The 72,089-nt window shown below is 37.1% G+C and overlaps 1 protein-coding gene across 1 annotated transcript; it reads right to left on the bottom strand.

Moving 5' to 3' along the window:
- Nucleotides 1–29,641: 29,641 nt before the first annotated feature.
- LOC129393524 (ERV-BabFcenv provirus ancestral Env polyprotein-like) lies at nucleotides 29,642–59,336 on the bottom strand. The gene is made up of 4 exons (XM_055095913.2): nucleotides 53,615–59,336; nucleotides 49,435–49,566; nucleotides 33,814–33,904; nucleotides 29,642–33,439 (listed from the first exon to the last, which is right to left on the bottom strand). Exon 4 carries the CDS (start codon nucleotides 33,070–33,072, stop codon nucleotides 31,798–31,800), a length of 1,275 nt encoding a protein of 424 aa, XP_054951888.1. The 5' UTR covers nucleotides 33,073–33,439; nucleotides 33,814–33,904; nucleotides 49,435–49,566; nucleotides 53,615–59,336; the 3' UTR covers nucleotides 29,642–31,797.
- Nucleotides 59,337–72,089: the final 12,753 nt, after the last annotated feature.

The following is a 72,089-nucleotide window of genomic DNA, read 5'->3' as shown; positions in this document are numbered from 1 at the left end:
AATTTGAAGGAGCACAATAGAAAAAGTTTAAATTGTTGTGAGAGATTTGAAGAAAAGAAGACTACGGAAAGTTTTGAACTCTTTAGAGATTAGTTAAGTGGTCATTACCCAAATGCTGATAGAACTATGAGAAATAAGACCATTCTGAAGAGGCTTCAGATGAAACAGATAAACGCGTTATTGGAAACTGGAGTAAAGACCATCCTTGTTATGAACTGACAAGGAATTTGGCTGTGCTTTGAGCTAGATTGGTAACGTTCAAATCTCCACAAGTGTTTATCATATGAGAATAGGCAGGGCTTTTTATCATTTTGTGTTTCAGTTTTATCCATCAAATGAGGATAACAAATCACTTTACAAAATTTTTTGCAATGATTAAATGATTTACAGTATGTAAACTGATTATAACAATAGCTAGTACATTTTAAGTACTTTATAAATGTTAGGAGCTAGCATTATGATTGGTGTGCTTGAAAAGGGATAGCAAAAATAATATTTCTCGAATATTTTCATTAATCTGTGACCCTTGTTTTTACGTAGGGCATTCTGGTTTCATAAAAAAATAGAGACATGTTACCTTAAAGTATATTCATTATATTTAGAAAACACTTAATTCATGGAAAGATTGCTCTATTCAACGTAGCATTAAATCTCAAAATATTTAAAATACTTTGAAAAGGCAAAAATTGTATTTGGTTAATTTTAATAGCAAATAGAATCATTCTATAAATAGTGGCCACCAGTTTCTCTATACCTTTAAAGAAGAACAAAACTGTAAATATTTAATGTATGGGTAATTATGAAACAATGAGAGAAATAACTTGTTATGTATGAAAGAAAACTTCTTGTAATACAGATAATGTAGCTTATAAAAATATTGATTTTTTCTCTTCTCTGTGTATAGTAATAGATTCTTAATCAATTGCGTATGTAGAGAACAGTTTCTTCTGTTTTATTCTGTTCTTCTAAAATCACAACTGCTCATGGCAACCATTTAGGCCCCAAACTTAAAAAGAAATTTTAATTATTCTTGATGGGAATATTTCAAAAGTATGTTTAAGTTTCACTTCTCATTTAAAAATTATATTTGTCACTCATTACCTTTTTTTAAATAATGAAAGTCAACCTCCTTTATTTGGTATATGCTTCCTAGAATTCTCCAAAGCATCCTTCTTTTCTCTTCGCAAACATTAGGCATTTCTTATTCTATAGTATCTTATGTCACAGAACTGTTTCTTCTCATTTTTCAATATGTAGAGCTGTCTCTAGTGAGTGGTAGATAATTGTACATAATAATCATATGCATAATTACATTTATGAGTATCCATCATTACACTATTATAGTATGATATTAAACTGATAATTACAAAAATAGTTATATATGAGATGATGGGACTATTAGCAAAGTTGAGTGATGAGTGAGTATAGCTCTGTCTTATTTAAAGTTGTGTCTTGAAGGAGCAGTTGGAATTAACCCTACTATAAAAAATGGGAGGGCTGAATATAGAATATTCTAGGCAAATGCACATGTTTGGGAAAACCTCAATGCTGTTAACAAGGTTATATATACATGGAATTTTAAAATACTTGACTGCTGTGCAAAACCATGAGAAGGAGGCCTAGTTTTTAGGATGTTAAATGATGTGCCAAAGAACTTGCCCACAGTGTTGTGAAGGAATGTGTTTATAGCACTGATCATAGGACTTAATCAGGAACATCTTTTTAGAGTTTTATTTTCATCTGTTTACATATTATTTCCCAGAAGTTGTTCTTAAAATGTAAAAGCATTCAGCTCAATTCAAATATGTCCCATAAATATGTTTCAACAGTCAACATAAACACAGAGAGAGAACCCTTGAAACTATTTAGGCATTTATTACCATTGGAAAATGTCTAGACTTACTGACACAATTGTATTAGCTTATCTTTCATGTAAAATAATAAAAATTTCTAACACTCACAGTCCTCTAAGTAAAAAATATCTACCAAAATGTTGCATCCATGAATGAGCAAAGGAATTAAAAGTGTTGTTACAATTTTTAATAAAAACAACGCATTTAATACCAACACATTTCTTACTAGGCAAGTGTGTCATTCTGTTTTTGCATCTCTATGAATAAATACCTGAGACTGGGTAATTTATAGGGAAAAGAAGTTTAATTAGTTCACAGTTCTGTAGGCTGTACAGGAAACATGTTGCCAGCATCTGCTTCTGGCTAGGACCTCAGGAAGTTTACAGTCATGGTGAAAGGTAAAGGGGGAGCAAGCACATCACATGGAGAGAGTGGGAGCCAGAGAGAGAGGGAGAAGGTCAGGGGGTCCTAGATTCTTTTAAACAAGCAGACCTCACATGAACTAATTGTTTGAGAAACTCATTTATCACCAAGGGAATGGTGCTAAACCATTCATGAGGGATCCACCCCCATGATCCAATCACTTCCCACCAAGCCCCACCTCTAAAATTGGGAATCACATTTCCACATGAAACTTTGAAGAGACAAACATCCAAAACATATCAGCAAGTTTAAATGAAGTAACTACATAAATGCATTAAAAAGTACTTTGTCATTATAGGCACACTTTATTCTTCACATCAAGTTTTTTAAATTACAAGTAAAAAATTTAAAAATACTGATATTTCTTATAGAGTTTAGTATACAGGTTAAGTATCAAATTCATATATATATGAATTTATATATATAAAATATATATATATATATATATATATATATATATATATATATATATATATTTTGAGACAGAGTCTTGCTCTGTTGCCCAGTCTGAGGTGCAGTGGCGGGATCTCGGCTCATTGCAAGCTCTGCCTCCCGGGTTCACACCATTCTCCTGCCTCAGCCTCCCGAGTAGCTGGGACTACAGGTGCCCGCCATCATGCCCAGCTAATTTTTTGTATTTTTAGTAGAGACAGGATTTCACCATGTTAGTCAGGATGGTCTCGATTTCCTGACCTCGTGATCCGCCTGCCTCGGCCTCCCAAAGTGCTGGGATTACAGGCGTGAGCCACCGCTCCTGGCCCATAAATATTTTTAAAGAGTAAATGCCCTAGAAATTATTACACTTCTATACTCACTAAAAATTGTTATTTTCTGCTTCCTCTTTAGCAGGTGTTTATACCTCATCCTTAAAAACATTATCAGTTAAATTATGTTTCCTCTGACATGATCTGAATAGGGATTTGATATATAAAATATATTGGTAACAAGTTATGTGCAATACTTAACTGTCACACTTAATTACTTAAATTCAGCTTTTCCTGCAAAAATTCTAGGTAAGAGGCAAACTGACTCAGCTAAAGCAATTGCTATTTTAATAACAACATCACATATACAACAAATTTTTAAGTCCCCTAGAAATCACATCATTTTTAGCTTGAAAGTCATTATAAAAATATAGGGTATAAATTAAGTAGTGTTTTGATTTGTGAAAATATGAGTCTTAAAATTTTTTTAATTAACAATATTCTCCTTGGAACAAATATATTCTCATTACTCTAGAACTTTGTTTAATGATTGAGAGGCTAGATAAACTGATCTTTGAGTCTCATTTCTTCTAAAAATCACGATTCTATCTTCTGTTTGGTTTTTACATTATTTTTAAAAATTTCTACATTCATGAAATGGTCAAAGGGCTTACCAACAAATGATTTTATTTTTCTTGCCATTTTCTGGGTCCCTATGTGCTTCCCTACATTCATTTTCCTCTTGCAAATACCATCAAGTCTGTAAACTGGTCTATTCTAAAGGAATTCCTTAAGGTCACTAGCAAGGGAGCTAGCTAAGAGCATTCTTAATTTTGTTCCATACAGCACTTTCCTGTGCTAGTTGTGGTGCCTGGCTTCATATAAATGCATTACAACTTTCCATCTTCTCTCTGTAGCTCACAATAGTTATCTAACTCACCATTGTTTCATTTAATATTCTTTGCTTCTGGGTGGTTTTTTATCTTAAGGCAGCTAATATATCTATGTTCATATTGCCAAGTAGAAGAATCATTGTGCATTCAATTTCTTTTTTCAGATGCTATTAATTCCAGACACAGATGGAAAACTTCCTTCCATTGCAACCACATAAGAGACCATTTTACTCAATAACAGCCTTTCTTTTTAAGGCTGAAATTCTTTTGTATATTTGGCAATGCAAATTCTGTTCTCAAAAGTATTTAGCTTATATTCTTTCATTGTATTGACTTTATTCACTTTGATCTACATTTAAAAGTGTGTACTTTTTTTCCAAAGTGAAATAGAATTTCAACTCTATTTAAATGATTATATTTTGATCTTTGTTTCATAATGAAAAATGAGAAATGAGGCATGGAAGTCTCTGGGTAATAAACTGAATATTACTTTACTCCTTCAATAGGTAGTGAAATAATAATACATTTCCTATGTATTATTGTACTATCACAGTTTATTAAATTTTATGTCTTGTCACAATTTTTATTTCAGCCCACATTAAGCAAACTATGTGTTTTAAAAGAAATTATGGCTAATTTTAGCTGTAGTAGCTTAGCAAAGAGAGGGGAGGAAACAAGAGTTGAATAGGATAGTTTTTGGTGGAGGAGACAAATTAGCAGCAGGTGTAGTCAGGGCATCAAACATATTTTAGACAGCAAAGTTAGTCACAAGAGTAAAATATCTGAGACAATGGAATAAACCAACAGGATTCTCAAAACTCAATCACAGGGGCTATCACTATAAACAGTCCTAAGAAAATACCAGGTCCAAGTCAGTAAGTGATAGTGAAGTCAGGCAGCCAATCTAGGATGGGTATGATGAAGGTAAAAAGAATTATCCGTAACTGCTCCTATACTTCTCTACTCTAGGCTTTGGCTTTAGAGAGTGCTACATCTCAAAAGCAGGTTAAAAAATAAATAAACATATGAGAGAACATATGGATGCCTATATTACTCAGGATCTAATGCTCAAAACTGGCATGAAATCATACATAACCAAAACATCAAGTCTCCTAACACTGTTTTGGCCTCTGAGAAATCTTCTTTCTCGTCTGTTGCAATCATGTCCAAATTAAAGATTCGTGAGTTGTTTCATTGCTCTCATAGGAAACAGACACGGTTTAATAAAGAGGAAAGACAATAAAATCAATACATTTTTTAGATAGCATAAATACAATAAATTCTTGCAAAATAAATTGTTATAAAAAGTTTTAAAAACCTAAAAATATAACTTTTGGCTATTTAATTTTAAGAAAGAAATTAAAGAAAAAAGGTAATCAAAGGTAGTACATGTGAAATATTCAACTAAAGTAGCATTTCAATATTCCAAGAAAATTAGAACAGAAAAACAAAAATTACTTGCATGACTGAAAAAGAATTATATACAAAAAATCCAAATGAATAACCCAATCATTATTTTCAGATTCTTTCCTGGCTACTATCAATCAAGGTAAATTTTCCTTGAAAAAATATAAATAGTAAATTGAGCTATTTTCTGATTTCTTTATAATACTATACCTTAAAAACAATTAAAAATATTTAAGAAGTACTGAATGGATTTATATATTGCTAATAGATAGTAAAAATTGGAATATAAGTAATAAAGTTGCAGATAATAAAAAATTTCAATAGCTTCTATCAATCATTATATATGATTTTTTACAGGCTTTAAGTATGATATCAATGGTTAATATCTGAATTCATATAAGGTCTCAAAAATTATATTGATAATTACAGTTATTCCTGTTTCAATAGAGCAAAATATATCTAAATTGAAATTACTTAATGACTATCTTAGGATTATAATGACTCAAATATATAATTGGGCATTATTGTCAACAGAACACAAATGATCACAAATTAGCAATTACAATATTATTATTTTGTGATTTATCTGAAATACAAATGTATATTATATATAATAATTTGCCATTTATGTTTATTTCTTTTTTATATGTATACTTTAAGTTCTGGGATACATGTGCAGAATGTGCAGGTTTGTTACATAGGTATACACGTGCCATGGTGGTTTGCTGCCCCCATCAACCCATCATCTATATTAGGTATTTATCCTAATGCTATCCCTCCCCAAGCCCTCCATCCCCCAACAGGCCCTGGTGTGTGATGTTCCCCTCCATGTGTCCATGTGTTCTCATTGTTCAACTCCCACTTACGAGTAAGAACATGCAGTGTTTGGTTTTCTGTTTCTGTATCAGTTTGCTGAGAGTGATGGTTTCCAGCTCTATCAATGTCCCTGCAAAGGACATGAACTCACCCTTTTTATGGTTGCATAGTATTCCATGGTGGATATGTGCCACATTTTCTTTATCCAGTCTATTATTGATGGGCATTTGGGTTGGTTCCAAGTCTTTGCTATTGTAAACAGTACTGCAATAAACATATGTGTGCATGTGTCTTTATAGTAGAATGATTTATAATATTTTGGGTATATATCCAGTAATGAGATTGCTGGGTCAAATGGTATTTCTGGTTCTAGATCCTTGAGGAATCGCCACACCGTCTTCCACAAGGAACACATGCTTCTGAAATTACACTCCCACCAACAGTGTAAAAGTGTTTCTATTTCTCCATATCCTCTCTAGCATCTGTTATTTCTTGACTATTTAATGATTGCCGTTCTAACTGGCATGAGATAGTATCTCATTGTGGTTTTGATTTGCATTTCTCTGATGACCAGTGATGATGAGCTTTTTTACATATGTTTGTTGGCTGCATAAATGTCTTCTTTTGAGAAGTGTCTGCTCACATCCTTCGCCCACTTTTTGATGGAGTTTTTTGTTTTTCTCATGTAAATTTGTTTGAGTTCTCTGTAGATTCTGGATATTAGCCCTTTGTCAGATGAGTAGATTGCAAAAATTTTCTCCCATTCTATAGGTTGCCTGTTCACTCTGATGCTAGTTTCTTTTGCTGTGCAGAAGCTCTTTAGCTTAATTAGATCCAATTCAATTTTGGCTTTTGTTGCCATTGCTTTTGGTGTTTTATTCATGAAGTCTTTGCCCATGCCTATGTCCTGAATGGTATCCCCATAAAGCTACCATTGACTTTCTTCACAGAATTAGAAAAAACTACTTTAAATTTCATATAGAACCAAAAAGAGCCCACACAGCTGAGACAATCCTAAGTAGAAAGAGGCATCATGCTACCTCACTTCAAACTATAGCTGGAGGCATCATGCTACCTGACTTCAAACTATACTAAAAGGCACAGTAATCAAAACAGCATGGTACTGGTACCAAAACAGATATATAGACCAATGGAACAGAACAGAGGCCTCATAAATAATGCCACACATCTACAACCATCTGATCTTTGACAAACCTGACAAAAACAAGCAATGGGGAAAGGATTCCCTATTTAATAAATGGTTTTGGGAAAACTGGCTAGCCATATGCAGAAAACTGAAACCGGACCCATTCCTTACATCTTCTACAAAAATTAACTCAAGATGGAATAAAGACTTAAATGTTAAGACCTAAAACCACAAAAACCATACAAGTAATTTATATTTATTTCTAATAATACAGATATCACTGTTCCAGCAAGGAACACCAAGACATGTACAATATCATTGAAATACAGCTGTATTTGATATTTTGTGGACTTTCAGTGACATAAAAAACATATCATTCCACATGTGCTTCAATTCTGTTTTTATAGAGGTATATTTTACATGGTAGAAAATTATATTATGTATTATGTAACAATTTCTTAGCCTCCTTCATAACTTTCAGGTGAACCTTCATTTGTATTCTTGCCCAAATGTAGATAGACATCACGGCAGACTTGATAATCTGAAAAAGTAACATTTTGGTTAGAATTTCTTTTAATAGATTTTTTCTCCTTGATCACTCTTTTTACATCAACTAATTATGAAAATAAAACCAAAACCAAAGATATTTAGAGATTTAACCATGATTCATGTTTTGGGGATTATATTCATATATATATCTATTTATTTGAGACTGAGTCTCACTCTGTTGCCCGGGCTGGAGTGCAGTGGTGCGATCTTGGCTCACTGCAATCTCTGCCTCCCAGGCTCAAGCGACTCTCCTAACTCAGCCTCTTGAGTAGCTGGAAGTATGGGGACATGCCATCATGCCCAGCTGATTTTTATATTTTTAGTAGAGATGGGGTTTCACCTTGTTGGCCGGGCTGGTCTTGTACTCCTCACCTCAAGTGATCCACCCACCCCAGCCTCACAAAGTGCTGAGATTACAGGCACAAGCCACCGCACCTGGCCTATGGTTCATATTTTAATGTTTCTCTCTTATTCACTTTATCAACCCTGGTTTGTATATTAAACTAAGATCCTACAGTGTTAGAACTTGTTCCAGTTTTTTCCCATGTGTCTACTCACTTCATCAGTAAACTAGCCCTATTTTTCCAACCAAATACACGTGAATTACAAAGGAAATGCTGTATCTTATTTAAATTAGCTGATGTAAAACTCATATAAGTAATAAAAATGTTCTATCATTATATTCCCTCACTAAATATACTTTTCTAAAAATAATAAAATTCTGTGAAATAATTAATGGTCTTTGAAAATTTGAAGAAATTTCACTTTTAAATTAAGACTTTTTCCCAAGTCAAACCAATTATTTAGAGAGTATAGACAGACAAAAGGTTTGAAGAAAAATTTTTATATATTTACAGTAAGCATATCTTTATACATCAACACAAATAGACTCTCATGGAGTAAAATATGATACCACAGGGGATATCTATGATAACTTGAACTGTGGCAGTTATATTCTTCTGGTGAGACAAAATAATACTTTCAATAATTGAAAGTAAGAACTAAAATTTTCAAAGCATGGTGCTAATATCCATCTCTGTCCCCAAATGCAAATTTAAGATACGCCAGTTTAAACTGGAAATATACTTTTTTACAACATTTTAAGAGAACACAGTTAAAATAAAACACATACACAATATTTCTAAAGTTTTCAGTTCACTGTTACTCAAAACCTAAAATTGTGTTATTGCATCCAGAAATAAATTTTTTAATTCATATTTCATGTTTCAGTCAATGAAACAACCACTAATCCTTTAAAAACTAAAACAAGAACATTTTTTCTCATTCAGGCATTTAATTAGAACTTCAAAAATAGATTAGTTGTAATTGAAAAAGTAATAAAATATAGTTTGACATTTTTAAGAGGAATCTAAATTAGCATGTTTAATGAAGTTACATTATTTTTTGCTTTGTCAGTATACTTAGTCCCTTTCCAAGTCACAGAGTTGAAAAACAAATAATCTGTAAAAGCAGATAATTTTCTGTCTTGTAACCATCTGAAATGGTAAGGTCTATTAAAGCAGTTTTCATTTATTTATAATAGCTATATTTTAAAATAATCATTTGAGAGAACTCTTAAAACATATACTGTTGGTGGGAATGTAAACTAATGCATGTATGATGGAAAACTGTATGTAGGTTTCCCTAAAAATGAAAAGTATAATTACCATATGATCCAGCAATCCAATTACTGAGTATTATATCCAAAGGAAAGGAAATCAGTGTATCAAAGAGATATTTGAACTCCATGCTTTCTGCATCTTTATTCACAATAGCAAAAATATGGCATCAACATCAAAAGATGTATGGACAAAGAAAATGTGGTATGTAGTCACAATGGGATACTGTTCAGCCATAAAAAAAAGAAGAAAATCCTTTCATGTGTGGCAACATGCATGATACTGGAGGACATTAGGTTAAGTGAAATAAGTCAGGCACAGAAAGATAAATATCACATGTTCTCACTCATATGTGGGAGCTAAAGGAAAATTGAGCTTATAAAGGTAGAGAGTGGAGTTGTGGTTATTAGCATCTGGAGAAGTAGTGGGAATAGGGGGGACAAAGAGAGTTTGGTTAGTGGATATAAAGCTACACCTGGATGGGAGGAATACATTCCAATGTTCTGTAGCAGTTTAGGATAAATATGGTTAAAAATAATTTAGTGTATATTTACAAACGCTAGAAGAGAGGATTTTTAATGTTCACAACACAGATGATGAATGTTTAAGGTGATAGATGTGTTAAATACCCTGATTTGATCATTGCACATTGTATACATGTTTCAAAATATTGCACTGTATCCCAAAAATATATATAATTGTATGTGCCAACTAAGAATAAAAGGGAAATAGAAAAGAAAAATAAAACCTTTGGTATCTTTTATATTTTTATTTATTTTCCTTTGCTCCCAGAGATATTTCATTTTATGTAACATCAGTTTTCCCACCATTTTCTTGTCTGGGTAAAACCACTAGAGAAAAATTTAAATTAGCATAACTGTTTGAATCTCTAGATTAATACTAAAATTAACTTGAATGATCAAATATACATATAAAACATGACCTAAATAATTTCTTGTTTAAAATAACCTCTGGCCAGTAGCTGTTAATTCAGTTGCTTCTAAATCTCATTCATTTAAAAAATATTTCAGACTTCCAGTAAGCCTTCTTCTAAGTATAGCACATATCAAGACAAACTTTATTAATAAATTCAGGGACATACATTTAATTTAGAAGAAGGTGGGAAGACTATAAACAAGAAAAACAAAATCACACACAAACAAGATAGTATCAGTTAGTGATATACACTTTGATAAAAATAGAAGAGAGTATCGTGATACTGAGCAATGGAGAATACCTTTAAATTGATTGGCTGAGAAGGATCTGTCAAGGGCCATGGTTTCAGACAAGACATGCATATAAATATTGAGAAGCCAAGGAAGAATATTAAAGGCAAGAGGAACAGCAAACACAAATGCTGTGAGCTCTCTGAAAGCCAGTGTGACTAGATTGATAACAAGTGTAGAAATATTTCGGGGATTTCTGAGAGAGGAGCAGAAAGCAAATACTTTTACATTACTACAATAATTTTCGATATTATTATAATTGTACAAAAAGTTACTAAAAAGTTTTAAATGCTTGCATGATGAGTGATTCAAGTATTTAGTGTGACTGATGCTTGGAGAATAGCATAAGAAGGAAGCTTACACAAAGACCAGTGAAGGCTATTAATATAGTCTCATCTAGTTATAAACATGATCCAGCCAAGTATGTTAATGAAGCAGTGGAGGACAAGTGAAAGAATCTGCGATATATTTTGGAAGTAGAGATGAAAATATTTTCTAAAGGAAAGGTTAAAAAGTATGAAAATCAACAAAGATAATCAATTTTTTGGTTTAAGCAACTAAGTTAGTACTGGTGTCATTTACTAAGAAAGGGAAGCATAGGGAAAAGACACATGTAGAAGAGAAAATTATGAGTTCCTTCAGGATGTCTTGAATTGGACAGACCTAATAGTTATCTAAATGGAGATGTCAAGTAAGCTGTTGCAGAAATGAGGCTACATTTTGGATGAAAAGTTAAGGCTGGAGATAGACATTTGAGAGTCTCAGCATATGGGTGTTATTTATAGTCATGGAACTGCATGAGATTGCCTGAGAAAGATGATATATTCAGAAAAGAAAAGTAGGCTTGATGATCGAGTCCTGATCTAAGCTCAAATGACGTAAAAGGAACATCAGGCACCAGAAACTGAGATGGAGTGAGCAATAAGCTAGAAGAAAATAGAGGGTGACAAGAAAACAGAACATGAAGAAATAAACTGATGTAAGAATACAAAGTAGTATTTTTCATTAAATGTTGCTGATACATCAATTAAGCAATTTATTGCAGTAGCAGGGATGCAGTGAGGAGGGAAGGGTAAATGAGAAAGTACAGGCAGTAAGGATAGACCCTTCTTTCAAAATGTATTCATTCATTTATGTTTATGAAGAGGAATTGTGGAATGAGACAGTATTTGGAAAAGAATGTTATGTTGGAATAGCTAGATAGATAATAGATTAGATAAATTATAAAGAATAGATAGATGACTGATAATAAATGATAGATTAGACAGATATTTTAGACAGGTGAAACTAGAACAAGTTTGTTGATTGAAAACAATAGAGACTATTCATGAAGGTGAAAGGAAAAAAGCAGGAACGAAATAGTTTAGAAAATGATGGAGCAGAGGTGTATGCATATGCATGTGGTTTTTGAAAATACTTAGAAGTGAGACTGAGAATTTAGGAGAGTCTTGATGATACAATGTTATTTTCTTAAATCTCAGTGAAAGACTTTGGGATGCTGGAGAAGGGTGCAAAAAGGGGATAGATTAATCAATGTACAGATTAGGTTTTTTTTTTTTTTTGAGATGGGGTGTCGCTCTGTCACGCAGGCTGGAGTGCAGTGGCGGTATCTCAGCTCACTGCAACCTCCACCTCCTGAGTTCAAGAGATTCTCCTGTCTCAGCCTCCCAAGTAGCTGGGACTACAGGCATGAGCCACCACACCCAGCTAATTTTTGTATTTTTAGGACAAGGTTTCATCATGTTGGCCAGGCTGGTCTTAAACTCCTGACCTCAGGTGATCCACTCGCCTCAGCCTCCCAAAGTTCTGGGATTACAGGTGTGAGCCACCACCCGGCTGTACAGACCAGTTCTGAGAGAAAAAGCTGGATGATGGAATAAATGTTAGATGACCTGGGAAGACAGGACATAGGCAGCGACTCAGGAAAACAAAGCATAATGGAAGTAGTACTGAATATTTCTTAGACACGACTTCTCAAACTATCTGTGGTGAAAGATTATTTTGCCTGTCTGCATCATAGAAGGATAATTGTGGGAAAAAAATGGATTTCTAAAAAATTATCACATACTTGTATGTTACAGCAATGGCATTTTCTAGAAATGTTTGTAAATACTCCAATTTCTGTAGTAATTCTTTGTGGGTCAGTAACAAAAGTTCTCCAATGGGTATCAGTTTGAGAAACGCCTTCTGTAAGATAGTCTTAAACAAGTGTAATTAAGAAAAGTGTTCTATTTTTTTTAGTGTGAATCCCATAATAGTAAAATTTAGACAAACTACAGCACAGTTATTCAGTTAGAAATTTTATATATTTTTTGTAAATAATATACACATACTCAGGGCTAGTATGTTATATAATAATAACATTTAAACAGAAAAGGACAAGGCACTCACTTTAAATACACCCGTGGCATCACTGAAGAAAAAATGAAAACTCTTAATGAAAGCTAAGGCTGTCAGATAATGTAAAGCAAAAAGTAATTTGCACTAATGATAAGGCAGATAAATTTGGATTTTAAAAAATTACTTAGGCTTTATGTCATCCTGATTATGTTAATGTTATCTTTCATAATGCTTGTAAGATCTAACACCTGTCTCAGTACATGTGGAGTCCAAAAACTGAATGATACTCCTCAGTCATGAATACTATTATACTTACCATAGCTCTACATTTAGACAAATGTTTCATATTGTGGAGAATAACTGGTAATGGAATGGTAGGGTTCTAAAGAGAAGCCAGTAGTATTTAGGAGGATTTGTAGGGTGCTGATGAGAATTTATGCTTCATAGAAGTAGTACCTTGACTAAAACTAATAGGCTATGAAACATTAAAAAACCTAATAGGAACAAAGCCGACTGAGCATTTAATGCATTTTCCTCCATGGACTATTCTGTATTTATTCAGAATTACATACAGCAAATCAACTGAGAAAAAAAAAAGAGGATTTTATTTCAGTAGGGAAAACACTCAAAAGCCTAAAATCTATTAAAGATTAGAAATTGGCTTGGAGCTTTGCATGTTACCATGTCAACTAGGAATGTGACTTCCCATTTCTTTGAAAGTAACAGCTGTTAATGTTTCCTACTGTGTGCCCATAAAATACCAAAAAAGACAAACTCTCTCTCCGTGCACTGTATATTTTCAAGTCTAAGTCATGCTGAAGTTGAATAAGAAAAGAATTCTAAATTGAGTGAGTTTATCTTTTGATACTAGCTTAGGCAAGACTTTATTGATTTATTATTTAATACTTAAGGACTGAAATATTTGCTAAGATATGCAAATGTGTAGAAAAACTATGGGCTAGATTTGAGATTTTATGCTTGTTTGAGAAAGTGTGACGTTACCAAGCAGGTTTAAAGGCCAGTGTTGCTAATTAATATTTATTTCTAAAGACACCCTACTCAGTCTACTTCATTCTGACTTATATATTGACAGACCATATATTGCCTTGTTTGAAAATTTCTGAGACTGCTAGCTATTAACTAAATCCATTTTCTTCTTCTCTGGCACACAAATGGCCTCATTTCTCAGGCTTATTCAGAGTTAGACATAGCTATAGAACTGAGTTCCCACCAACAGCACATGAGCCATAATGACGTGAGCCATTATGGTCCAGTTCTGGTCCATTAAAACCACTTATGCAGTCTATTTTTTGTTCTTTCTCCTTATGACAGGTGCATACAGCGAATAAGAAATATCTGTGCATTGGTAGAGATATAATAAATCGGAGCCTGGGTCATTGAATGAATTCATGGATAAAAGATCATCTGCCTCCTGTACATTTAACAATTATTGTTTTGGGAGCAAAAAATATATATAAGCGTCTATTGTGTTAAGCCATTTGTTTGGTCCTATTTCTATTGCATTTAGGCTATACTAAGCAATACGTATTTACAGTAATAGACATAATATAAGAACAAAACGATAACATGGAGCAATTTTTCTACATTACACATTATAAGTAAATGTATTAGTACCTGGAAGACACACAAAAAGCACATACTTCTGAAATTATATAATGCAAGAACCAAAATAACAAATTTAGAATGCTGTTCACATTCTTAATGAATTTCAAGGCATTTGTTCTTATAAATGAGAAAACCAAAACATAAGGAATAAATCAGAAGAGATTAAAAGGTAATAACGTAAGTCCAAAATGAAAAATTATTTTTTAAAAAAGACTGCATTTCAGGGAAAGAAAATAAAATTTGGTGCTACAGAAAACTGAATCATTAACCTCAAAAACAAATGTGAGAATCTCTCCTAGAATGTGGAGAATAAAGGGTAATGAATTTCAAATGTTGAAAAAAGAAGAGTGACAAATGTCAAGGTTAGATAATGTAGTGAAAGGTACCAATAATTTCTGTATCAGAAGCAAATGACTAAATAGCTAAAGATTTCAAGTGACAGAAAGCTGATAATGATTTCATAGTTTGCTCAGGAATATCAACAAAAATGATTTATTATGATAAAATTTTGAACTAAAAAGATAAGAAAAACATTATTTAAGCCATCACAAATGGAAAATAAGAAAGACAAATAAACAAAGTAATGGATACTACTGAAGAAAGGTCAGTGGTTGTTGTGATATTGCTGCACAAACAAAATGCCAGAATTCACAATGCACAGTTTTCAGAATATTGACTGAAAAAAAAATTGTGACCACCAAATGTCAAGCCTTGCTAAGTAGTCACTTGTTTGAACTCAATAAAAAATAAAAATCTTCTCATGTCCATAGTGTTAAAAAGTCTTTCTCATTCCTTTCTTTCCAAAATTTAAGATATGTATATAATGAAAGGAGATTAAAGATAGAGAAAAAATGTAAAGAACAATTACAGTGTAAGTGAATAAAGTACTAAAATAAAAGATAAATGGCAAAAAAATTATAGTCATTTTTGTTAATCTGTCAGAAAAAGATGGCAGATGATAAAAATATCAAATACTGAAAAATTTTATGTATGTAAAATGACAGAGTATTAAGAAAAATCTTTAACTGGTTTGAATAGAGCAAAACAAAAGTGGGCTAAATTTTTTTTGTTGTTATAGGTTTCATGCGCATCCGTGTGAAGAGACCTGTCAATAGGTAAGCCAAAATTAGTATTTTTCTTAATTTTATCAACTAGAAAAATACAGATTAAAAACAACTTTAAAAAAACTATTAAAAATCACTTTGGAAAAAATTCAAGCAAGTAAGAACACAACCAAGAAAATTTAAAAATTGAGGCATATAGCAAGCTTGCAAATAAATGCAACACAACTTGTATCAATTAAAACATTAAATTTTAAGGAGTTGTACTTATTAAAATAAAACAAAGTGACAAAAGGTAGAATATAACTACATGAAATAGTCATACCTGAAATTAAGTGACATTAAAAAGTTAAAAATAGGTACATATCTGGTAAACAAAGCAAATGGGTGACATTTCATAGTATAACATATATTTTTCCTTGAAGGGCTTAATATATGATATTAGTAATAGCTGCATTTAGTGAGTTTTTATACTGTACCTGTGACTGTTCTATAACTTTATGTTTATTAACTCATATATAGTTCTAAATTATACTTGGTATAATTTTTGTTTCCAAGATAAATAAATAAATAAAGCGAGTTAATTTTTTCAAAGACCATGTAATTGGAAAACAATGGAGTTCAGACTGATATCCAGGCCAGATAAATTCAGAGCACAAGATTTTTAGTTTTATATTTCTCTAAGAAGATAAAATCGCCATAAAACTCCTGTGCCTTAATCATACTGCATTGGCTGTAAATATGCAAGTAAGTTACAAGAGCAGTTGGAAAAAATAATCATACCTCTTTTAGACTTTGATATGTGTGTTTGTAAGATGTACATAATCATAAATAGTAATAATTAAACCAATAATATCAATAGCAATTACAATTTAATAATTTAATAAAAATTATTTTCTTCTATGCAATATATTAAGTACTTTACAAATTTCATTTAGCCATCATAGTAATTTTTGATACAGAAAAATAAAGCTAAAATAATTTAAATAGGATTTATCCTGAGACAGAAAGTGAGTGATTCAAGGTCACATAGCTGTTAAATGAGGCCAGCATTTTACCCAGAACTATTCTATGCCAGACCTGTACTTAACATTGTATTATGTTCTAATAAAATAATAAGGTGAAGGAGTGTATTAAACTTTATACCGTAAAACAGATCCTTTTGTCTAGTAACCATTAATGTTTCAAAAGCCAGCAATTGCTTATTAGAGTTCAACATGCTTTAAAACACTGAAGCTGTTTAAGTCCTAGTCTTCAACCTCAATGCAAACATCTTGAAGTCACCAAAAACATTTTTAATCTACCCTCTTGTACAAAAGTAAATGTCTTCTTAGTGAGAGAAAAGAGATAATTAAACAGTAGTTTTAGACTAAACATTAACAACTACATCCTAAATGTCAAAACTAATGCATCAAATATTTTCAAAAGAAAAATCAGTAAAACGTTAGTTAATTATGAATGAAGAGAAAATTAAAATAAATATAATGAGAATTCGATTTAAGAAACTGGAAAAGGAATAACATAAAACTATGTGTCTGAAATTGCATTAAAGCAAAAAATTAAATAAATTGAAGGTAAAATATATAATTGATAAATACATTCAGGAATTATTTATCTGACTAATCAATGAAATGAAGAAACCTGTGGTAAAATAAGCAAGGAAATAAAAAGACATAAAAAAGAGAATTAAAATAGGCATTTAACCTCAGAATAATGAATAAATAAGAAAATAATTTTAAAAAATTAAAAAAACAGTAGAAGATAATATTACAGATAATTCTAGCTACAAAAATTAAAATCTTAATGCAGTGGTCTTTTTTTTTAGAAAAACAATATGTTCTCAATTTTATTTAAAAATAAGGTAGATGGGAATGAAAATAGAGAATATATATATATATATATATATATGTATAAGCAAAAATAGTCAGCAAAATGCTGTTAGTTTGTAGTAGAGCCAGAGCCTATCACAGAGCATAAAATTTCTTTGTCTCTGGAAGAGGAGAAGAAAACATGGGAAGCTTTTTGATTCATTTCATGAAGAGGTAACAACCTGACACTGAATTCTGATAAAGACATCACTAGCATTCTGTGAAACATAATCCCACCACCACCATTAAGTTTCCATATTTAATAGGATTGAGTTATTACTTTTATTTTGCAATCAGAAGGATAAAGAATTATTGGCATAAATCCTAAAATTAAATAATGATTCTTATTGGTATATGATAAATGTTGTAACTGGTTCACTGACACACTCCAAATAGAGGCCTCTGATGGTTGTTTCAGCTTTATTGAAATATTTTATTTTTCTGGTGAAGGTTAGAAAAACAGAACAATAAAACATCCGCTTATTTGGCATTGACTGTGAAATATGGGATGATCTGCAAGTTAGGTTCTCAAAATAATAGATTTAAATATTAGATCTAAAATTCAGTATCTACAGTTATAAACAAATTCTTGATCTTCCCCTTTATGATGCACAAAAACCAAATCACAATCATCTTTAAAGGTCTTCATAAATGATTACTAGCACACAGGGACAAGATATAGTTTACAAATAGAAGAAAGATTTGACCATACTTTAGAAGACTATTAAATGAAAACAGTAGAAAACACTTACTTAATAATAATAATATCAAAAACTCTGTGCTAGGTATTTGTCTTGGCGCTTTGAACATATTACTTTGTCTAATTCTGATAACAATTGAATTGGTAGTGTTTCTCAGATAGGAAACTGAAGCCCAGAGAAGTTTAGTTACTTGTTTGAGAACATATCTAATAAGTGCCTGGGCACACACATGCAGTCTTGCTTTGTTTGGGTTTGTGCTTGTGAGCATACACCATAAAATATTAATATCAACAGTAGAAAGCTAAAGCAGAAATTGCCATTGTTAGTGGGATTTCAACCTGGAAAACCATTCAAAGGTGCAAATGCTCTATTTACTACTGCTTCTTTTCTGGCCCTAATTCATCCTATTATAATACTTAAGAGATACACAAAGCTCTGTTTTTCCCATTACTATTTCCCTTAGTGGGGCCACTGCCAAACAAGATTTACAGAGATCCATAGAGCAACTGATGTTCTTGGTAAGACTGCCCCTCCCCTGGCCTATATGCTGCCTGCTTACAAACTGTTAAACAGATTAATCCTAAAAAGGAAGCTATAATTAGAACTGATTACCCAATTTTCCTTAAGAAACCATCAGTATTAATGTAATCATTTTATAGTCCTGTTTATTTTGGAAACAGCTAAAATCCCCAAACTTCTACAATCACCCATATGTCTCTATAGATCCCCTAATTGGACCCAATGTCCTAACATTCCCTAACTCCCAAACACAGTCACTGTAACTACCCTCTGTTAACAGCAAATCTCTATATCTTTACTAAGTCTTCTCTCAGTGTCTGAATCTGACTGTTACTCAAGGAGTCTACATCTCCTTAGTGTTCACCAAGACCATTACTCCTATCTTAAAACCTCAATTCTTTCTGCTTGGTTTATACTTCCCACCACCTGTCTTTCAATGCAAAGTCTATGCACATTGCTACTTCACTTCCCTGTCTTTTACACCAGAAACTGCAATATCCATATAGGTAAACTTTCAAATGCCATGGCTTGTCACTCCAATGACTGGCATTTCCAATGACTTTTCTTCTAAACTATTTTAGTTTCCCATTCTTACTGGCAATTAGTGCCATTGAAAATTACTGCCATTTAAAACAAACATAAAAAATGTCTTTATCAATGCTCATTCTTTGCCATCTACTTCAACTTTTCCATCTGAGTCTACCATCCCTTTGTCAACTAAGCTTTGGACAGTCTAGGACCTCATTACGTTGGAACCTTTTGGTATTCATGACCCAATACCTTGCTTTTCCTTATTTAACTTGTTTTATAACTTAGATTCCATGAAACATTATTAGAATAACTCTTTTAAATATACCATCCATTGAACTGATTTAATTTTCCTCTATCATGCTCATCTGATATACAAGATGCTAGTGACCCTCACCAATATTTCTGGCCTTCTTGCATCCTGCATCTAAGAGAATATTCCACTGCTTTGTACTGACCAGCTTTGACCAATAGGACATAAATGTGTCATATGCCATATTTTAGTACAAATATTATAGAACCAGTGTGTGATTCCCTGTCTTTCCTCCTTTTTGCTGAGCAATCACTAAAACATGTGTTGGTTGAAGGTGCCAAAATATCAAAGCAATTCCAAATACTGAGCTCACACAGGGAGGAATGTTTCCCTGGAGAGGATCTGGATTCACATCAGACTTTATGCAAATTACATATTTTTTATAGTAAGTCAATGTATAAGGGACTCACACTGCTATAAAGATACTACCCACACTGGGTAGTTTATAAACAAAGGAGGTTTAATTGACTCACGGTTCTACACTTCTGGGGAGGCCTCAGGCAACGTACAATCATGATAGAAGGGGAAGAAGGCAACTTCTTCACAAGGAGGCAGGAGAGAGAAGTGTGTGGAGCAAAGGGAGAAGAACCCCTTATTAAACCAACATATCTCATGAGAACTCACTCACTACCATGAGAACAGCATGGGGGAACCACCCCCATGATCCACACACCTTTCACCAGGTCTCTCCCTAGACATATGGGGATTACAGGGATTACAATTCAAGATGAGATTTGAGTGAGTACAGAGCCAAACAATATCAATATGCTCCTGGCCCCTCCTAAATCTCATGTCCTCATATATCAAAACACAATCATGCCTTTCCAACAGTTTCCCAAATTCTTAACTCATTCTAGCATTAACCCAAAAGTCCAAGTCCAAAGTCTCATCTGAGACAAGCAAGTTTCTTCTGCCTATGAGCCTGTAAAATCAAAAGCAAGTTAGTTACTTCCAAGATACAATGGGGTACAGGCATTGGATAAATGCTCCCATTCCAAATGGCAGAAATTGGCCAAAACAAAGGGGCCATAGGCCCCATGCAAGTCTGAAATCCAGCAGAGCGGTCATTAAATCTTAAAGCTCCTAAATAATCTTCTTTGACTGCATGTCTGACATAAAATTTACACTGATGCAAGGGTTGGGCTTCCATGGTCTTGGGTATCTCTGTCCCTGTGGCTTTGTAGGTATAACTCCTGTCCTGGATGCTTTCACGGGCTGGTATTGAGTGTCTGCAACTTTTCCAGGTGCACAGTGCAAGCTGTTGGTGGATCTGTCATTCTGGGGTCTGGAAAATGGTGGCCCTCTTCTCACAACTCCACTAGGCTGTTCCCCAGTGGGGACCCCAGTGGGGAAATAGGGGGCTCTGACCCAACATTTCCCTTCCACATTGCCCTAGCAAAGGTTCTCCATGAGAACCCTGCAGCACATTTTTGCCTGGACATCCAGAAATTTCTATACATCCTCTGGAAACTAGGAAGAGGTTCTCAAGTTTCCATTATTGACTTCTGTGAACCTGCAGGCCCAACACCACATGGAAGCTACAAAGGCTTGAGCCTTGCACCCTCTGAAGCAACAGACTGATCTGGACATTGGACTCGTTTAGCCACAGCTTGGATGAAGGGAACAAGTTCTGAGATGGCACAAAGCAGCAAGTCCCTGAGCCCCACCCAGGAAACTTTTTTTTTTTTTCTCCTAGGCCTCTGGGCCTGTGATGAGAGGGACTGCTGTGAAAACCTCTGACATGCCCTGGAGACATTTTCCCCATTGTCTTGGTGATTAACATTTGGCTCCTTGTTGCTTTGCAAATTTCTGCAACAGGTTTGAATTTTTCCCCAGAAAATGGGTTTATCTTTTCTATCACATTGTCGGGCTGCAAATTTTGCAAACTTTTATGCTCTGCTTCTCTTTTTAATATAAGTTCCAATTTCAAACCATCTTTGTGAATGCATATAACTTAGTGCTTTTAAGAACACTGTATTAGCCAGGGTTCTCTAGAGAGACAGAACTAATAGGATATATATATAATAGGATATATATATAAAATAGGATATACATAGGATATCAAGTTGACATTAGGTGGACTTTTGATGGTTAATACTGATTGTCAACTTGATTGCATTGAAGCATTGATCCTGGGTGTGTCTCTGGAGGGTGTTGTCAAAGGAGACTAACATTTGAGTCAGTGGACTGATATATATCTATATAAATGACATATATGTATATAATATATATACATATATATCATATATATACTGATATATATATATACATACATATATGTATATATATATATCAGTCCTAGTGATCCACTAGCAAAATTTTTGCTTCCTGTTTCCATGACATAACATTCTTCTGGCCTAGAGATCCATCACTCCTAGTGACCCACTAGCAAAATTTTGCTTCCTGTAGAAGATATATATATATCTCCCTAAGAAAATATATGTGTATATCTCCATAGGAGAATATATATATAAATGTATCCTCCACAGGAGAATATATATAAAAATGTATCCTCCACAGGAGAATATATATATATAAAGATATCCTCCACAGGAGAATATATATATATATAAAAATATATCCTCCACAGGAGAATATATATATATATAAAAATATATCCTCCACAGGAGAATATATATATATAAAAATATATCCTCCACAGTAGAATATATATATATAAATATATCCTCCACAGGAGAACATATATATATAAATATGTCCTCCACAGGAGAACATATATATATATAAATATATCCTCCACAGGAGAATACATATATATATAAAAATATATCCTCCACATGAGAATATATATATAAATATATCCTCCATAGGAGATATATATATATATGCATATATATTTTATATATAATATATATATAATATATATATTTTATATATTATATATATTTTTAAATATATAATATATATTATATTATATATAATATATATTATATTATATATAATATATATTATATATAATATATATTTTTATATAATATATATATTATATATATAATATATACATATTATATATATATTATATATATTTATTTATTTATCATTCCACTGACTCAAATGTTAGTCTCCTTTGACAACACCCTCACAGACACACCCAGGATCAATGCTTTGTAGCCTTCAATTCAATCAAGGTGACAATCAGTATTAACCATGAAAAGTCCATCCAGTGTCAGCTTGAACCCATAAACATCTCCGAGATTATACATAATTTTCAAATAAAGACAATAATAAGGTCATAATTATGCCTAATACCACTATCCTTTGTACAACAGGAAATACACCAATCCCCAACCCAAATACTATTACATAAAGTTAAAAATACTTAAATGCTGTGAAGTCAATAAATCTTATATGATAAAGGAAAAATAAATAAACTGAAGATATTTTCTTAGTACACGTGTATACATGCACAAACATATTTTTACCAAGGGAAGAAGGAAATACCATGACAATTACAGTCTCCGTTTCTGCAGCTGGTCACGTAGTCATGGCTGGTATTTATAACTATTTTCTTCTACTATCCATTCTGTATTGCCTTTGCTTTTAGCAAGCACCTCAGCAGTTTGTGGTTTTTTTCCTGGTAGAGTGACCCAAACCTTCATTACTGAAGGGTCTGGGCCATTTGTAGTCCTGCCTTGATTGGGCCGTTTTAGTTTCCCACTGACCTTAATCACAGGGCATGGTAATACTAAGAGACGCCCTAATGGATCTCCTGTATTCCATGCATACTCTTCCTTACCTCTGTTGTGTAGTAGTAGACTGATTTCACCTTGATAGTCTGGTCAGTCACCATAGCCAACACTGTAACACCCTTCTTAGCCTGTTGATTTAAAGGTAGGAGGACACCACAAAGTGTCCAGGTGGCAATCTTAACTTCCAGTTTAATGGAATCGTTGTTGTGTCTCCTAGTGTCAGCATTCCTCCTTCTGGAGCTAGGACCTCTATGCCAGCAGAACGTTATGTCATGGGAACAGGAAGCAAACATTTTGTTAGTGGGTCATTAGGAGTGATGGTGGGTGGTGCCACTTCCACTTCCACCCCATGATTCCTGGATCCATAAGTCCTGGCTATGGAAGAAACTACCATTTATTGGATGCTGATTCAGAACATACAAGGACTTCTGGAAAACTTTGCCCCAGCCCTGCAAAGTATTCTCACCTAGTTTGTACTGTAATTGTGACTTCAAAAGGCCATTCCACTGTTTTATCAATCCAGCTGCTTCAGGATGATGGGGAACATGGTAAGACTAGTAAATTCCATGAGCATGAACCCACTGCCACACTTCTTTCGCTGTAAAGTAAGTGCCTTGTTCAGGGCCAATGCTGTATGGAATACCAGGTTGGTGGATAAGGCATTCCATTAGTCCACGGATGGTAGTCTTGGGATAAGCATTTTGTGTAGGATAGGCTAACCCATATCTGGAGTAAGTGTCTGTTCCAGCGAGGACAAACCTCTGCCCTTTCCATGATGGAAGAGGTCCAATATAATCAACTGCCACCAGGTAGCTGGCTGATCACCATGAGGAATGGTGCCATATCGAGGGATCAGTGTTAGTCTCTGCTGCTGGCAAATTGGGCACTCAGCAGTGGCCATAGCCACATCAGCCTTGGTGAGTAGAAGTCCATATTGCTGAGTCCTTGTGTAGCCTCCATCTCTGCCACCGTGGCCACTTTGTTCATGGGCCCATTTTGCGATTACAAGGGTGGCTGGGGAAAGAGGCTAAGTGGTGTCCACAGAACAGGTCATCCTTTCCACTTTATTAAAATCCTCTTCTGTTGAGGCCACTCATTCGGGAGCACTCACATGGGATACAAATATCTTCAGTTTTTGACCACTCAGAGAGGTCCAGCCACATACCTCTTCCCCAAATTTCTTTGTCACCAATTTTCCAATCATGCTACTTCCACGTCCCTGACCATCCAACCAAACCATTGGCTACAGCCCAGGAATCAGTATATAATTGCACATCTGGCCATTTCTCCTTCCATGCAAAGAGCGCAACCAGGTGCACCACTTGAAGTTCTGCCCACTGGGAAGTTTTCCCTTCACCACTGTCCTTCAGGGATGTTGTAGAAAGGGGCTAGGGTGCTGCAGCTGTCCACTTTTGGGTGGTGCCTGCGTATTGTGCAGAACCATTTGTGAACCAGGCCCTAGGTTTCTCTTCCTCTGTCAACTGATCCTAGGGAACTCCCTGCGAGGCCATCAGTGCAGACTGAGGGAGAGAAGGGAGGGTGGCATGAGTGGAGAGCATGGGCATTTGAGCCACTTCCTCATGTAACTTGTGCCTTCAGGACCTGCTTGAGCCCGATCATATATATACCACTTCCATTTGATGATGAAATGCTGCTGTGCATGACCCACTTTATGGCTAGATGGGTCAGAAAGTATCCATGTCATGATAGGCAGTTCAGGCATGGTGACTTGATGACCCATAGTCTAATGTTCAGTTTCCACCAAAGCCCAGTAACGGGCCAAGAACTGTTTCTCAAAAGGAGAGTAGTTATCTGCAAAAGATGGCAAGGTCTCAGTCCAAAATCCTACAGGCTGCCACTGTGATTCGCCTATGGGGGTCTGCCAAAGGCTCCAAATAGCATCCCTATCTGCTACTGACACCTCAAGCACTATTGGATCTGCTGGGTCATATGGCCCAAGTGGCAGAGCAGCTTGCACAGCATCCTGGACCTGTTGCAGAGCCTTCTCCTTTTCTGGACCCCACTCAAAACTGGCAGACTTTTGAGTCACTCAGTAAATGGATCAGAGTAACACACCCAAATGAGAAATGTGTTGCCTCCAAAATCCAAATAGGCCCATTAGGTGTTGTGCCTCTTTCTTGGTTGTACGAGGGACCAAATGCAGCAACTTATTCTTCACCTTAGAAAGAATATCTCGGCAGTCCCCCACCACTGGACCCTAGAAGTTTTACTAAGGTAGAAGGTCTCTGAATTTTTGTAGGATTTATTTCCCACCTTCTGGCATGCAAATGTCTCACCAACAAGTCCAGTGTGTTTGCTACTTATTGCTCATTGGCTCAATCAGAATAATGTCATCAATGTAATGGACCAGTGTAATATCTTGTGGAAGCAAAAGACAATCAAGATCTCTCCAAATAAGATTATGACACAAAGCTGGAGAGTTGATATACCCCTGAGGTAGGACAGTAAAGGTATATTGCTGGCCTTGCCAGCTAAGGGTAAATTGCTTCTGGTGGGCCTTATGGACAGGAATGGAGAAAAAGGCATTTACCAAGTAAATGGCTGCATACCAGGTACCAGGATTTGTGTTAATTTGCTCAAGCAATGAAACCACATCTGGTACAGCAGCTGCAATTGGAGTCGCTACTTGGTTAAGCTTACAATAATCCACTGTCATTCTCCAAGATCCACCTGTCTTCTGCACCTGCCAAATGGCAGAGTTGAACAGGGATGTGGTGGGAATCACCACTCCTGCATCATTCAAGTCCTTGATGGTGGCACTAATCTCTACAATCCCTCCAGGGATGTATTTTTTTTTTATTTACTATTTTTCTATGTAGAGGCAGCTCTAATGGCTTCCATTTAGCCTTTCCCACCATAGTAGCCCTCACCCTACTAGTCAGGGAGCCAATGTGGGGGTTCTGCCAGCTGCTAAGTATGTCTATGCCAATTATGCATTATGGCACTGGGGAAATGACAACAGCATGAATCCGTGAACCCACTAGACTCACTGTAAGTCAGACCTGAGCTTAAACTTCATTAATTACATAACCTCCACAAACCCCTGTTTTAACTGGGGGACAATAATGACATTTTGGGTCTCCTGGAATCAATGTCTGCTCAGAGCCAGTGTCCAGTAGTCCCTGAAATGTCTAATCATTTCCCTTTGCCCAATGTACAGTTACCTTGGTAAAAGGCCAGAGGTATTCTTAAGGAAGGATAGGAAAAAAGTCACTGCATAAATTGTCAGTAATGTAGTGGGGTCCTTCATCAAAGGGATCCAGCCTCCCCTTCATTCAGGGGGTTTGGGGTCTGTAAACTGGCTCAAGTCTGAAAATTGATTTAGGGGCCATGATTCTCTGTTTTTATAATTCAAATTAGTCCTTTCTCCATTCGACCTAGAAGCTTTCTGCTTGTATAAATTAAGTAGGAATGCAGTAAGCTTCCTATCAATTTCATTTCTCGGAACACTGTGACTGATTAGTCAATGTCAGCAGTCCACACAAGTTAAACTATTCTGATTCATGCTTTGCCTCTGCTGTTCATTATGGTAGCTACGTCCACCTTGCCTTTGAACACTAAGTGTGGCCAATTGGCCCCTGCCACCTTGGGATCCAGTTATTCCCATTGTATTTAAATTTTGTAGTCGAGTGACTGTGGTTCCCACTGTTAGATCTGTCATACAGAGAAAAGAGCAATTACAGGGCTCTTCAAAACTTCAGGTGCTGCCTTCACAAATCTATTTCACAAGGCATTGGTCAAAGATATATCTACAAGGCACTGGTCAAGAGTATATCTTCTGGACACTCCCAGCTGGGATGAGTCGGTCTAAAATGACTAATCCATTCCACCATCCCAATCTCCCTAAGCCTTTGCACCCCTTCCTGTACATTAAACCAAGAGATCAGACATTTGCAGCTTGCTCATTTTGAGCCATCTTTTAATCCATATTTCAGCTAACCAAGCAAATAAACTATTAGAACACTTTTTTTTTTTTTTAGGTGGAGTTTCGCTCTTGTTGCCCAAGCTAGAGTGCAATGGCATGATCTCGGCATGCCACAACCTCCACCTCCCAGGTTCAAGTGATTCTCCTGCCTCAGCCTCCCGAGTAGCTGGGATTACAGGCAAGCATGCACCACCACGCCTGGCTAATTTTGTTTTGTTTTGTTTTTTAGTAGAGATAGGGTTTCTCCATGTTGGTCAGGTTGGTCTTGAACTCCCGACCTCAGGTGATCCACCTGCCTCAGCCTCCCAAAGTGCTGTGATTATAGGCACAGTGAGTCACTGTGCCTGGCCTAGAACATTTTTTAACTCCCCTAGCTGCAACATTAAAAGCAGAGTCTCTACTTAGTAGGCCCAAATTGATAAATCCAGCCTGATCCAACTCTGCTCCTTCCACCATTACCCCATACCCTTAATATCCATTCCCATGCCTGTTCTCCAGATTTCTGTTCATATAAAGCAGAGAACTCAAATAGTTCTTTTTGAGTGTACCACACCTCTTCATGGGTCACACTCTCAACCTCACCTCAAGGATCCTACCAGGACTTTAGGCCTAGAAGTAAAGTTTAGATCTAGAAGCAAACAGGGGTGTTGGGGATGGCTCCTGAAGAGAATCAACATTATTTGGCCTGGCAACTGCCTCAGGGGAGGCCATCACTATTGTCTCAGGAAGCACAGGGCTTATCTCCTCAGACAAATGTGGAAAGGCTGATGGCAGCATGCGTAGGGGAGGGAAAGTTGCCACTACTGGGGATGAGGTAGCTGTTCCTTTTGTCAAAAAAAAGTTCATCAGAGTTTACAAGCTCAGTGTCTCCAACTTCATCAGGGTCCTCTCACACATCCCTATTCCAAGTTGCAGGGTCCTATTCTTTTCTAATCAATGCCCTCACTTTAACAGGAGACATCTGGCAAGGCTGTGCATGCCCATTTCATTGCAGGTCAGCCATTCACATGATAAGACCTTGTATCAGTTTTTCCACACTTTTAGCTCTTTCTCTACAGGACATAAGTCTCACTCAGGGCATTCTTAGCAGATTTGAGGCTCAGTATCTGCTTCTGAAGCTAAGAGACAGAATGCCTGAGTTCATCATTTTCTTTCATTACTTTGTTCCCTGAACTTTAGGAGCAACCAACCAGCTTCTTTATGTTCCTTGGTTCTCCACATATGGTCAAAGGTATTATGTATAGAGTCACTCAACTCCTTGCCTCTCATGAGTGGTGAATCAGGAGTGTCAAATGCACTTATTTTGCATAACTCTCTAAACAGTTTATGCCAAGGACTATTGGCATTCTCCACACTGTTAGAAGTAGAATCCTTAGCATTTTGAAGTCTAATCATATTAAGCAGCAAACCCCAAAACCAACAAAAGAACTCCATTCTTAATATTCTGTTCCTCTAGAACCACTCCTGGTACCAAAACCTCTTTTAGTAAGGGTTCTCTAGAGAGACAAAACTATTATATATATATATATATATATATATATATATATATATATATATATGATAGGATATATATATGATAGGATATATATATATAAAATAGGATATATATATATAATAGGATATATATATATACTAGGATATATACATAATAGGATATATATATATAAAAAGGGAAGTTAATTAGATATCGACTTACATGATCACAGGATCTCACAATAGGTTGTCTGCAAGCTTGAGGAGCAAGTAGAGCCAGTCTGAGTCTCAAAACTGAACTCGCAGTGTGAGGTTCGAGGGCAGGAAGTGTCCAGCACAGGAGAAAGGTGTCAGCTGAGAGACTAGGCCAGTCTCTCCTTTTCACATTTTTCTGCCTGCTTTATATTCTCTGGCAGCTGATTAGATGGTGCCCACCCAATTAAAGTTGGGTCTGCCTTTCCCCATTCACTGACTCAAATGTTAATCTCCTTTAGCAACACCCTCACAGACACACCTAGGGTCAATACTTTGTATCCTTCCATCCAATCAAGTTGACACTTAGTATTAACCATCACAAGCACCCAGGTCACTTCTTGAATGCTTTGCTGCTTAGAAATTTCTTACGCCAAATACCCTAAATCATTCTTCTGAAGTTCAAAGTTACACAGATGTCTAGGGCAGGGGCAATATGCCACCAGTGTCTTTGCTAAAGCATAACAAGAGTGAACTTTGCCCCATTTCCCAGTGAGTTTCTTATCTTCATTGCAGACCACCTCAGCCTGGACTTCATTGTCTATATCATTATCAGCATTATGGTCAAAACCATTCAACAAGTCTCTAGGAAGTTTCAAACTTTCCCACATCTTCCTGTCTTCTTCTGATTCCTCCAATCTATTCCAACCTCTGCATGTTACCCAGTTCCAAAGTCACTTCCACATTTTCGGGCATCTTTATAACAGTACCAAACTCTACTGGCACCAATTTACTGTGTTCGTCCATTCTCACACTGCTGTAAAGATACTACCCCAGACTGGAGAAAGAGGGAAAGAGCCCCTTATAAAACCATCAGATCTTGTGGGAACTCACTCACTATCATGAGAACAACATGGGGGAAACCACTCCCATTATGCAATCACCTCCCACCAGGTCTTTCCCGAGACATGTAGGGATTATGGGGATTACACTTCAAAATGACATTTGAGTGGGAACCCATCCAAACCATATTAGTCACTAATATATTGAAATCAACCATACTACTACCTAGAAAATCTCTATTCCTGGTTAATTTTAACTGTCGGTTTATTTTCCTTCTAGTTGAGTTAGAACATGACAGGAGAAAATTTATAATTTTGTTGACTGGTTTCACATTAAATTTATGACCATAAATTTCAGTGGCTTTTTCTATATTTTTACTACTTTATTGCTACAACTCTTCAAGATGACCATTTCACAGTTCCAGCTCTCCCTCCAGTCATCCAATTTTACCCTATTATCAGTTTGCATCCCTTATTTTATTTTATTTTATTATTTTATTTTATTTTACTGAAGATCTAGACCCCATGATGAAGTAAATGCCAAATCTTCCACTCTCAATATACAAAGTCTACCAATCAATCTAAATTTATACTCACATGTTCTGCTTTTATTCTTATTAAAGTAGAATAGCTATTCTTGCTCCTCTCTAAGCAAACCACCAAATTTTTTTTTTTTTTTTTTTTTTTTTTTTGAGACGGAGTCTCGCTCTGTCGCCCAGGCTGGAGTGCAGTGGCGTGATCTCGGCTCACTGCAAGCTCCGCCTCCCGGGTTCACGCCATTCTCCTGCCTCAGCCTCCTGAGTAGCTGGGACTACAGGCGCCCGCTACCACGCCCGGCTAATTTTTTGTATTTTTAGTAGAGACGGGGTTTCACCGTGTTAGCCAGGATGGTCTCGATCTCCTGACCTCGTGATCCGCCCGCCTCGGCCTCCCAAAGTGCTGGGATTACAGGCGTGAGCCACCGCGCCCGGCCGCAAACCACCAAATTTTACCTGTATAATGGAATCTCATCTCTTCTAATAATAATAATTGTTATGCCCAGACCGTTTGTTCCCCAAAGAAGACCACCAGAGTCCAGAGTCAAAGCCAAGTGGCAAGGATCTTTACTACAATTTCGAACCTGGTCCCTCCATTCCACAGCATACAAGAGGGCCCTGAACAATGCGAGTGTTTGCTTTTTATAGCCTGAAAGTTACAGCGGAACAAAGGAATTCTTTTGGTTCCCACTCTTTCAGTAAAACTTTGAACGGCTGTCCCCTCATCTGTCCCCTTATCGGAGACTTTCCTGGTGGTGTTTGTACTGGGCTTGTTTGTTTTGAGCCTGGGGGAAGTTTAAGAGATATATGGTGATATGTGGTGGGATGGGAGGATGGGATGTGTTTGTACTGGGCTTGTTTGTTTTGAGCCTGGGGGAAGTTTAAGAGATATATGGTGATATGTGGTGGGATGGGAGGATGGGATGTGTTTGTACTGGGCTTGTTTGTTTTGAGCCCGGGGGAAGTTTAAGAGATATATGGTGATATGTGGTGGGATGGGAGGATGGGATGTGTTTGTACTGGGCTTGTTTGTTTTGAGCCCGGGGCTGAGGAATGCGCCCGGCTCTTTTCATTCCCCCCTTTCTTTTCAGGTATTTTTAGAGCCAATCTTGGGTCTTATAAGTCTGATTCTGTTTCAGCGGTTATAGGTTGGTATTGGGCTCTGAGGACCATGAGTTGTACAGTGTTAAACCTTTCTTTAACGAACCGCAAAATTCTGTTAACAACACAAGGTCCTACGGTAAGCAGAAATAGTAGACTCAGCAGGGGTCCAAGGAAGGGGGCTAACAGAGAAAACATAGATGAGTTCCACCATTGGTCTGCAGCTGAAGCAAACTGCCGTGTTCTTACTTCTGTGCTTAACTTGCGTAACTGTTGGACTCGGTCTTCCACGAGTCCTGATTCATTTATGTAGAAACAACAGTCTTCCTTTAGAAACATACACGTTCCCCCTTTTTCAGCAGTGAGTAGGTCTAAGGCCCTCCGGTTCTGCAAGGTTACCTGTGCTAGGGACGTGAGCTGCCGCTGGAGGGAGGCAAGGGACTCAGCTGACTCCTCCATAGCAACGGCAAATTGTTGGTACTTTCTATAAGGGTGTGACCTAGGGCTCCCCCAGCCAGTCCGGCCACCATGAAGGATGCGGTGAGGGAGATTCCTGCAATGAGGGGGAGAAATATGGCTCGTGCAGGTCTCGGTCTAGGGTCTGGGTGAATAACAGCACTAGTCCAGTTACCGGTATACCCTAGGAACTCGCCGGCAGTAAGTAGAGTTAACCGGGGAACTAATGTGACAGGAAGACACAGTAGGTTGGTAACAGAGGGGCTTGATAGGTTTTTAGGTAATGTTCCATTACACCAGAAGAATATGCCTGACGGAGCCCTTAAGATGATGTTAGGGGGTGTTGCAGTGATGTTGCAGAGGCTGGAATTAGTTCCTGAGAAACAGTAGGGAAACTTCTCTTGACTGGGGTTTAGGTATAGTGGCACATTAGGGATAGGGGCATATGAGAGGTTTTGGTGGTTGTTAGCTTGGGCAGAGGTGGATGATCCCCATGGCAGGGGGACAGCGGTTAGCGGTGGACGCCCTAGAGTGGCACATAGAAAGCAGCCAGACAGGCTGTGAAGTCCTGTAAGGTTGGCAAGTTCTAATCCTTCTTGCAATAATTTTAACCAGGAAAAAGGACGTAAATCTTGTGTCAGGCGGTTTTCTTGTCGCTGGATATTTCCATGGACCAGGGGCCGTACCTGCACTAGACCCCGCCACAGATAGAGGTGACTGCTAGGCCATGTGGAGGCGGAGGAGTAGTATACAGCCCCGTGTTGAGGCGTGGTCCAGCGGGAGTTCCAGGGGTCTCTAACTATCCATGTATATGAAAGGTCTCTATCTCGTCTGCGATGGAAGGGCCATCTGGGATCTATCTGTTCTTCTCCACCCCACCATTGGTATTTATGGATGTTACAATAGTTATAAGGGCAGCCGGCACTTTGGTGCCACCAATAGTGCTTACAATTGTATTCAGTCTGATCATACTCGAAGCATATTATTGGTGCCACTGGTTTGGCTACTGGGAAATCGGTAAAATTTAGTAAAATTGGGCTATTGCACCCTGAGGAGGGGCAATCTGCACTGGCCACTAATTTCCCGGGCTTATGAGGTTGCCCAGGGTGGATTTGGTTTTCATAAAGCCAGAATCTCCAGACAAAGGGATTAGGAGCTGGCTTTATGTTTTCCCCAGCGGCCACTAGGGTGACTAATGTTAGAGTTAGACTACCTAACTGCATGTTTGCAGTGAGTTATGCTGCCGGCGCAGGGTGAGTTTTAAGAGGTTGTTCTTAGCTCTGTCCACAGTCCACGTGTCCGGTGCTTCAGCCGCCGCCGCCGTGATTGGCCCCAGAAGGTCGGAGGTTGGGTCCACTGGCTTGACGTGGGTGTAGTGGATCCACGACGCAATGCCTTCTACCTTCAGGGCGCTGGGTGTGGTCAGGAGTACTTGGAGTGGTCCTTTCCACCTGGGCTCTAGGGTCTCTTGTCGGTGTCGCTTAACCAGGACCCAGTCTCTCGGCTGGTACGGATGGGGTGTCGGTGGGGGACTGGTCTCATATAGCTCTCTCAGCTTGGGCCAGATTTCTTGGTGAATTTTCTGTAAGGCTTGTAAGGAAAATAAGAGTTCAGAGACATTTTCTGTTTCAGACTTAAGCAGGTCATCTTTTAAGCTAGGAACCAGGGGTGGAGGTCTGCCATACATGATTTCGTAAGGGGTGAGGCCCAGTTTGTAAGGGGTATTACGGGCCCGGAACAGAGCATAGGGGAGAAGGACTACCCAATTAGCACCAGTCTCTATAGTCAATTTAGTTAAGGTCTCTTTTAAGGTCCGATTCATCCTTTCTACCTGTCCTGAACTCTGGGGCCTGTAAGCGCAATGTAGTTTCCAATTTGCCCCAAGGATGGAAGCCAAGTCCTGACTTACCTTAGTGACGAAAGTGGGCCCATTATCTGACCCTATCTGGACGGGGAAGCCATACCTGGGGAGGATATCTTCCAGAATTTTCTTTGCTACGACCTGAGCAGTTTCTCTTTTGGTTGGGAATGCTTCAGTCCACCCTGAAAAAGTATCTACAAAGACAAGTAAGTACCGGTACCCATACTTTCCTGGCTTTATTTCAGTAAAATCTACTTCCCAGTAGATACCGGGCCTGGTTCCCCTGAGCCTTGTTCCTGCTGCAGCTAGAGATTGGGGGTATGCGTTGTTAAGCTGGCAGACTTTGCAACTTGTCACGATACTGCTGGCCATCTCAGCTATATGTCTGATTTTGAGCTTGGAGCGTCTGATCAGGTCTATCATCCGCCGGGCCCCCAAGTGGGTGGTTCGGTGGATGTGTTCTAACACCTCTTGTCCTAATTTTTCTGGTAGGATGGTTTGGTCATTAGTATCAGTCCACCACCCATTCTGGATTTGTTTCAGGGGAAGTTTGTCAATCCACTGGAGATCTTGTTCTGAATATTCAGGGAAATATGGCAAGTCCCGGGGGCCCGGGTCAGGGAGCTGGAGTGCAAGGAGTTGGCTGGGAGCCTTCGCCACGTTTCTTGCAGTTTGGTCTGCCAGAAAGTTGCCTTGAGCAGTTGGAGTAGTTAGTTTCTGATGCCCTGGGCAATGTACAATGGCTAATTTTTCTGGCCTCCATAGGGCTGTTAGCAGGGCTAGGATCTCTTGCTTGTTTTTTATCTCTTTTCCTTCAGCCGTCAGTAACCCTCGCTCCCTGTAAATGGCCCCATGTATATGTGCCGTTGCAAAAGCATATCAGCTGTCTGTATATACTGTCAGCTTTTTCCCCACCCCTAAGGTAAGAGCTTGGGTGAGCGCTATCAGTTCGGCCTTCTGGGCCGAGGTCCCCGGGGGCAGGGGTTCCGCCCAGATTACCTCAGTCTCTGAAGTTACTGCCGCCCCAGCGTACCTCTGGCCTTGATGCATGAAGCTGCTCCCATCAGTGAACCAGACGAGGTCGGCGTCAGGAAGTGGGCGGTCCTGCAGGTCTTCTCGAACTCCGTGCACCTGAGCTAGTATCTCGGTGCAGTCATGGAGTGGGGCGTCCAGGTCCAGGTTGGGCAGCAGCGAGGCAGGGTTTAAGGTCGTTGGGGGCAGGAAAATTATCCTGAGAGGATTTAGTAGTAGTCCTTGGTAGTGGGTGAGCCGGGCGTTACTCATCTATCGATTAGGTGGCTGTTTGAGTACACCTTCGATGGCATGTGGAGTAACGACCCACAATTCTTGCCCCATGACAAGTTTATCAGCATCTTGCACCATCAGAGCCGTGGCTGCAATCATTCGGAGACAAGGGGGCCACCCGGCAGCTACTGGGTCTAACTTCTTTGACAGGTAGGCAACTGGCCTCCGCCAGGGGCCTAAGTTCTGAGTTATTACCGCCTTGGCGACACCCTTATTTTCATCCACGTATAAGTGGAAGGGCTTGGTAACATCAGGTAGTCCTAGTGCAGGCGCGGAGAGTAGGGTGGTTTTAATCTGTAGGAAGGCCAACTCGGCTTCGTCTGTCCAATTAAATGGTTGTTGCCCCCGTGTTGCCTGATACAAGGGTTTAGCCAGTTCTGCGAACCCAGGTATCCATAGTCAGCAAAATCCTGCCGACCCCAGGAACTCTCTCACTTGTCGGGTGGATTGTGGCCTGGGGATCTGCAGAACAGTTTGTTTCCGGGCATCTGTTAGCCAGCGCTGCCCTCCCTTAAGCAGGTACCCTAGATATATTACCTCTGGCTTACAGATTTGAGCTTTCTTTGCCGAGGCTCGGTAGCCTAGATTCCCTAGAGCTTGTAAGAGACCCTTGGTCCCTTGGATGCAAGCTTCTTGGGTCTCAGCAGCAATCAGGCGGTCATCAACATACTGGAGTAAAATTATTTCAGGGTGTTTACGTCGGTACTCACCCAGGTCTTCATGGAGGGACCAGGTTCGAACTTGTAGTAAAGATCCTTGCCACTTGGCTTTGACTCTGGACTCTGGTGGTCTTCTTTGGGGAACAAACGGTCTGGGCATAACATCTGGGGGCCCGTCCGGGATTCCCCAAGCCCACCTGACCCCTGGTCTACGGATCTGCTAGGATCGATCTACTGATAGGTGAGCTGGCTCGTCTCCGTTTGTCTGTCCGTGTCTGTTCTGAATCCGAATCTGTGACTCGCGAGGTCTGAAACTGGAGCTGGCACAGTCCTGGCGGACGTGCTACAGGACGGCCAGCGGAGACCGGTGGGAGACGTCTCCTGGCTCTCATCTGATCTACATTGCGATCTGAGCTGCCCCGGTTTGGCGGGCAGCAGCCGTATCTGAGCTGCCTGGTTGGGCGGGCAGCAGCTGTCTCTAATCTGGGCTGCCCCAGTGCGACCGCGATCCAGGCAGCTGACTCTGACCTGGGCTTCTGGTGCGCGCTTGCGATCTGAGCTGCCCCGGTTTGGCGGGCAGCAGCCGTATCTGAGCTGCCTGGTTGGGTGGGCAGCAGCTGTCTCTAATCTGGGCTGCCCCAGCGCAACCGCGATCCAGGCAGCTGACTCTGACCCGGGCTTCCGGTGCGCGCTTGCGATCTGAACTGCCCCGGTTTGGCGGGCAGCAGCCGTATCTGAGCTGCCTGGTTGGGCAGGACTCTGACCCGGGCTTCCGGTGCGCGCTTGCGATCTGAACTGCCCTGGTTTGGCGGGCAGCAGCCGTATCTGAGCTGCCTGGTTGGGCGGGACTCTGACCCGGGCTTCCGGTGCGCGGTTGCGATCTGAACTGCCCCGGTTTGGCGGGCAGCAGCCGTATCTGAGCTGCCCGGTTGGGCGGGCAGCAGCTGTCTCTAATCTGGGCTGCCCCAGCGCAACCGCGATCCAGGCAGCTGACTCTGACCCGGGCTTCCGGTGCGCACTTGCGATCTGAACTGCCCCGGTTTGGCGGGCAGCAGCTGCCTCTGACCAGGGCTGCCAAAGTGCGCCTGCGATTAGATATCATTAATAAGTAAGTCAGATCAGATTTCCTTTACAGGGATTCAAACCCACATTCCTTTACAGGAAGAGACTACAAATTATTACAGGATGGGTAATACCCAGAGCACTCCTCTATCTCTCCTTACGAGTAATTTCAAAGAAGTTAGAGCAAGGGGCCATGATCTTGGTATAGAAATCAGGAAAGGAAAGCTAATTACTCTGTGTCGCTCCGAATGGCCTGCCTTTGATGTGGGGTGGCCGCCCGAAGGGACCTTCCGACTTGCTGTCATCACTAGGGTAAAGTCCAAGATTTTCCTACCTGGGCGTGCGGGCCACTTAGATCATATCCCATATATCCTCATATGGCAGGACCTTGTTGAGAACCCGCCTCCTTGGCTGTCCCCTTTCCAATTGGCCTCTGAACCCTGTAAGGCACTAGTTGCTCGACCACTAAAATCCAAGCAACCAACTGCCCCCCCCATCCGGTTTTACCTGACAGCGGGGACCTACTGTTCACAGAACCCCCTCCGTACCCCTCCGGGCCCCAGGCCCCAGCCCCACTGGCTGAGCTGCGGGAGGGAGCAGGCGGACGGGAGGCGGCCGGCACTCACGGGCCCGCTGAAAGGGAAAGTAACTTTGAAGGGCCGGCGGGGAGGACGCGAGGGCGCACTTCGCGGACCAGCCCCCCTCAGCCGCCTGACTCCACGGTGGCTTTACCCCTTCGGGAAATAGGACCCCCGGATGACACAGGAATCCCCAGGCTCCAGTACTGGCCATTCTCCACCAGTGATCTGTATAACTGGAAAACTCAGAGTGCTCGGTTTTCAGACAACCCCAAGGATTTACTGGCTTTACTAGATAGTGTCATGTTCACCCACCAGCCCACTTGGGATGATTGTCAGCAGCTCCTCCGAATTTTGTTCACCACGGAAGAGCGAGAGAGAATACAGATAGAAGCTAGAAAGCTGGTCCCAGGGGACGACGGTCAACCGACTGCCAACAACAAGTGAGAGAGTTCCTGGGGTCGGCAGGATTTTGCCGACTATGGATACCTGGGTTCGCAGAACTGGCTAAACCCTTGTATCAGGCAACACGGGGGCAACAACCATTTAATTGGACAGACGAAGCCGAGTTGGCCTTCCTACAGATTAAAACCACCCTACTCTCCGCGCCTGCACTAGGACTACCTGATGTTACCAAGCCCTTCCACTTATACGTGGATGAAAATAAGGGTGTCGCCAAGGCGGTAATAACTCAGAACTTAGGCCCCTGGCGGAGGCCAGTTGCCTACCTGTCAAAGAAGTTAGACCCAGTAGCTGCCGGGTGGCCCCCTTGTCTCCGAATGATTGCGGCCACGGCTCTGATGGTGCAAGATGCTGATAAACTTGTCATGGGGCAAGAATTGTGGGTCGTTACTCCACATGCCATCGAAGGTGTACTCAAACAGCCACCTAATCGATAGATGAGTGACGCCCGGCTCACCCACTACCAAGGACTACTACTAAATCCTCTCAGGATAATTTTCCTGCCCCCAACGACCTTAAACCCTGCCTCGCTGCTGCCCAACCCGGACCTGGACGCCCCACTCCATGACTGCACCGAGATACTAGCTCAGGTGCACGGAGTTCGAGAAGACCTGCAGGACCGCCCACTTCCTGACGCCGACCTCGTCTGGTTCACTGATGGGAGCAGCTTCATGCATCAAGGCCAGAGGTACGCTGGGGCGGCAGTAACTTCAGAGACTGAGGTAATCTGGGCGGAACCCCTGCCCCCGGGGACCTCGGCCCAGAAGGCCGAACTGATAGCGCTCACCCAAGCTCTTACCTTAGGGGTGGGGAAAAAGCTGACAGTATATACAGACAGCCGATATGCTTTTGCAATGGCACATATACATGGGGCCATTTACAGGGAGCGAGGCTACCAATCAATCTAAATTTATACTCACATGTTCTGCTTTTATTCTTATTAAAGTAGAATAGCTATTCTTGCTCCTCTCTAAGCAAACCACCAAATTTTACCTGTATAATGGAATCTCATCTCTTCTAATAATAATAATAATAACATTGTTTCTAGAATTATCTTTTCTGTTTGCATTAATGCATTTTTCCTTTTACTTGGATCACTTTCAAGAACATACAGACATGTATTACATATTCTCTTTAACATTTTAAAAAACATTTTGACCTTTTTAACCCCTTCTCTGCTCCTTTTTTCAGTAAAATTTCTAAAAATAATTGACATCTTCAACCCACTGAAACAATTCTAGGCAACATCACTAAGAAATTTAATTTTACCAAAATGAATAATTAGTTCAGTCATCAACTCTCCTAACCAGCTAAGTTCTTAATTTGATTTTGCATATGTGCTCATTTTCTCCTATTCTCCTGAAACACTTTTTGAGTTTATCTTCAGGGACACCATTATCTTAGCCTTACATTAAATTGCCATCCTTCCTTAGTCTCTTTCATTGGCTCCTCTTTCTTTGCTTAAATTCTAAAGATTAAGAGTACCACAGGGCTTAGTCAAAGATCTTGTTTTCACTCACATTCACTCTCTAGATCTAATCAAGTCCTGTACTTTTAATATGTCTAAAAATAGATGAGTGCAAAATTTGCATTTCTATTCTAAACATTTCCAATGAGCTTGCAAGCCAGATATGTAAATTCTTGTTTGATGTCTTCACTTGGGTGCCTGATAGGCATCTGAAATTTAACGTGTCCAAAACACTTTCTTATCAAATGCAAACATTTCTGAATTTTACCCATTTCTATAAATAAAGCCACTGGCTAGCCTATTGCTCAAAAACCTAGACGTTATGTTTAATTCTCTAACTTTCCTTAGGCCAGCAGGCAAGTTATAGCCTGATCTTCTTATGATGATAACAGTGGTGGAAGAGAAAAAGTGAAAATCTGTGATGTTTCTTTAAAGCCAGACTTGAAATCAGCACTCTGTTACTTCTGCCAACATATCATTAACCAAAAGCAGCTTAAAAGACAAGACTACATCAAAGAGTAAAACTTTGAGCCAACAGTTTTATCCATCACACAATATGTCTGTCAATCACTAGTAAAACTCTAAGTTATTATTAGAGTTCTAAGAAATAACAAATGATGCTTTTTTAGTAGAGGTTTTTAAGTGTGTAAAACATTTTCACATGCATTGTATAGTTATTGATAAAATTTGGATGTGTATACCTGCCAAAATCTGATATTGAAATATAATCTCCAATGTTGGAGATGGGGAGTGGTGGGAGGTGATTGGATTATGGAGGTGTTTTTCTCATTAATGGTTTAGCTTCATCCCCTTTGGTACTGTTCTTGCAATGGTGAGTGAGTTCTCAGGTCATTTAAAAGTCTGTGTTACCTTCTGCCTCACCCTTTTGTTCCTGCTTTCACTATGTGATATGCCTGCTCCCCCTTCATCTTCTGTGATGATTGTAAATTTCCTTTTTTTTTTTTTTTTTGAGACAGAGTCTTGCTCTGTCGCCCAGATTGGAGTGCGGTGGCACGATCTTGGCTCACTGCAAGCTCCGCCTCCTAGGTTCATGCCATTCTCCTGCCTCAGCCTCCCGAGTTAGCTGGGACTACAGGCACCCGCCACCACACCCAGCTAATTTTTTTTGTATTTTTAGTAGAGACAGGGTTTCACCATGTTAGCCAGGATGGTCTCGATCTCCTGACCTCGTGATCCGCCTGCCTCGGCCTCCCAAAGTGCTGGGATTACAGGCATGAGCCACCGTGCCCAGCCTGATTGTAAATTTCCTGAGGTCTCTCTAGAAGCTGAGCAGATGCCAGAGTCATACTTCCTGTACAGCCTGCAGAACCATGAGCCAATTACACCTTTTTAAAAAATAAGTTACCCAGTCTCAAGTATTTCTTTATCGCATCGCAAGAACAACTAATATGATTTGGCTTTGTGTCCCCACCTGATCTCATCTTGCAGTGTATCCCCATGTGCTGAGGGAGGGACCTGGTGGGAAGTGATTGGATCATGGGAGAGGTTTCCTCCACACTGTTCTCATGATAGCCAGGGAGATCTCATGAGATATGATGGTTTAAAACGGGCACCTCTCCCTGCACTCTCTCTCTCTCCTGCCACCAAGTAAGATGTGCCTTTTTTCCCCTTCACCTTTCATCATGACTGTAAGTTTCTTGAGGCTTCCCCAGTCATTCAGAACTGTAAGCAAATTAAAGCTATTTTTTTAATAGGTTACCCAGTCTCAGGTGGTATCTTTATAGCAGTGTGAAAAGGAACTAATACAAAGAACTGGTACCAGTAGGGTGGGGTACTGATGTAAAAATAACCTAAAACTGTGGAAGCAACTTTCGTACTGGGTAACAGGCAGAGGCTGGAACAGTTTGGAGTGCTCAGAAGACAGGAAGATGTGGGAAAGTTTGGAGCTTCCTAGAGACTTGTTTAATGGGTTTGGCCAAAATACTGATAGTAATATGGACAATGAAGTCCAGGCTGTGGTGGTCTCAAATGAAGATGACAAACTTATTGAGAACTGGAGCAAAGGCTATACTTGCTATGCTTTAGCAAAGAGACTGGCAGGATTTTGCCCCGCCCTAGAGATCAGTGGAACTTTGAATTTTAGAGAGATGATTTAGGGTATGTGGCAGGAGAAATTTCTAAGCAGCAAAGCATTCAAGAGGTGACCTGGATTTTTCGGAAAGTGTACAGTCACGTGTTCACAAAGAGAAGATTTGAAATTAGAACTTATGTTTAAAAGGGAAGCAGAGCATAAATGTTTGCAAAATTTGTAGCCTGACCATTCAGTAGAAAAGAAAAACCCATTTTCTGGGGAAAAAAAAAATCTAAGCCTGCTGCGGAAGTTTACATTAGTAATGAGGAACTGAATATTAATTGCCAAGACAATGGGAAAAATGTCTCCAGGACTTGTCAGAGATCTTTGTGGCAGTTCCTCCTATCACAAGCCTCAAGGCCTAGAAGGGAAAAATGGTTTTGTGAGACAAAGTGCAACTCAGGCCATGGCTTCACAGGGTGCAACCCCCAAGCTTTGGCAGCTTCCACATGGTGTTGGCCCTGTGGGTATGCAGAAGACAAAAGTTGAGCTTTGGGAACCTCCACCTAGATTTCAGAGGACGTATAGAAATGCCTGGATATCCAAACAGAAGTCAGCTGTAGGAGTGGAGCCCTCATGGAGAACCACTACGAGGGCAAGAGGGGAAATGTGGGGTTGGAGCCCCAACACAGATTCCTCACTGAAGCACTGCCTAGTGGAGCTATGAGAAGAGGGCCACCATCCTCCGGATCCCAGAATGGTAGATCCACCAACAGCTTGTACCATGTACCTGGGAAAGTCACAGACACTCGATGCCAGCTCATGAAAGCAGCTGTATGGGCTGTACCCTGCAGAACCACAGGGGTGGAGCTGCTCAAGGCCTTGGGAGCCAATCCCTTGCATCATTGTGCCCTGGATGTCAGACATGCAGTCAAAAGAGATCATTTTGGAGCTTAAGATTTAATTACTGCTCTGCTGGATTTCAGGCTCGCATGGGGCCTGTAGCCTCTTTATTTTGGCCAATTTCTGTCATTTGGATCAGGAACATTTACTGAATGCATGTATCCCCACTGTATTTTTGAAGTAACTAATTTGTTTTTTTTATTTTATAGACTCTTAGGTGGAAGGGACTTGCCTTGTATTAGATGAGACTTCGGACTTGAATTTTTAAGTAAATTCTTAAATGAGGTAAGACTTTGGGGGATTGTTGGTGAAGGCATGATTGTGTTTTGAAATGTGAGAAGAACATGTGATTTAGGAGGGGCCAGGGGATGGATGACATGATTTGGCTCTGTGTCCCCATCGAAATTTAACGTCAAATTGTAATCCTCATGTGTTGAAGGAGGGGCCTGGTGGGAGGTGATTGAATCATGGGGCAAACTTCCCCCTTGCTGTTTTTGGGATAGTGAGCTAGTTCTCATGAGATCTGATGGTTTAAAAGTGGTACTTTCCCTTTTGCTCTCTCTCTCCTGCCACCATGTAAGATGTACCTTGTTTCCCCTTCACCTTGTATCATGATTGTAAATTTCTTGAAGCCTCCCAAGCCATGTGGAACTGTGAGTCAATTAAACCATTTTTTGTTTGTAAATTACCTAGTCTCAGGTAGTATCTTTATAGCAGTGTGAAAATGGGCTAATACAACAGCCCAATATAGTTATCTGTATTATCCAATTTGATCCTCAGGGGAACATTGTATAACGTGCATATTTTTATCATTTTACAAATCAAGAGTTAATGGATCAAAATGTAAAATATCTTTTCCTAAATTACTCAATTATATTTGAAAAGTTCCTGGAATTTACTACTCTTCTTTACATTCTAACCATGTCCTCCCTTTTGCTTTCTTTACTGTATCATATTTTCTCCATAACTGATTAAAACAAAACAAAACAAACTTTGGAATACAATATTTTATAAATTGTCTATGTGTAAACTAACAGTTTTATACTTAGTGACAAATACGTATCTATGTTACCAATAAAACTTCACTTAATAAATGTCAGGGTGATTCTTATAGTCATGCTGCTGCTACTATTGCATACAAATTATTTAGTGAGATCACTGCCAAATCAACGTTCTTTCCAATGTATCATTTAAGAAGTCTGAAACAGATTACAAAATAAAGTATCCATGCTTTTAGAGTGTTATCATTATGATACTTGTGTCTAGAAGTTAGATAGTATAATGGGATTTAAAAAAAAATTGTAGTCAAAATAGTGAAAAAAAGATTAGGCTTTTGCTCGCAAAACAGAATTCTGTCCTTGTTCTGTTTCTTAGCTATTGATGAGCAAAATGTACTGGGCTTCTTTTAGTATACAGATTTTGGCTGTCTGAGGAAGGTATAGAATTTTTAAATAAAGAACATTATTTTTACATGTAGTAAGAAAATAGGAAGATTTGTTATTTTAAATCACAAAAAATAGCCTTATTCATCCTTAAATCTGTAGCATTATGAAGAGAGGAGGCATACACTAAGTGCCCCAATCATTTTTCTTCCTGCTTTTCACCTGAGGTTTTAATCTCAGTCCAGCTACAAAGGCTACTAAAAGGGTCAACCAGGACCTAGGAGTAGCTAGCAACTGTGGCTAGAGACACACAATCAGAGGTTTAAAACGTTTCTCTCCCTAGTGTTGAAGGCAAAATTCAAGTCACCATGCCATAGCCATAGCTCTGCTCCAGGGTGCAATTAATAAGCAAAAGTCACTTGAAAACTCTAACCGTAGGGAAATCCATCATTTGAAGATCAGTTGTGTTCTGTTTTGCATTATTTTTACAATACCTAGCAAGTGTTTGAAACCTGGTAACCAATCATAAATATTTAATGAATTAAATCAATTAACTTGTGTGAAGTTTTCACAAGGAATAAGGAATGAAAACAAATTTAGTGGAAATTATCAGTTATTTATTTTGTGAAATAAAAAATAAAAAGGAAAATAATATTTTAATATAAAGTTTCAAAATTTTTGTAAGTTATTATCTTAGTCTATCTGGGCTGCTATAAAAATATACCATAAACTCGGTAGCATTTAAGCAACAGAAATGAATTTCTCATTCTTCTGGAGGCTGAGAAGTTCAAAATTAAGGCACCAGAAAATTCGTTGTTTGATGAGAGCCAGTGTCCTGGTTCATAGATGGCACCATCTAACCGTGTCCTCACATCCTGGACTAAGCAATTTGTCTCTCTCAGGCCTCTTTTATGAGGGTGCTAATCCTATTCACTGGGACTGTACCCTCATGACTAAATCAACTTTCAAAGGCCCCACCTCCTAAAGTCATATTATCACTTCAGGGTCAAAAATTTTAACATATGAATTCAGGAGGAGCACAGATAATCAGACCTTAGCAGTTATCATGGATTACTTAGAAAGTGAAAAGAAAAATAAAATTATTAAATAAACAAAATAAATAAATGATTTACATGTAAGGGAAAACATGATTACTTGTGGACTTGAGAAAAGATACAAAATATAAAGCTCAGAGAGCAGGGCTGTATAAAATGACTCTAGCTGGAAAAAAAAAGAAAACCTAGAAGAAAAAAACCAGATATGTTTTATAACAAAATCAAAAATAAAGAAAAATGTCTGCAAAGCAAACAATTTTGAGAGTTGAGTCAATCCATAAAAAAATGGGAAGAAGTTGAAAGAAACATCAGCTTTTCAAATGAAGATATATTTGGGTCCCTATGATTCACATTTTACACAGATAAAATATGTAGTTGATAAAAAGAGCTGAGTTCTTAGTGTCTGAAAACCTAGGTTCAGATACTATCTTTGACATTGCCTGATTTAATAATTAATGACACATAATTTAAAAATCAAGAGCTAGGTTTTTCTCATATATAAAATAAGTATAAAAAATTATATGACTTTTACACAAGAATACATAAATATAAATTTTTACACAACTACAAATACCTTCAAATCCATTATCTCATTTGCAAATTACTTAAGATTGTAATCTTCAAGTATATATTAACTTCCACATTTTCAAAGAATGAAGATGAGGGCTATTTAAATAAGTAGTACTGGAATTGGAAGAAAATTCCAATTTCAATTCATTGTCAGTGGTTTCTGAATATATTTGCAATACAATCTAAGCTCCTTACGTAGCTTACAAATACGTATAATATCAGATCACAGTCTTCTCTATTTTTCAATTTATAATGTTTTTACTTCTTACTTACTATCCTCTAGGAAAGATAGTCTTCTCTATGGATCCAAATTTTGCCAATTTTATTCCTGCCTGCAATTTCTTCTAACTTTGCATGGTTAATTCCTGGTCATTTAGATTTGATTTCTTCCTTAAGTACCTGATCTAAAGTAGCATCTACGAAGTCTATCAAATCCCCTTACTTTAATCCTTTGTAGAATACTCATCACCATCTGATAATTCCTTGAGTCTTCATTTGTTTCTTATGTGTTGTTAACCTCACTCTAGAAATAATCTCCATGACTGCAACAAACTTGACTTTGTTGTTCATCCCTGTTCTCAGCATCTAGAATGGTGTCTGGCAAAGAGTTGGTTTTCAACATATGCTTGTTAAATAACCATATAAAACTTACAATGTGAACACACTTTTTTTGGTGTTGGGAAATAGAGTTTCAGACAGGTACACTACCTTACGCAATAATACACAGCCAGTATCCTGGGTCTGAGTTCCATTGATTCTCTACTTTTCCATGCTAATTAGCACTATTTTATCTTTCTCACTAGTTTTATGACCACAATTCACAATTCTGTGTTCGAGCTTACTGCAAGTAGCATAAATCTATTCTATTTCTATAAAGCTGAGAAATATTTTGAGAGTTCTAGAACAAGAGCAGGCATCCTGCCAACCAAATAAAAGGAAATGTTGGCAAGTTGATGAGGATCAATTGTTCCCTCAAGTAATAGAAGCAAAAAAACAAAAAGTATACATATAAAAGAAATATTTTTAGTCAGAAGAATCATAAAGGTACCTAAAACTCCAGATGGGAAAGTGACATTAGAAGGAGTTAGATCAAAAGGCTTATTGATTTTTACAATTCCAAAGTGTTGTTTCTAGTAGTTTCAACACAAGCATGAAAAAGTGAACCAAGAATGGTCACAGTTTCTGATGGATATTTAAAAGCAAGATATTGACTAAAAAGGTTAAGAAAAAAAGTCATTTCTCATGTTAGAAAGAACCAAAAATATTACTTAATCCACTCACTTTGATTATGAAGAGGAAAGAAAGGTTTCTAATTGTAAAAACATTTTAAGTTAAATCTGATAAGAGTATCTAACATTTTTGTAATATTTAATAGCTTATAAAACCAATTAATACTCATTCTCACAATTAATACTAAATCTTTTGCAATATGTATTTTTAGTTCTTTTTTAAAAAGATAATAGTACTGGTTTCAGATCTAACATATAAAGAATTTGGAAGTCATTACTCCTGTCTTCAAAACAAAAAAAGCTGGACAAATAAAATGTCAATAACTTTTTTTGAACCCATCAGAGAACTGAGGTCACAAAGCAAATGGCTACCATAAAATCTGGAGAGACAGACACATCCAGAGAGATGAAAGGTCCATGATTTGCTTACTTAAAGTAGAAGCTGCTGAATACCATAAGATGGTAGGAAGAGTAAGATTACTTAATTAGTAATATTGACTAGTTCTTAGAGGGTGAGTGGGGACTAGCATGGGATTAAGCAAATACTCTGGCAATAATCATAGTGGGGACCCACATTCTTATTAACTTTCCTCCAGGAACTTCACAAGGTTTTCATGTCCATAATTCAAAAATGATACTCCTTGTGGCTGTAACAGTGGGAGGAAAAGAGTAATCACTATGAAACCCTCATAGATCCTTCTCCCTAACAAAAGCCTAGTCTCTAGGGAAAAAGATGTCACTAGTGGACAGTACTGAAACCTTATCCCAGCTAGAGTAAGGGAACATTGTCTCACTGTAGCCTGCCACGGTCTTCCTGTCTCACCCAAGGGGGAAAATAAAAATCCATAGTCAACATGAAAGATGGATTTAAATAACTAGACTGGGAATACTGCAACTAAGGACGGAGAGAATGTGAAGGAAAAAAAAAAGAGAGAGAGAGATCCCTTTAGAAAACAAAAAACAGAAATACTCGCAAAAGCCACACTCTTGAGACGCAGGCCTATAAGAGACTTGATGTAATCAGAAGATTATAGAACTCTCCTTCCCATACTTTAGCACCATGCTGAGACAGAGTAGAGATGTACTCACGTCCCCCACAACAGCATTTTTTCATAAATTTCCACTGATCACAAAACCCACTCCACTACCCCACTGCTAATAATCCTTTTACTTAAAGAATTCCGGGAACTGGAATTTAGGAGATAACCAAGGTTGTGGAGTCCCCCACCTCAAGAAGGAATGCTACACAATTCATTTACAGCCTTGTTGCCCCCGTCAGACCACCAGACGGCCCATTACTCAAGATAAGCATTGAAACCAGATAATGCAGCTCTGCATACCCTACCCCTCATAGCCCAGCCAGGCTGCCCAGCCCAGTTTGCATACCATACTCTTGATGTCAATTCCCAGACTTTGCCTAATAAAAAAGCTCTACAAGCTCTTTTTGGAAAGTCAGTCAAGGGATTATCCTCTTTCATGTGCTTCCTCCCTTATGCCTGGGCATAAACTCCAATGAAAACTGTTTTGGCCTCATGTCAATTTCTATTGCATTGAGAACTCAGGAACTCAGGAACCTGTCGTGGGTAACAACACTGCGTAATAGCAGTAGATTACAGAGGAAATGGCTGTAAGACACAGACGCTCTCAGAGAAGCAGTACAAAGCAAAGCCCAAAACCAAGAAGGGAGACAAAAATAAGGACACTAGAGGAACTTGAAATATTTGTTACATATAACTATAATAAACGTTAGATGCATCCCCAACTCCTAACCAGATTAACATAAACCCTCACACTATAGATCTATTACCCAGTTCCTACTACCAATACAACTTTCACCCCCCAAAAAATTGTAAAAGATGTAAAAAGGCAAGAAAAAACACAGTCTGAGGAGACAAAGCAATCATCAGAACCAGATTTACATATGACACATAGGTTGTAATTATCAGACATGGAATTAAAAATAATTATGGTTTATATTCTAATATTCTAATAAAAAAGTAGACAGAATGCAATATTATTAAGATAATATAAGCAGAAAGATGGAAGCTAAGATAACTAAGGAAAATTTTGTAAACCAAAAACAGCAACGGCAAAGAAAAATGCTTTTGACAGGTTCATCAGTAAACTTAACACAGTTGAGAAGGAACCAGAAAGCTTGAAGATAGGTTAATAGAAACTTTACAAACTAAGCCAGGTGCAGTAGCTCATGCCTGTAGATGCCTATAATTCCAGTACTTTGGGAGGCCAAGGCAGGAAGATGGCTTGAGCCCAGGAGTTTGAGACCAGCCTGGGCAACATAGCAGGACCCTGACTCTATAAAAAGTACAAAAAATAGTGGGACGTGGAGGTATGCACCAGCAGTCCCAGCTGCTCTGGAGGGTAAGGCAGGAGGATCACCTGAGCTTGAAGAGGTTGAGGCTGCAGTGAGTCATGATCGTGCCACTGCACTCCAGCCTGCATGACAGAGTGAGACCCTGTCTCAAAAACAAGAAAAAGGAAGAAACTTTTCTAAGTGAAACACAAAGGAAAAAAATATGTATCTTTAGGGAAGTTAAGTAACCTTAATATTCTCATCTGGCTAGATGCAGTTGCTCCTGCCTGTAATCATAACATTTTGGGAGGCCAAGGTGGGGGATCTTTTGAGCCCATGAGTCTGAGACTAGCCTGGGTCACACAGTGAGATCCTGTCTTTACAAAAAAAAAAAAAGCTAGTATTTAAACTCAGTATCTCAGCATCCAAATTTTACCACCTACTTCTACCTTTCGTTATCTTATTCTATTGTGGTAGGGATATCATTATCTATCCAAAATAAACATAATGGAACGTGAGTTTTTAAAATAATTTTCCTGAAAATTTAGTAATAATCCATAATGTAAAGATAAATATACTTATTTAGAGGAGGAGAAGAAAGGAGAGAAAGTAAATACATACCATTAAATATATAACAAGCAAAAAAAATTTATAGCAGTTGAAATTCTCATTTCTGTAACATGTCACAAAGTCATAGTTTATATTTACCTTTTTCTTCCTCTATTATTCATGACCTCAGTCCAAACTTCACCTGTTCTGGGTCTTAATGGAGTGATTTATGTCTTCATTTTTATTATGTTGAATACTGAGTCATCTTAAGTTTTTATCCCACTTTCAATACTTGATATAGAAGTAGTAAGAGATGCCAAAAAAAAAACATGAATTTCAAACCTTGTTTATCTCTTTCCCACTTTGTAGCAGCAAGCCCAGTATTCTTTTGATAGTTAGAAGCAGTTATCCCAGCCAGTGGCCTAACCTCCCTATGTGTTTGTTAAATGTCATGGGGCATCTACCATGTCCAGGAGGCAGTTTAAACTTCCAATTAAATGTAATCATTGTATATCCATAGGCAAAATCATATTTCCTTTGAAAACTAAAATCTTCAAACCCACATAGCTTAAAATTTTTTAAATCTTAAGGAAGAATCGTTTGAGTGGATTATTAGCTTTAGAATAACAAAAGTATTCCCACTAGCATGCCTTGGTTTCCAGAGTTGATAGTCTCACTATGAAAGAAATATCCCTATATGTTGAACACTGATTCAAATAAAAGTATGATGCCCTTTCTTGAAGGATAGGATTCCATCCAATCTGAATATTGTCTCCTACATGATATCATAGTTGATTATTCAGAGTATGATTCTAAAATTCTTCAAGATGAGCTGCTCTGTAAGAAATATTGTATCAGTGAATTTCATGGAATGAGTCCATTGTATATTTTATTTTGCTATGAAATGAATTATTTGACCAGAAACAATGTTACAAAGAATACCATAATGGTAAATAAGGCATTCTAACTCTACAGATGGTAGTACTAGAAGGAGAAATATGAGCTGTAAAATTAAATCCATACTCAAAAACTATTTATTCCAATGAGAACAAATTATTGCTTCTTCCATTGTGGAAGGATTCCAATGTAATCAGTGTGCCAGTGAGTGGAAGCCTAGTTCCTTCAGAGAATGAAGCCATATCAGGAGCTCAGAATGAGACTATGGAGCCTTTTTAAAAGGAAACCTATGTTCTTGAGCCCATGCATAACCTCCATCTGTGTCATTATTAACATTTTGTATATAAGACTACAGAGCAAGCACTAAGATGTCCAGGAGTAAGATGATTAACTGATATACACAGAATGTATCATATTGTCTATCTAATCAGTGAAAGTCTAGTCTGCAATGGATGGCTTTTGGTGGGCACTCTGGATCCAAAATGTAAATATCTATCCCTTTTATTTCTATTCTGAGAGGTTCTTCCACATATCTCTTCCCATGACCATTTTGACACTAAATTTCCAACCCTGCTGGTTTCAAACCTCTAGCCATGTAGGAAACCCATTAGCTGGTGTTCATAAATCAATGTATATTCACATTTCTAGTCATCTCTCAAATAACAAATTGGGCAATAAAATGCACTGTTTGAAGATATGTTTAGTAGAAAGAGTTCTTTCATCTCTTTCTTTCAAAAATACTTCTTAATGGAATTGTACTGCTGCAGAAGTACACTTCCAGTTGGTATCATGTGGATCCATCTGAAAACTAGCAGTCATAATGATCTTCCTATCAGACTGTAAGTATGAATTGAGGGAGAGAATGAAATGTAATAATAGCAGATGAAAAAGGAACATAATCTAGTTACTCATGTAACTTATTTGTGTTCAGACCGGCTTCAGCTCAGTCTCTTAACCACTGTGTACACTTGAAAAAATATAGATGCTACATATGCCTAACATTATGGTTTGAAGGGAGAGGGATACCCAATTCATGAGGGGCAACACACGTGGTATGGTCATTGGAGGCCCCATGACATTCTCTCTCTACCACGGTCTCTAAGTAGCCAGAAGCTATTTTCCAAAAGTGAAATAATTATCTCCAGAGGAATGAATGGATTCATACTAGAATCTTAGATGTCTGAACTGTGATTCCTCTATGGAGGCTCTCCAGAGGCTTCATAAACATCTTTATCAATGAGCACAACTCAAACTGCTGTTTGTACTAAACTATAAACCAATTTGCTGCTTAATTGAGAAACATATATATTAAACAATGCTCTTAGTGATGTGGTTATTTACCTAATGTTGCATGTTCCTATCTTACTATTGAGACTGTGAGAGGTTATGAATAATACTTGGTGCGGCACTATCATAGAGAATTTTAACATCAAATCCTCCGGCTTGTAAAAGCCCAAGCAGTAGAATCAGACTGTAGTCTGAGATACCTGCAGAGATTCCCTTGATCTGCATCTGGTACCTACACAAAACCAGCAGCTTTATGGTTTTCTCAGTTAGTGAGTTAGCATAGTGCACTCATATGTAGTATATGCTGTCATTACAATACCAAATATCCTAGGAGTTTCATGTCTCTCTTTTAGTGGTGGACAGTAAACAGTAAAGTAACTTCTTTTTTTATTTTACTTTAAGTCCTGGGATACATGTGCTGAATGTGCAAGTTTGTTACATAGGTATGCATGTGCCATGGTGGTTTGCTGCACTTATCAACCCACCATCTAGGTTTTAAGCCCAGTATACATTAGGTATTTGTCCTAATCCTCTCCCAACTTTAAAGTAGCTTCTTCTTTACCTTGGAGAGAATGTACAGACATGCTTACATCATTGATGTATACCTCTCTCCCCTTCAATATAGCAGGCTCCCGAGATTCTCTGGGCATTTTATCCAAACTCTTAGCTTACCTGAGTCTTATAAAGCTAACTTAAGTACTTGTTATTTTCTTGTCATCAGATTCAAAATTAATTTAATGTCATTCATTTAGGGCTCAGTGTGAGTTCTGTTATATGAAAACAATAAGGTATTTGAGGAATATATTAGGGAAGAAAGAAAGATAGTTGCTATATCCCTAAGACAAAGTTTTGAATGTGTTGTTTTATCCCTACTAGGCAAAAACAAAGAACTTCTCATTATCCTTGAAAATTGGTATAAAGAAGATAGAGTTGTCAAGTCAATAGTTGCTTGCCAGGTGTCAGGAACTGTCTTGAATGTTTCAGGAAAGATGCTAAACTTAATGAGGTTAACTAACCTCCTGATTATATTTAATATAATCCACAGTCAATTACGAAGATCCCTCAGCCTGCTCCAAAGACCAAACAGGGACTGTAATAGGGAGATGATGTCCACAGTGCTGTATCTTCAAAGTCTTTGATAGAGGCACTCATCTCTCCCCCACCACTGCCAAGGGTGTGTTAATGTTTTATTGTTTCAGGTTTACTATACTCCTAGAGAAAGAGCTTCCATTTGCCCTTCCTAACAAAAACACCCTGTAGCCACATATCAGAGAGCAATTTTTATGGGTTTTATCAATGCTGAACAAGTCCACAGAAATACCTGGGCTCTGCAATATGAACTTGAGACAAAAATTATATTTGTCACTTGACAAGCATAATCGTCTCCTTTAGCTAGTGGAACAAAGTGGTCTTTTAAGTCCTAAGGAATTCAGTTCAATGCCGGTGTACCAAGTTTGTAAATTGGCTGAGGTCTGGAAACCTAACATTTGACTAAAATTTGAACTCAATGGTGAAAATATTTAACTTCATTTTTCTAATTTTAGTCAGTTTTCTGGTCACCAGGTCTGGAGATATTCCTAGTATCTAGATCAAGTAACATTGTAATAGGCTGTTAAACAGTTTTATCCTAGGTACACATTACTCAGCAAGCCATTGCCAGTTATCCCTGAAGATCAGAACATTCTGATTACACATTATCTCTATCATCCTCTTTAGTAAATGGGCCTACCGTGTCTCTAGTACTTGCATCATGCCTCTTGGCATCTGCTACACCAGGATCCCATGATTTCCTTTGAAACCAGAGAACCTGTCTCAATTACATCACGTATGGAAGACATCTATCACAGATATTTTTGGGGAAACTAGCACTGCCCTCTACAATGTATCTCTCAATATCTTGCTGAATAAAGTTTCTTTTTAAAATACCTTTGAGGAATGGGTACTGGTAACACATTATAAAGCTGATCTAACATTCATATGTCCCTAGTACTTTGGATTCTTTATTTTGCTTTAGACAAGAACAATTTTGTCATTGCAAATCATTGAACACACTGACCACCATTTAGTCCAAATTTTTGTCAATCAAAGAGTAATATATGAAAGCTACTTTAAGCTAAGTTAAACACACTAAATCCAGCATGAAAGTTAAACTCACTTTTGTGTATAAATTTGTCCTGGTCCTCTGAGGTACTCTGTTATCTTTATATTGAGAAACTTAGAATCCATTTGCATGCATATTTCTTAGGTTTCTGCTAAAATAATAAATAAAATTATAAATTAGCAAAACTTTACAGTTTTTTTGAAGTGAAAGCTGTTTCCTCCCATGTATATTTTACTTCTCCTGGAGTACGTTAAGATATAACCAAAGTTATATACTTGGAGGCAACAACAGTGTGTTGGGGTTTGTTTGCTGTTTTTGAGGATAGTAAGCATGACCTCACAAGACCTTTGTCACCAGATGAGGATATTATGGAGTTTTTAAGCAAGGGACATTTGCCTCCTCAGACTTGAGAGAGAACAAGTTGCTTCTGCTTACAAAGAAGGCTCAGTGCAACTAAAGTTTTCAACATTCTCAGCTTCATTTTAGTCCACACAAATGTTATCATTCTATGTCTCAAGGTCATAATTCCTCCCAATTAATTACCCCTGAGTTTCACATGAGAGAATTGGCAAGGTTTGGAATTCAACTTATATTGTAATTCTGCAACCCACACAATTGAAGTTTACGTATGTGATTAAGTAATATCAGCTCTATGAATACGAGACAGAAATTACAGAAAGCAACTAGCGCCCCAAAGACTGGAGAAAAATAAGGAAAGAAGTTGTAACTATTAAAAACTAGAGTAGATAGGGGTTCCTTGGAGATGGGATCCAGTTTTCTAAAGAAAAGATGCTATGTAGATGATGCCTCAGGAGTTTAGGGGAGGATTCTTTGATTCTGGTTCTTGAAAAAGAATTAAAAGAGAAATTATAAAATTCTTAGAGTCAAATGGCAATAAAAAACCTCTATAAAAATATATCAAATGTACCTAAAGTGGTGTTTTGTTAAGAATGTATAGTTTTACATGTTTTTTCAGAAAACAAGATCTGTATGAGCTAAACTTTGAAGCCAAGAAGCTAGTAAATCAATAACAGAACAATCCAAAAGAAGAAAGGATTAAGAAAAGAATCAAGTCAAGGGAAGAAATTAATTATATAAAGATACTGAAAGAAAGGAATATATTTTTAACAGAAATTTAAGAGACAACCCTAATTTAAAAAGAAAGAGTAAAACCCAGATGGAGAGAAAAGAGAGAATTAAATAGTAGTCAAAAATAATCTTTGGGAAAGCAAAGAAATGCTCCAGTTAAATTAATTGTACAGTGAATATATAGGACTTATCAAGAATCACAATAAGACATGCAACCTACTGAATTTTAAAATATTTCTACAATGAATTTTAAATTTGTATACTTTTAATGATCAATGAGAGCTAATTGAATGGATTTAAATACATATGTTAAAGTATTATAGAATAAAAAGTAGGTCTTCTCAAGAGTAATGAAATTATGAAGTAAGGATGAATGGGCCAAAAACACACAAAGATAAAATGTATAAAATGACCAATGCAGATAAAAGTTACAAATTGAAGAATGTGATAGATGATATTATTCAATTCAGCATCGTGTTAGTCCAATTTGAAAAAAAAAAAAACCAAGACACAAAAGTCATTACACTTTTCAACATACCAGAGGTAGCAGACATGTATAATAAAATTGTGAGGATAGCAAATTAGACTAGCTAACTTTTATTCATTGTTATGTGCATGAGACTGTCCTATTCACTTCCTTTCTAGTCATTTGCTTAACCTCTCGAGGCAGATATTATTATCTAAGTTTTCAGAGAAGAAAATTTGAACAGAATGATTAAGTAACCTGTTACATATTATACATCAGAGAAGTGTCAAAAATAGGTGTCAAGCCTGGGAAATTTGATTTGAGATCCTAAGTTTTAAGCATTTCTGCTACAGCTTTGGTGGTTATGAGGGTATGCCTGTTCAGTTAGATGAAACTTTTTAATAGAAAAAAAAAATGAACTTGGTTTTTCATTGTCTCCATTCTTACTTCTTTTATAATTATAGAGTTAGGCTTAGAGAAAACCAAAAAAGTGTCTTTAAACATATTAATAACAGGTTATATAAAAGGAAAAAATCAAGTGGAGATCTTTCCTCTTTATCATCAAACACAGCAGCTTGTTTTTTTCATGCTGATTGAATTGGTGCTTGTTTACATAAAGTGTGACCATTTTACACATTTTCAACTTCTATTTCAGAGAAGTGAGCATAAAAATGCTGACATAATCTTTTCATTTTTATTATTTTTTAAATTTTAAAATATACTATTTTGTGACAGGTCAACACTAGAGGTTATAGAACAAGATTCAACAAAATAATAAAATGAACTAGATACAATTTCAGTGGCCTTGTGAGGCTTTTCAGAGTAAAGGTTAACCACCAAATCCCATTTATACTCATTACCTTCATCATCTTCTGTTAAGACAAGCCCACAATCTGCTTTCTTCCCTTCTTCACTGCCCTAAAGTTATTGCTAGTACTAAATTTTCTATTTCTTTTCTCCTCTCATTGTTATGACTTTAAGGTACAGAAAGGGGTTGATCTACCTCTTTCAACACCCTAGAAAATTATAATAACAGGCTTCAACAACCTATGATACCAAGCAGAAGAAAGAATACCTGGACTTGAAGACAGGTCTTTTGAAATAAAACAGACAGATAAAAATTTAAAAAGAAAAAATAAAGGAAAAACAAAATAAATGAAGAAAGCTACGAAAATTGTGGGACACCATTAAACATATATTTGTATTATGGACATTCTACAAGAGAAGAGAAGGGAAAAGGTATAGAAAATATTTAATAAAATAATAACTGTCTGGGCATAGTGGCTCATGCTTATAATCCCTGCACTTTGGGTAGCCGAGGTGGGTGGATCACCTGAGGTCAAGAGTTTGAGACCAGCCTAGCCATCATGGTGAAACCTTGTCTCTACTAAAAATACAAAAATTAACCAGGTATGGTGGCTGTTGCCTGTAATCCCTGCTATTCACGAGGTTGAGGCAGGAGAATCACTTGAACCCAGGAGGTGGAGGCTGCAGTTAGCCAACATCATGCCATTTTGCTCCAGCCTGGGCAACAGAGCAACAATTCCATCTCAAATAATAATAATAATAATAATTATAATAACTGAGTAGTTTCCAAGTTTTATGAGGGAGATGGGCATCTTTGTCCAGGAAGCACAAAGAACTCCCAATAGATTCAACAAAACAATTCCTTTCCAAGGCACATTATAGTCAGGTTGTCAAAAGTCAAAGACAAAAACAGAATTTTAAAAGCAGCAAGAGGAAAGCATCAAGTCACATATAAAGAAATCCCCATTATATTAACAGCAGATTTCTCAGCAAAAACCTTACATGCCAGGTGAAAAATGGGATGATATACAAAGTACTGAAAGAAAAATTAAAAAAAAATACTGTCAGCCAAGAATATTATACTCAGCAAAGTTATCTTTCAGAAATGAAACAGAAATAATACCATTCACAGGCAAAAAAAGCACTAAGGGAATTGATTCCCACTAGAACAGGCTTCCAAGTTATGCTCAAGGGAGTCCTACATCAGAAAGTGAAAACACAATAACTTCCATCATGAAAACATTTAAAACTATAAAACTCACTGTTAGAGCTGATGCACTAGGGAGAAAGAGAAAGAAATTGAGCTTATTACTACAGAAAACCACCCAACTTCAAAAACAAATAACAAAAGATAAAGTAGCAAAAAAGGATCAAAACAACCAAAAAATGATTAATGACAGTCATAAGTCCTCATCTATCAATAATAATCTTGAATATACGAAGGTTAAATTTTCTATTTAAAATTTATAGACTGTCCAAATAGATTAAAATAAGACCCAACTATATACTGGCTATAAGCAACTCATCTCATCTATAAAGACACACATACACTAAAAGTGAAGGAATAGATAAATATATTTCATGAAAACAGGAACCAACAATGATCAGGAGTATCCACACTTCTATCAGACAAAACAGACTTCAAGTCAAAATTGGTAAAAAGAGACAAAGAAGAACATTATATATTACTAAAATGAACAACTATATGCCAATATATTTTTAAAACCTAGAGGAAATGGATAAATTCCTGGAAAGATAAAACTTACCAATATTGAACCAAGAAGAAATAGAAAAACCTGAACAGACCAGTAACTGGTAATGAGACTGATGTCTTCACTGCTAAATTCTGCCAAACATTTAAAGAATAATTGTTACCAATTATTCTCAAACTATGTCAAAAAACTGAAGCAGAGGGACTTCTTCCTAACTCAATACACATGACTAGGATAACCCTGATATCAAAACCAAACAAGGATACAACTGAAAAAGAAAATTACACGCCAATATTTCTGATGAACATAGATGCAAAAATCAATTACATACTAACAAACTTTGTCCAAAAGCACATACAAGGATAATGCTTCATGAACAAGTGGGTTTTATCCCAGGAATTCAAGAATGTTTCAACACAAACACATATCAATAAGTATCATACATCACATCAAAAAATGGAGGAGAAAAACCCATATAATAATCTCAATAGACAGAAAAAGCGTGTGATAAAATTCAACATTCTTTCATAATAAAAGCTCTCAATAACTTAGGAACGTACCTCAATACAATAAAGGCCATATATGGAAATCTAGTGCAAATATCATTCTGAATGGGTAAAAGCTGAAAGTATCTCATTTAAGAACTAGAATAAGGCAAGGATTCCCACTCTCTCCACTCTTATTCAACGAAGTACTGAAATTCCTACTAAGAGCATTAGCCAAAAGAAAGAAAGAAAAGGCATCCAAATAGGAAAGAAGAAAGTCAAATTGTCCCTGTTTGTAGATGATGGGAGAGATAGAGTCTAAAGACTACAAAAATTTCATAGAAATAATGACAAATTCAGTGAAATTTGTTACAAAATTTGGACACAAAATCAACATGCAAAATTCAGTAGCATTTCTAAACAACAACAATGAATTAGCTGGAAAAGAAATGAAGAAAGCATTCCTACTTACACTTGGTACAAGGATAAAAATACCTAGTAATAAATTTAATAAAGGGATTGAAAGATCTCTACCAGATGAACTACATTACACTGATGGAAATAATTGAAAAGGATACAAACAGATGAATATTATTTCATGTTCATGGGTTGAAATTAATATTATTAAAATGACCTTACTATTCAAAGCAATCTGTAGGTTCAATAGTTTCTATAAAAATAGCAATGACATTCCTCAATATGGAACCACAAAAGTCCTCAAATAGCCAAAGCAATTCTGAGAAAAATGAACCAAGCTGAAGGCATTACACTACCAGACTTCAAAGTATACTACATATTGTTTTGGCTAACGTTTTGTAAAAGCATTTATTTAGTTTATTTGTATGCCATTATCAAAACAGCATGGTAATGGCATAAAAATAAACACATAGGCCAATGGAACAGAATAAAATATCCAGAAACTAATCCAAATATCTATAGCCAATTGATTTCTGACAATGATACCAAGAACACTCATTGGATAAAAGACAGTGTCTTCAATAAATGGTGCTATAAAAAAACTGGATATACTTATGCAGAAGAATAAAACTAGACCTCTATCTCTCTCCCTATACAAAAATCAACTGAAAATGAATCAAAGAACTAACTGTAAGACACACAAATATAAAACAACTAGAAGCAAACAGAGCAAATCCTTAGGACATTGGTTTGAAAAAGTATTTTATGAATAAGACCTCAAAAGCAGAGGCAAAAAAGCAAAGATTAGCAAATATAATTGTATCAAACTCCAAAGCTTCTGCCCAGGAAAGATAACAGTCAACAGAGTGCAGAGACAACCTATAAAGGGCAGAGACAACCTACAGAATGGGAGAAAAATATTTTCAAACATTCATCTGAGAGGGAATTAATATCCAGAATATACAAGGAACTCAAACATCTCAATGACAACAAAAAACAATCAACTCAATTAAAAATTAGGCAAATGATCTGAACAGATCTTTCTCAAAAGAAGATATACAAATGACCAACAACTATATAAAAAAATGCTCAACGTCACTAATCACTGGGGAAATGCAAATCAAAACTGCAATCAAATATCATCTCTCTCAAGTTAGGATGGCTACTATAAAAAAGACAAAAAGTACAAATGTTGGTAAGAATAGGGAATAGGGAGCACTTATACATTGTTGGAGGTAATGTTAACTATGGTAGCCACTATGGTGACTAGCATAGAGGTTCCTCAAAAACTACAAATAAAGCTACCATATGATTCAGCAATTCCACTACTGGGTATATATCCTAAGGAAAATAAATTATTATATTGATGCGACTTCTGTACCTGCATGTTTATTGCAGCACTATTTGCAATAGCCAATAATATGGAATCAACCTAGGTGTGCAACAACCTGATTAATGGATAAAGAAAACATGATGTACACACACACACACACACACATATATATGTATCTCGTAATATATACATGGTAGTATATATATATTACCATGTAATACAATATATATATATATATAACCATGTAATACTATATATATAACCATGTAATACTATATATATATAATCATGTAATACTATATATATACCAGGTAATACTATTCAACCAAAAGGAAGAATAAAATCCTGTCATTTGTAACAACACAGATGGAACTTGGAACTGGAGAACGTTATGTTATGTGAACTAAGCCATGAACAGAAAGTTAAACACCTTATCTTTTCACACATATGTGAAAACTAAAAAATATTAATCTCATAGAAGTAGAAAGTAGACAGAGGTTACTAGAAGCTGAGAAGAGTCAGGGGAAGGGCAGCATAGGGAGATACTTGTTAAAGGATACAAAATTACAGCTAGATAGGAGAAATAAGTTATAGTGTTTAATAACATGGTAGGATGAGTTTTATGGTCATAAACAGCTAGAAAGAAAATATTGAATATGTCTAACACAAAAAAATGAAATGTTTAAGATAACAGATATTTTAGTTACCCTGATCTGATCAATATGCATTATATCACTATACATTATGTATATGTATTGAATCATTACTGTATACACCATAAATTGTACAATTATTATGTGTCTTTTTTAACTCTTTAGTTTAAAAAAAGCGTTTACTAAAAAAAATTATAAAGAATATGTCCTTTTTGTCTCTGCTTATGTATTAGTCTGTTCTCATGCTGCTATGAAGAAATACCCTAGACAGGGTAATTTATAAAAAAAAGAGGTTTAGTTAACTCAGTTCCACATAGCTGGGGAGGCCTCAGGAAACTTACAATTTTGGTTGAAGGCAACTCTTCACAGGGTGGCAGGAGATAATGAGTGCCAAGCAAAGGTGGAATTCCCTTATAAAACCATCAGATCTCATGAGAACTCACTCACCATAGAGAACAGCATGGGAGAATCTGCCTCCAAATTACCTCCACCTGGTCCCACCTTTGACACTGGGTATTATTACAATTCAAGGCAAGATTTGGGTGAGGATACAGAGCCAAACCATATCATTCCATCCTTGGACCCTCCCAATCTCATGTCCTCAAATTCCAAAACACAATCATGCCCTTCCAACAGTCCCCCAAAGTCTTAACTCATTACAGCATTAACCCAAAATTCCAAATCCAAAGTCTCATCTAAGACAAGGCAAGTCCTTCCGCCTATAAGCCTGTAAAATCAAAAGCAAGTTAGTTACTTCCTAGATACAATGGGGGTACAGGCATTGGAAAAGTACACCCATTGCAAATGAGAGATTGGACAAAACACAGGGGCTACAGGCCCCATGCAAGTCTGAAATCCAATAAGGTAGTCATTAAACCTTAAAGTTCCAAAATAATCTCTTTTGATTCCATGTCTCACATCCAGGTCACGCTGATGCAAGAGGTGGGCTCCCACAGCCTTGGGCAGCTACACTGCTGTGTTTTTGCAGGATATAGCCCCCATCTTGGCTGCTTTCATGGGCTGGTTTTCAGTGTCTGTGGCTTTTCCAGGCTCATGATGCAAGTTGTTGGTAGAATACTATTCTGTGCTCTGGAAGATGGCAGCCCTCTTCTCACAGCTCTACTAGGCAGTGTCCCACTGGGGACTCTGTGGGGGCTCCATCCCCATATTTCCCTTCTCCACTGCCTTAGCAGAGGTTCTCCAAGAGGGCTGCACCCCTGCAGCAAACTTCTGCCTGGACATCCGTCATTTCCATACATCTTCTGAAATCTATGTGGAGGTTCCCAAACCTCAGTTCTTAACTTCTGTGCACCTGAAGGCCAAACACCATGTGGAAGCCACCAAGGCTTAGGACTTATACTCTCTGAAGCAATGACTAGAGCTGTACTTTGGCCCCTTTTAGCCACAGCTAGAGCTGAAGCAGCTGGGATGCAGGGCACCAGGTCCTGAGGCTGCATAGAACAGGCAGAACATGGGCTTAGTCCACAATGTTATTTTTTCCCTCCTAGGCCTCTGAGCCTGTGATGGAAGGGGATGACATGAAGGTCTCTGACATGCACTTGAGACATTTTCTCCATTGTCTTGGTGATTAACATCCAGTTCCTCATTACTTATGCAAATTTCTGCAGCAGGCTTGAATTTCTCCCCAGAAAATGGGCTTTTATCTTCTATTGCATCATTAGGCTGCAAATTTTCCAAACTTTTATGTTCTGCTTCCTCTTTAATCCTTTGCTGCTTAGGAATTTCTTCCACCAGATACTCTAAATCATCTCTCTCAAGTTCAAAGTTCCACAGACTTCTAAGGCAGAGGCAAAAATGCCGTCAGTCCCTTTGCATAGCAAGAGTGACCTTCACTCCAGTTCCCAACAAATACCTATCTGCATCTGAGACCATCCCAGCCTGGACTTCATTGTTTATATCACTATCATCATTTTGGTCAAAGCCAATCAACAAGTCTCTAGGAAGTCCAAACTTTCCCACATCTTTCTGTCTTCTTCTGAGTCTTCGAAACTGTTCCAACCTCTGCCTGTTACCCATTTCCAAAGTTGCTTCCACATTTTTGGTATCTTTATAGCAGCCGCCTACTCTCTGCAGTACCAGTATATTTTACTAGTCTGTTCTCATGCTGCTGTGAAGAAATATCTGAGACTGGGTAATTTATAAAGAAAAGAGGTTTAGTTGACTCAGTTCCACATAGCTGGGGAGGCCCCAGGAAACATACTCTTATGGTAGAAGGCACCTCTTCACAGGGTGACAGGAGAGAGAAGGAGATGAATGAGAGAGAGAGAATGAGTGTTGAGTGAAGGAGGATGCTCCTTATAAAACTATAAAACTATCAGATCTTATGAGAACTCACTCACTATCATGAGAACAGCAGCATGGGGGAGACTGCCCCCTTGATTCAATTACCTCCACCTGGTCTCACCCTTGACATGTGGATATTATTACAATTCAAGGCAAGATTTGGGTGGGGACACAGAGCCAAACCATATCAAAAAAAAAGTGTCCTTTTTGACTATGCTTGCGTTTTCACCATTATTTTACATAAAAATTATATCCAGTGGTATCTCCTTAGGTTCGCAGTGAAGAAAACATTCAGGTATCTCTGAATATTTTGATATTTTAAAATGGAAATTAATAATCATATGTAAAGTGAGAATTCACATATTCTTTATAAAGTATTCAAATTGAAAATTTGTGGTTGATTGTCTTAAGAATAAAGAAGCTTAGAAAGCACATCACTTGCTTGCTGTTTATTCTTTCTTAAGTAACCTGACTGAAGACTCTCTTTAATACATTTACTCTAGTTAGTGGAAGAAAAAGTACACATTACTGATGTATCTAGAGAGCCACTTCTTTTGTTTTTCTCTGGGGAACTTATTAGATAAAATTGTGAATTTGTGCTCATAATGTATCTATAGCAAAATCAATTCCATGCCTGCTTAATTAGGTGTTTTCTTTAATCTCCAGGTATAAATATTTATCTGTCTGCTTGTTGAATTCTCCACAAACATTCAATAAGGTGACATTTAAAAAAATATCAATTTTGTTCATAATTTTGAGCAGTAGTTATTTATACTTCTTACCAAACATTTCTAGTCTCCTTCTAGGCCAATGGTAGGATTGTATTTTCCTCTCCCCATATAATTATGGGCAAACATAGTAAAGCCAAAATGACTTGTGTCACTCCTGGGTAAGGGCTTTAAGAACTAATGCATAAGTACATGATGCTGCACTTTCATTTCCTAGATGCAGCCTCTTTTCACTTAGGGCCTTTGGTATGTATAGAGAATAGAACTTCCTGCCAACCTGTTTTGGGAACATAACATTAGCAGATAACAAATTTTGATTGTGTTTAGCCATGGAAACATGGATGCTATTTTTTTAATGCATAACCTATAATATAATCTATCCTAACAGACACATGTAAAAATCTACTTTTCTTGTTTATTTGCAAAATGTTGATGTAAAATATATAGTTACCTTTCCTGTATTATATATTCTAGGCTTGGTTGAAGGGTTACATACTTTTTGTCATAAATACATTTGGTTATAAACAAATTAAGTAAATATATATGTGAATAAATAAAATTAGAAATTAGAGTGAAATGAGAGCAGAGAGAGATAGTAGAGACAATGTAGAAATGATATGTTGTTTAACATATACAGTAAGGTTAGTAAGAGCTTATTGGATCTACAATAATTTTGAGAAGTGAAAAAATCTAATGTAATATTCAACCAGCAAATCTTGCCTCCCCTCAGCAAACAATGCTTTATTCTTACACAACATTGCCACTGTGGATGATTTTTGAATATTTGTAAATCTTTCCATCTTAATCACTGTGAGAAATTAGATTCAGAAACACCTTATTTTGTAATATACATCTCAGGCCCCCAAACTAAATACAGTATTTATAAGGTTACTAGACATAGAGAATGCAATGTCTTCTTAGGAGAAATGACTCATGTTTATTTTGGTTAACTCATGTTTATTTTGGTTGCTTACACCAGCTTTCATTCTCCTGCAGGAAGAGAGAAAGAGAATTTGCTAGATTATAACACATATTAAAGCAATGCCCAATAGGAGAATAAAAGTCAAGTTTAAAAGAGACCTTTGCTGAAGCTGAATTCAGCATAGATTTGATGGACTTAAGAAACAGAGTTAGCAATAAAATAACCCAATGATTACAGAGTACTCTTCATAGCGTATGTTACACTTTACCACGGTGAGACTCCACCAACATCCTTCATCTCCTACTCCATTAGATTTCTGTATCTCAGGTCTGCCACTGCTAGAATACCACAGCAATGCTGTTCTTACTAGGCCTTCCCACCTCCTAAATTTAATTATTGCTATTGTCCACATTTGTCTTGCAAGTATATCTAGTTTTAAATTATTTTCGTTAATATACTCTTTTAGTTTTCTAATTCATTGAGTAAATATAAAAGAATTGTTCTTATGCTGAAAGGCAATAAATTTACAATTTACTATCAAAACAGCTGCCTCTTTTAACTGCATTAAAATTGTATTTGAACACTTGCCTTCACTTAAAAAATCTACACTACAAACAATGACAATTTTTAAGTTACAGTTAAATAATCTTTAAGATGACAATGAAAATGATGATATTAATAGTATTTTCCTTGTTTTTGTTAGTAGCAAATAAGATAATACATACATAATTAAGTTGCCAGATAAAATACAGTTAATTCCTATTTAATTTGATTTTCAAATAAATAAGAAAACATTTTAGTACAAGTACATCCCAAGTATTTGAATAAACCATACTAAAAAAATTGGAACATATAAATACAAAAATATTATTTTTATTTATATAAAATTCAAATGTAATGAGGTAACATCTATTTTTATTTACTAAATATGAGAACTATATACATAACACTCAACACAGTACAGGATGTCTTAGCTAAGTGATAGCCACTATTATTATTATTAACATTTCTTGTGATGTGACTATAATTTTATTTTTTGACATAAGTATGATTCAGCATTATTAGAAACATAAGCCACTATATTCTTCTAAGGTAGGTGTATAAATTATTTCTTCCCACCTTTTTCTCTACTTACCTATTTGCTGCATGCACTTCACCTAGACATTATCTTCTTCATTTAATACTACCTATGGCAGACTGACTTTTAAGTTCCCCCATGTCCCTGCTTCCTGGTATTCATGACCTTGTATAGTTCTCTACAATGTGTTGGAAGCTATGGATTACTTCTAGTAAACAGAATATGGCAAAGATGACAGTTGGTGATGTTCACCTGTGTATGTGACTGGGTGATTACATTACATAATACTATAGTGCCCACCTTGCTGGAATCTCTCTCCCTAGCTAGCTTTGAGGAGCAAAAGATCAAGTTGAGGATACCCAAATGGCAAGGGACTCTGGGTAGCTTCTGGGAGCTGGGGTGGTTTCTAATTAACAGAGAGTCACAAACTAGAGACCTCAGTCTTAAATCTACAAGGAACTGAATTCTATCATGAACCCGGGTGAATTCATAAAGGTATTGTTCCCTGATTTTTCATCGTTTGAATATCAGATGAGCTGCAGCCCTGGTGAACATATTGAATGCAGCTTTGTAAATCCTAAGTAGAAGATGCAGCTAAGCCATGGACAGATTTCTGATGCACAGAAACTGTGAGATAATAAATGTATTTTTAAATCACCAATTTGTGATAATTATTACTCAGCAGCAGTAGATAAATAATATCATATCTTCCATTTAGCTTACTCTTTGCCTCATCTGAAAGACTGACTTAAATTCCACACTTGAAAGTCTTGGTAATTCTTTGTGCTAAACAATGAATTAACTCTTGCTCTGGCCTCATATAACATTTGGAATATATTTCTCTAGGATATATTCAATTGGTTTACATTTATTTTCACACACTTTAATCTCATCTATAAAACTAGGATGCTAGCAGCTATTTTGTTAAGTGTTGTTAGATGTGGCTACTTGAGACATTGCCTAGCAGTCAATAAATAATGATGTCTTTCTGTCCCTGAGTTTGGTTTCCTTGAGAATACAGATTTCTGATATATTTGTCTTTATAGCCTTAGCTCATGGCATGTATTAGGTACTTAATAAGAATTAGATCTCATTAATAACCTACTTAGTAAGTTTTTAAAAATGTGTTTAGATCTTTTCCCAAAGATTTTCACAATTGTCCTAGCCAAAAATCTCCTAACCATGTATCTGTGAGAAATATGAATTTTTATGGGGGAGGGAGGATGCGGGACACATTGCCAACTTCAGATCTTTAGCTATCCTATAAATATAGTTAACTAATGTTTATATTAAATAGCACAAAACTATGTATGGCCTTATGTATTATGCCAAGAAAACTTTCCTTATGATTCATATAAAGAGTAAAATACATAAGCATCTTTTGACTTTTCACTGAACATCATTTTAGTTGCAAGCTTGAATACAAAGCTCGAAATATAAAAGTAGAAATGAAGTGGTTTTAAAGTAGCTTTCTTACCAGACTCTTTATTTCTTGACTTACTTTTTTCATCTATCAAATTTCTTAGTAGCTGATTATGAAGAAGTATTAGTTTTTCATTGGCAGCTAGTTGGGAATTGATGATTTGTAGGCATGGGGGAAAAGTCAAAAAAAAATTTTAGTATAGAATGTAGGGTCTTATGATAATTAAACAGCAAGTATTGCAACATATAAAACATATAAAAGTTGCAAAGGCTCCAACTACAAGTTTCAAGTCATCAAATAAATTTCAATGTGATATAAATCACCATTATTAAGTATATTATTAGTAAGTATATTATAACTAAGATCATGTTTTTAGATCTCTAGTTAAAAATCCAGTTCCTGGTGCCTAGAAATATTATCAACTTTAATATCCAGGTCTTTGACTATGATAAATGCAGTGATGACAGCATATTTGAACAGGTGCTTTGGGATAGTAATCCTTGGGTTGAAGAAGTAGTTTACTACTCTTTTTCTTATCATTTGTTCTTTTTCAAAATGAGCTGGCATATTCATAGCCATTCTGATTAGCCTCTTTTTTTTCCTTCAATGCAATCAGCAAATAGATTATGTGTACTGCCATTCCAATTTTATTAGGTTCATTTTGTATGACTCTGGATTTTTGGTTTAAATTCTTTTATTGAAATCAGCAGCCTTACCATTTCATTTCATTCAAGAATAGAAAGACCATCATTTTACAGAGTTGGCAGCTTTTCTGCTTCAGAGATTCTGTAATTTAGTTGGCTACTCGAATAGGGTTATATTTCATGTATGCTGAATATACCCTTTATGCTTGTGTTACCCCTTAGAGAACTCTCCAACAAAATAAAGTAGTTTATTGCATAAGAGATGGCAATTGCATTGACCATTAACCTCAATAACTTGCAAAGGCTATAGAGAAGCTTATAAAACACTTTGTAGTAAAGTTTAAAGTGGTACAAGATGTTTATTCAAGCTGAAGCACTGACATATAAAAAAAGTCTTATATTCTCTCTTCTAGTGAGCAGACCTATCATTTCAAACTCAAATGTATTTTGTATGTCTGTATAGGAAAGTGAAAAAGTTTGCCTAGGATAACCTGAGAGATTTTGGCTTGTGCATTTAGCTGTTGTGTACATGGAAAATATTTATTCATATACTACAATATTGTTTCAGATTTTCAGAGTTCTAATTAAGATGCAAATAAACTTTATACAAATAGTAAATAGCCTCTGTTAAGTTTTAATGCAATGACCATATTAAAAATGCACAGATAGATGCATTCTTTACGTAACTGAAAAATCAGATAATTATTACCAAATAAATATAATATTTATACTTGTTCAGCATAAATAAAATAAGAAATCACTTAAACTATAATTTTCTTTAGGCCACTAATGTTCATTTAATTTCTGCTTTGCAAGCAAAAGCACATATTATTTTCCAATTGCTTTAGAAGAACACTTAATTGAATTTATAATTTCTAAAAATTACACTATTTTTCTAGGTACAGTATATGTGAATATTAGTATTTCATTTCAGAGCTAAGTTAAAATAGCTTCAAAAGAAAATAAATACAACTTTAAACATTGATTAATAAAATAAACTGTTAATAAAGGTAGGTTTAATATGAAATAAGTAGTTTGCAAATAAAAGCTATTAGCAAAAAAGGAAACAAGAAAACTGTGTACTTTCAAATGTGCATTATATAGCATCACTATTTTTGAACTTATAAGTCAGGTTATGTTCAATGAAATAGACACTGCATAAACTGATAGCTTTTTTACCAGCATTTTAAATTATTTTATATTTGGAAAGCATCAAATTACTTATATAATAGAAACATTATACTGTTCTTTAGAAGAGAAATTGGAATTTGGCAATAAGCAAGTATATAAAGGTACAGAAGGGGACAGAAATAAATAAATCTTAAATATTTCTCTAGCATATGTAATCTAAACTACTTCATAAATCTGGACAAAATGAGATATATAACAAAGAGGGAGCTAGAAACCAAAATGTAAAAGTAATGTTATAGCTGCTTTTTAGACATTTACCAATCTTTGTAACCAATGGCCTTGACTTTTAAAGGCTGCTTTGTGAACAGAGGACAAGGCTTCAAAACCAAGAAAAGTTTCAAATTGTAATTGGGAAGCTAGCATAAAGTCAATTCATTCAGTGTTCTACCCTAGGTGAATGAGTAGACTATAAGATCCACTCAATTCTCAGTAAGGAGATAAAAATGAATCTTATTTACTTTGCAGCTATTGGAAATGAAATTGTTTTCCTAATTTTTTCAGATGGTTTACTATTCATGTGTAGAAACAATATTGATTTTTGCATGTTTATTTTGTATCCTACAACTTTACTGAATTTGTATATTAGTTCTAACATTTTTTTAGTGTCGACTTTAGGGTTTTCTATGGATATAAGATAATGTTACCTGCAAATGGGACAGTTTAACTTTCTTCTTTCCTATTTGGATAGCTTTTATAACTTTCTCTTGGTTAATTACTCTGGCTAGGACTTCTAGTATTATGTTGAATAGAAGTGGAGAAAGTGGGTCCCATTTACAATAGCTACAAATAATAAAATACCTGGGAATAAGTTTAACCAAGCTTGTTGTATTAGTCTGTTCTCATGCTGCTGATAAAGAGATACCCGAGACTGGGTAATTTATAAGGAAAAGAGGTTTAATGGGCTCACAGTTCCATGTGACTGGGGAGGCCTTACAATCATGGTGGAAGGTGAAAGGCATGTCACATGGCAGCAGACAAGAGAAAGAATGAGGACCAAATGAAAGGGGTTTCCCCTTATAAAACCATCATATCTCAAGACACTTATTTACTACCATGCGAACAGTATTGGAGAAACTTTCCCCAAGATTCAGTTATCTCCCACCAGGTTCCCCCTACAACATGTGGGAATTATGGGAGCTACAATTCAAGGTGAGATTTGGGTGGGGACACATCCAAACCATATCACATGTGAACACTGAAAACTATAAAACATAAATGAAATAAATTGAAGAGGACACAAATTAATGAAAAGCAATCCCATATTCATGGATTGGAAGAGATAATATTGTTAAAATGTCCATTCTAACCAAAGCCATCTACAGATTACTATAGCTTTGTAGTATATTTTGAAGTCAGCTAGTGTAATGCTTTGTTCCTTTTGCTTAGCATTGCTTTGCCTATTTGGGATCTTGTGTGGTTTCATATAAAAGTTAGGATTTTTTTTTCTATTTCTGTAAATAATGGCACTGATGTTTTGAACCTATCAAATCTACAAAGCTGTAGTAATCAAAACAGCATGGCACTGGCAGAAAAGCAGACACATATATCAATATAATAAATCCGAGAATACAGCAATAAATCCACATATTTGCAGCCAACTGATTTTTAACAAAGACACCAAGAACACACATGGGGAAAGTATGGTCTTTTCAATGAATGATCCTGGGGAAATTGGATATCCATATGGAGAAAAATGATACTAGACCACAGTCTTTCATCATATGCAAAAATTAACTCAAAATAGATTAACGACTTAACTATAAGACCCAAAACTATGTATCACTAGAAGAAAACAGGAGAAAACTTTCAAGACAGTGGTCTGGGTAAGAATGTAATTGATAAGAAAACCCAAAGAACAAAACAAATAAACAACAAAACAAAACAAAAAGACAAATGGAATTACATCAAACCAAAAAACTTCTGCACAGCAAAGAAAAAAAATCAGCAGAGTGAAGAAGAAACCTACAAAACAAGACAAAATACTTGCAAACTATACATCTAACAACAGGTTAATATCCAGAATATGTAAGGAACTAAAATAACTCAATAGCAGGCAAATAATCCAATTTAAAATTCAACAAAATATCTTATAGATATTTCTCAAAAGAAGACATTCAAATGGGCAACAGGTATATGAAAAAATGTTCAACATCACTAATCATCAGGGAAATGCAAATGAAAACCACAATAAGCTACCACTTCACTCTAGTTAGAATGGCTATTATCAAAAAGACAAAAGGAAACAAGTGTTAGTGAGAATGTGGAGGAAAGAGAACTCTTACACAGTGTTGATAAGAATGTAAATAAGTATTGCCATTAGGAAAAATAGTATGGAAGTTCCTTAAAAAAATTAAAAATAGAACGACTATGTGGGCCAGGCATGGTGGCTAATGCCTGTAATCCTAGTATTTTGGGAGGCCAAGGTGAGTTGATCACTTGAGGTCAGGAGTTCAAGACCAGCCTGGTCAACATGGCGAAACCCCATCTTTACTAAAAATATAAAAATTAGCCAGGCATGGTGGCACACACCTGTAATCCCAACTCCATGGGAGGTTGAGGCAGGAGACTCGCTTGAACCTAGGAGACAGAGGTTGCAGTGAGCTGAGATCATGCCACTGCAGCCTGTGTGACAGAGTGAGACTCCGTCCTAAAAAAAAAAAGAACTATTATGTGATCTAACAATCCCAATCCCACTGCTGGGTACATATGTAAAGGAAAGGAAATTCGTATATTCAAGAGATATCTGCAGTCCTGTATTTGTTGCAGCATTATTCACAAGAGATATCTGCACTCCTGTGTTTGTTGCAGCATTATTCACAATAGCTCAGACATGAAATCAATGTGTTTATTAGTAGAAGAATGGATTAAAAAATGTGATCTATATACACAGTGGAATACTATTTAGCCATAACAAAGAAAGAAATCCTATCATTTACAACAATGTCAATGAACCTGGAACACATTATATTAAATAAAATAAACCAGACAAAGAAAGACAAATACCACATGATCTCACTCAAATGTGGAATCTAAAAAAGTTGATCTCATAAATCTCATAAAAGTAGAAAGCAGAAAAGTAGTTATCAGAGGCTTGGGAGAGGAGAAGGGAAGGGAAATGAGGAAAGGGTGATCAATGAATACAAAGTTACAGTTAGCAAGAATAAATGCTGGTGTTCTATTGCACAGTAGGGTGACTATAGTTAAAAATAATATATATTTAAAAATAGCTAGAAGATAAAATTTAGAATGTTTTCATAACAAAGAAATGATAAATGTT

Source organism: Pan paniscus, chromosome 10, assembly GCF_029289425.2.
Source record: "Pan paniscus chromosome 10, NHGRI_mPanPan1-v2.0_pri, whole genome shotgun sequence".
Classification (NCBI taxonomy): Eukaryota; Metazoa; Chordata; class Mammalia; order Primates; family Hominidae; genus Pan; species Pan paniscus.
This window is presented reverse-complemented; position numbering and strand designations above follow the sequence as displayed.

What these genes read in the sequence shown, in the direction of transcription:
- LOC129393524 (XM_055095913.2), bottom strand. Translation starts at nt 33,072, where the DNA reads ATGCAGTTAGGTAGTCTAACTCTAACATTAGTCACCCTAGTGGCCGCT.